A 54,360-nucleotide genomic window follows, 5' to 3' on the forward strand; every position below is an offset into this window, starting at 1 on the left:
ACCTGAGCTTCACAGTAAACTGTACTCCTGTCTTCAGGACTAATGGTCTCTGTGGATGTGTTGGCATGCAAGGCTGCCTCTCTACCACAAAGGAGCTATGGAAAGAACAGATTAATGGTGTTTTGATTTGTTAATGTAATCTTTAAGGAATCTGAAGTTACGTACAGAAAGAACTTGGGGAAAAAAAAGGTGATTTACTAGTTGTACTGCACGCTTTATCTATTAGTTCAGTTTTTGTCTCAACAGAGGTCTGTGTGTGGGTTTATTTTGCTTGCTTCAGTGGGGCTAGGGATGCTGAAAGACTTCATAAGATACCTGTTTTTCTAAACACGTATACTGTTTGGGGAGGACAAATGTCCATCTCCAAGTTCCCCGAAATCAAGCCATGTAAATACTGATGTAACCTGCATAATTCAAGTGAGGAGCTTTGCTTCGCTTGCACTCCTCACCTTGCTCAGTTCTTACTGTTACAGCACAGTAACACACACTCCAGAGTTCAATAGACTAGGTATTGAGCAAGGGCTAGCTAACAGCAAATTCCTGAGGCTAACCTGTTCTAATGCACCTCAAACTGTTCTTGTCTCAGATGTCTTTTGTGCAGCACTGTGATGCATAAACAAAAACAACAGTGTTTCCATTAGCAACTCTTAGGTATTTCAGCAAGCTGAGACATTTCCCTCCGCTTACTCACACGTAAGAAAACTGCACTAATACAGCCCTTCCTTGTCGACCTTCACTTGTCTGAAGAATAATACTTTGTTTTCTCTAACTGAAGACTGGTGGTTAAGGCACCGGAATGGGTCTTTGCATGGCTGAGTGCTAGTTCCCAAACAGGGTTACATACTGCATCTAAACTCTGCTCTGTATCTGTATGTTACAGAATGAGACAGTGAAGTTACATGTAGCATGTACTAGCTACAGTAACTTGTGTCATAGAGGTGGGACAGAGGTAGGGAGGGCTGCTCTCCCTGCGCTGGACACAAGGAAGAGGCAGCCAGAGCCAAAAGGAGGGAGAATCTAGTGTGTATTTATCTTGGGCATAGCTCGGCGCGGGTGGTTTCCTATGCCCATCTACTTGAGCTGGTTTGCAGGGTGGAAGCTGAAAACAAGAAATGCATTGACAGACTAGGAGTTTGATTCTGAAATTGATACATGTTGTAGCAAAGCCCCTGCTAACTTAAAGGATGGCAGACCACAAACCCTTTTCACGAGCCTAAACCTCTGGAAAAACAAAAAAGGAGGGACTCTTGAAAACAGTCATTTAATGTTTGTACCAAACTCAGGAAAACTTCAGAAAATGCAAGTCAGCGTGCGTGAAATACTAAGCAAAGAGAAGGAAAGACTCTAGATCCATTAATTCACACACTCACAAGAAGGCTTTTCTGGTCTGTTACCTCTGGATAAGCTGTTTGAAAAGACTGTGCGTTCGGTCCTGCAAAACTTGTTTGTTTTTTGTGATAGGGTCAGGGTCGTAAGTAAGTTTCTGCTCCAGTTCCTCAAGCTTTTTGAGCTGCTGACGAACTTGCTGCAGGCTTTCAGCAATGACGGTGAACCTACAATTACACAGTCCTGTTATTTTTAGCATGTTTACATTGTAATAATGCTGAGACAGCAGCAAGGTAACTGTCCCTAAGGTCTGCACAAATAGCGCTTCTTGCTCGTTGGAGATACAATAATCAACCTCTAGTTAAGCTGTGACAGAATGAAAGCATATAACCAGCACATGTGGTGATCTGATAGATGTGATGAGTGCCTGCAGAATGCAATCCTTGACTTACCAGTTCTGAAGCTGGTCAAGACAGGCGTTGGGTGGGCCACCAATGCATGCAGTCTGTTGCCTACGTTTCCACTCCACCAGCTCCTCGTTAATAAGAGCACTCTGCGTGTGCTCTGTGGTGTTCAACAGCTGTATTATTTTGGCCACCACTTCCTAAAGGAAATATTAAAGTAACCTGTTTATTAAAAACACTTTATATAGAAAAGGTAAGTACTGATTTAGCTAACGCTGTGCCTTGCAAAGCTTTCCAATGACTTCAAAGTAATCATTTCTATCAACAGAGGAGTTAATTCAATCCACTCACTTCTTTTTAGTGCAGTATTAGCTAGGTTAAGTGGAGAAACAATGTACATTCAGTACCACTGACTTCTAAGGAGGTGTTTTCCATCAACACACCTCCCAGGTGTACACTTGGGATCCCTGAGTGTTTGCTGGGAATCTGAGCACTGCAATGAGTAAACGTGCTTAACTAAAACATAGCTGCAATTCTTTGATTGCTTTCTTTCCCTCAAAAGCATGACTACTGATACTACATTTTCCTCTTGTTCTCTCAGCTGTACCCGATTGAATTGGATAAAAGTTGCTAGAAGAGAAATATTACTGCTCAGCAATATTCTAGATTTCCATGAAGGATGGAAAGAACAAAACATTACTTCCTGTGTAAGCAGAGTTATTTTTTTTAATTTGTTTTTAAACAGGAATGACATGTCATTCCAATGCAGGTGTTCAAAGCAGTGCTTTCGCCTTCTGAAAGAAAACTAAGGTGTTACCTTTCTCTTGATATCAAGTAAGAAAAACATCTTTTTGAGACTCATCTGCTCTTTCTTACATTCCTCCTGGGATGCACCATTGGGCTCATACTCTGTAAGGAAAAAAATGTCTAAATTGTGAATCTGAGGTTGGAGGACGGCAGCAGGACATGGTCTTGTGAGTACAGGAACGAAGGGGTGGGGAAAACCCAGGCTGACAGTTCCTATACAGGGTCCCCCAGCTACCACTGCATCTGTCCTTAAGTTAGAAGCACCCATCTGCCTTGTGGAAATGCTGCCTGCCACGAAGTACAAAGAGCAAAAACATGGCTTGTGCTCCCTTTTCCAACCACAACCTTCTTCTGAAGGCTAATCAACCATAACTTTGTGTTGGAAAATAAATATTTTGTTGGAACCAAAGGGGGGGAAGAGCCACATATATATAAAATGAATGCAGTGTGGTGAGAGTCTATATGGTTTGCTACTTATGGAAGTAAATGAATGTAAAAGGACAAAAGAACACTGCATTAGCAAAAAATGCCCTGCTATGAACAGACAAAGAAAACCTATTTTGGGGAATTTAGGTTTCAGCATAAAGCAGAACTAATGCAGGGGGACGTGATGAGAAAGCTTGACTACATATTAAATTTAGTTTCCTGATGTAAGACTAAACCCTGCTATTTTATGAACCACATGCAATAAGGTATGTCCTCAGGAAATTACCTCTATTCTGCAAGGTTTTATGTTTAAAGTCATATTCGTCTTGCACATCCTCTAATGTCTTGATGTCTTGCTCTACATCCTATAAAGCACGAATGAAGATGGAACAATTACTCCATTTCACATCACACAAGACTATCTCTTAACAGGATCTGCCTGCCAACAAGCATTTACACTGACGAATGTCTTTTCCTGCAGTTTCCTAGCAGGAAATCTTCCTAAGGTTACCACTATCTAGTTACCTTCTCTCTCTCATTTTAGGAAACTAAAATCTGTCCATAATAAAACAAGGAAAGCACTCAGTGCCTGGTCATACCAGTTGAGGGAATTTAGAAGAACCAAGACTATGCTTTGGGAAAGCATATGTGACTTTTTTCAAACTCTCAAGGATTGCACTGAGAAAAGCTTACTCTGTGACAGTCTGTATTAAGGCAAAAAGCATCAATATGCTAACAGAAAAAAACTCTTCTAGTTAACAATGAAATATCAGTCTGTGATCTTCTAAAGAGTTTTTCCTTGGTTGCTAATATTTCATATAGATAAAATGTTTTTATTGCTAAAATTTAAGCACAAGAAATTTGATATTGCTACAATAGCCAAATCCCAATCTGTATTGCAGTGCTATTTACAAATATTGACATGCTATGTATCAGTTACTCATAATAGAGTAGAAGACCAAACAGTTGCTTCATTTTTACTTGTTATTTAAAAAATACCTTATACACTGAAAACTCTTTGACACTGATGATTCAATAAGCACTACTTCAAATACAGCTGTAATTATGCAACACTTACTGTAACACTGTTTTTTACAGCCTTAACTTTTGCATCAAGCTCCTTCTGTTTGTCCAGCATCCCAGTCACGGTGTTCTGTACGCCTCCCACTTCCATCTGAGGAAGGCAAGCAGAACAAAAACAGAAGTCAAACCAGACTCAACTAACAGCAAATATTTTTTCATTAATGTCAGTTGGTGGCTTTTGTTGACAAACAGCCTAAGGAAGCATCACTTGTTCTGATAAATCACAGCATTCTTTTATATGAGAGTGCAAGTCACTTTGTGAAGAAAAAGCAAGGGTGATGGGATATCTTTCATGTGCAGATGTTGCACATTTAGTCATAGCAATAAAAAGCTGCTACTTTGCATGAAAGTTTTTTTGTGTTGTTTGCTGATCTTCATGTATTTTTTAAATACATTCCAGAAAAACAGCAACACTGAAGGCTGGATCACATCTTCTTTCAATACCAGACTCATCCACTCAGGCTCTGGGAGGAAAACATGAGGCACAAGAACAAGACAGGCTGGTGTTACAGGGTAATACAGTATGCAGTTTATTTCCTACAGGGCGTTAAAGGAAACTTCAGCTCTTGGTACAGTTCCTTTGAAAACTGGAAGGTTTCATTTAAGAAGCTTATAGCATGGCTTCTCTCAAGGAGAGCTGCAGTAATTTCAAAGATAGGATTTTGCTCTACATGTAAATACTGTATTAGAAACATACTGTTTTGCCAATGCAGGCAACTTATAAACTGGCAAAGGTTCCCAACATAAGTTTCAATGGGATCATGACAGCAATCTGAGTGTTTTCTAACACATGGGTCTCTCTTTTGTTTTTTTTACAGTGCTTCAAAGTTCACTTGCTTTGGGAAATAAGAAACTTAACAAGAAATAACAGAAAGTAGGGCATGGTGTTTCATGTAGTGCCAACAGTAAGCAGAAAATTTATTTCCTTTTAAAATTATTATTAGAAACATCTGGAATGCTGGAAAGGATGTTTTGGGTGCTTCACGTCACAAGCCAGTATAGAAATGATCAGCTGCACTGCAGATATGAGGAAAGTATCTGGGAATGGTTTTGCCACAGCTGCATATTTAGAAGAGCTGTTTTGGACAGAGCTGCCTGTTGAAAGCCTGTGCTCCAGTGCTCTCAGTTCTCCATACAACGCAACCAAAAATCTGCTGTAAAGGGAAGAATTTCTGTCTCAGGGCATAATGTGCTCAGTCAGTTATCACTTTATTACTTCATTAGTAGATTGGATCTAGCTGTGTACTTTGCGTGGCTTTCCTAAGCGCAGACTTTTTTTTTTATTGCAACACAGTTCTTGGAAAGGAAACCCAAACAGATGCACTGCCAAAGGACTGATGAGGAGAAAAATATGCTCTGTGGTTTAGCAGCTCCATTTAAAATATACAAATAAATGAGTGTCACTGGGAAGGGAGAACACAGCACTGGTTTAAGAGAAAGTCTAGAGACCTGCTAAAGCTCAGCTGCTCAATACAGAGTAAATCAGGAGCAAAATGCAGAAGGAAGAAAGCTGAAATCTTGTTGGAGAAGTAAGGCCATTTATTAAAATTAAGTATTATTAATAAACTCCATTTATTAAAATGCAGTAAGATCTGATGAGCACATTAGGCCACACTAAGAATTAAAAATAGTTTTTTATGTTACTCAAAGAATCGAAACTACTTTCTGGCCCTTTCCCCTCTGAATAGCTCGTGTTACTCAAACCAGCTGGTAACCCAAATAATAGGAAAGGGCAGACACAACTGCAGTAGACATTTCAAGACTAACTTACCTGATTAGACAATTGTGCACTGTTCAGTATTTTCCTCTCCTCTTTCAAGCAGTTGTGGATGATCATTGCCATGTGTATCGGGTCTTCTTGGAAGTTATCCTGGCATTAGACATAGGCTATCATTAAAGTTAATGCGTGTAATCTCTTGTATGCCATTAAACCAACTGGGAAGAATGACACATGCCTGGTTAAGCCTTAGTCATATCTTGCTTCAAAACTACAAGGGCTGCAACCATCTCTAAGAAGTAGTTTCTCTGCCTGCTATTTTACTTTGTTTTGTTAGTGTACAAAGAGTTGGTGGGACTTGCCACGTAACAGTCCTCCCTCTAGAACCACACTTCCACACATTGGAGGTACAGCTGCAATTTTGGAAGAGTGGTCCTAGCTTGACAGGCACAGCTCTTGTTCAGGAAGATAAAGGAAAGATGTCTGTACGTTCCCAAGCAGCAGCAAATAAGGGAATTAATGAAGTGCACAAATATATGGACTTCCAATTGCTCAATTCCTTTTGTTCGTCAGTGTAACATGATGGACAGATTGACAGACTCCTTGCTATTTATTGTGGTTCTGTAGCTATGCAAAGGATTTATTCTCCTGTGTTTCTTCTGCATCAGAGACTCATTAAGACACTGAAGAAACTGCTCAGGGAAGGGAAGGAGTAAGCAAAACTCCGTTTTTGCAGGTACTCCAAACACACGCAGCAAACACCTTACAAACCACAACTTCTGTTTCTTGAGTTCCCAGAGACTGTAACTGTACTGTAGTGAAACTAACTTTCTAACTGTAGTCAACTTAAAACAAAAATGGAGTAATGTTTGAATTCGGACTTTAAAGATCAAAATTCTCAAATACCTCTGAGAAAAATCCCTCATGGCAGATTATTCTGCCTAGAGACATCCACCTGCAGGTATTTAAACATACGCCTGGGCATACCTGAAGGTTACGTTTGCTTTTCCTTATATTGTGTTGCAGCAAAAAGTTGTTTTCTATCAAAAACCGGCTAAACTGATCATCAAGCTGTGACAGCAGGTCATGGAATAGCACCGTAGCAAAAGACACATTGTTGGCTGCATGTTCCCTAGAACAAATTCAAAGAACGCTCGTGTTAAATACTTTCAACCAGCATTCAAGAAATGCACTAGAAAGAACTATACTTATCAATTCTCAGCTCCAGTTGTAGTATATGTGAGCAGGAAGAATTGCTTTAAACACGTTAGTTTCATTCTCTCACCATCTCCCTCACTTTCCTCGATAGAGAAACGTAGCTATTCTCCTGTGCCACTTCTGCCACTTTTTGTGTGATATCACTGACGCACTCCATGCACATCAGGAAGCTAGAAGTGACCCTGATGCATATGGACATTGTAGAGTGCTAAAAGACACTCCACAGAAGTTTTGGAAACATGTTCCAAGTTTCTGAACGGTGAGAGCCTGGGGTGCCAAGGAAACTGACTGCCTTGAGACAGCTGCTTTTGTTTGATACTAACCAAGGAAAATATCAAATGGTACTCTCGTTACTCTAGATGTCGGGTTCCCTTCCAATAGACTCGATTTCCCACTAGGTGTCCCTAGCAGCTTGCTTGCTTGCTTGCTGGGTACTTCTCTGCCATCTGTCACTGTGTGTGTACCAGAATGTTTACCACCACATAACCCAAAGGTCAATTTCTATGCTTACCAGTCCTGGTTTTCCAGCCACTGTGCCAGGTACTGTCTGATTTCCATAGGAAAGCTGTCATCGTATAGCTGGTGAACTTGCTCCAAAAATTTGGAGTCAAGCTGCTGTAGCTGGTACCACTGGGTCATCCTGGGAAGCGGGGAATAAAAGCAGTGTAAAAGCTTAAATTATCATTAGAGCTGAACTGGTGAAAGGCAACTTGTTTTAAGCTTTCATTAAAAATGGTAAAATTGGAGGTCATGATAAAATTGAAAAGTGTTCTAGCAGAAAAACATGTTTTGTTTCAAGACAAAATGGGAAAAGCTAATGAAGCATCATTCAAAAAACTCTTCCCTATGTACACTTGCATCTCTTTCCTCTGAACATGCTCTTTTCACAGCACTTAAAGCATCAGCACTGTTACAGCTAGTAGGGGAGCAGTAAGGTCAGGGCTTGAAGTGGTGATGGAGCACTGGTGAAGGGCTGTGTGTGGCCCAGGAGCACAGGCAGATTGCTTGCAGCTGTGCTCCCCAGCTGACCACAAGGGGTGGGCTGAGAGTGGAGCCCCCCCTGTGCTCATATAAAGGCCAGGCACTGGTGGGAGAGCATCTCTTGGACCTGGGCTGCTGCCTGAGGAGTGCTGCGTGGCCAGAGAGACCCTTCAGAGCTGGGTGAGTCTGGTTCTTCTTTCTGTATGTGATTATTGGCTGTGAATGCTGGGCCTGCTACTGCTGAGGACCCGTGAGAAGCGGTTTTATCCGGTCTAAATCTTCCCTCTTTTAGTTAGGACCCCTTTCCCTCATCCCGTCACAACAGACCCTGCTAAAGAGCCTGTCCCCTTCCTTCTTACCGCCCCTTCAGAGCTGACAGGCTGCTCTCAGGTCTCCCCGGAGCCCTCTCCTCCCTACGCTGTCCCTTACTTCTAACGACGGGGCTTCAGGTGAGACACAAAGCCGCCCGCGCCCCGCACTCACCCGCTGGAACACGCTGTCTCGCGACTCCGCCTGCGCCCCTCTCCTGCGCCCATTAATACCCTCACGGACGCAGCCATGGGGACTCGCAGCCGGCACCAATGGGAGACCGGCCCCCGCCGTCTGGACCAATAGGCGCTCGCGGGGCCGCCCGGCGCCCCGCCCCCTGCCCTTTTCCGTCTGCGTGAAGGGGGGGTGAGGCGCGATCTCCTCCCCCGCAGCGCCGCGCGGTTTTGAGGCGTTGGGGAAAGGCCGCGCGGTCTGTGGCGCTAAGGAAAGAGGGGAGCAGCGTGAAAGCGCGTGTCAGAACGCGCTGTGTTCGAGAAGCAGCGTGTAAAGAAGCGGCACGCGTGAGACACGGTCACGTGAGGCTCTGCGAGCGTTGCCGGCCCTGCTCCCGCCCGGGCCCGCAAGGACGTGGCTGGGTACAGTGCGCATGCGCGGCGCTGGAGCCCGTGAGGAAGAGCTGCACCACGTGACTTCGGGGAAACGCTCCCGGTGCCCGGAAAAGGGCCGAGTGGCGGGAAGGCGAAAGTGAAAGCTGTGTGCGCTGACTGTGACCGAGCTGCGGGCGATCCGTTAGTCCAACCGGCAGCTCTTCGCCATCGTGCCTACTGAGCCGCGTCCCTCGGTGCCACGGCTCCATTTTAATTTGAGCACCTCCCTATGCAACCCTGCACACCTCCCTTTCTGACATGTCCTTCCTCGTGCAAAACCCGATCCTCCCCTGGTGCAGAGTGAGGCTGTTACCTCTCGCCCTGTTGCTGTTAGGATGAGAAGAGGCCCTTTCAGCAGCTGCAGACAGCGGTAAGGTGTCCCTGAGCCTCCTTCAGGCTTACCAATCCCAGCTGCTCAGTTGTACACTAACACCCAAAGATCCCATTGCTACATGGTGCCTTCCAGCTGCTCTGCCCCAAGCCTGTCATGTTGCATGGGGGTGTTTGTAACTGGAAGGCAGGATTTTTGCACCAGAGCTTGTTAAAACTCATACATCTCGTCTCAACCAATCTAACCCATTTAGATACCACCACAGTGCCTACCTGCCCTTAGGCAGATCAAGGCTTCTTCCCATTTTAATGTCACCTGTAAGCTTACTGAGGATGCACTCGATCCCCTAGTCCGTGTCATCAGCAAAGATGTTAAATGGGGCCAGCCCCAGTACTGACCCCTGAGGAACACCACTCGTGACCTGTGGTCACCTGCTGGTTTTAACTGTTCACCACCACTCTCTGGGCCAGGCCCTCCAGCCAGATTTTACTTGGTGAGGAGTACCCTTGTCCAAGCTATGGGCTGCTAGCTTCTGCAGGACAACACTGGGAGACAGCATCAAAGGCTTTGCTGAGGTCTAGGTAGACTAGACAGCCTTTCCCACATCCACCAAGCAAGTCAGTTGCTCCTAGGAGGAGATAGGTTACAAACCCATGCTGGTCTGGCCTGATCTGGTTATTTCATACAGGCCATGTGATTGCACTCAAGATGTTCTCTTCCATGACCTTCTCCAATTCTGAGGTGAGGCCAACAGGCCTGTAATTTCCAGGATCCTTCTTCTGACCCTTCTTGGAGATGGGAGTCACTATGGCAAGTGTTTACAGTGAAGAAATACCAGGGTTGCAAGCCGCAGCGCTGTGGGTGGGGAAGAGTCCTGGCTAGGCCATGGAGAGCAAGGCGGGCATGGAAATCCCCAAGGGTAGCCTTTGTCTCAGCTGTCAGCATTCAAGAAATGCACTGGAAGTTTGTTCAGGCGTATCTCTGGTTGTTAATTTATGAACTATAACCCAGATTTCCATCCAACAGGCAGAAACTTACAGGGGTGCTTACAAACAGCAGGCAGCTGTGTGTTTTAATTGCTCCTGGCATTTGGCCGGCTGAGAATTTTCATGCCAGGGAATATTTTTTGATAAAGAGGTTTCCTCTTGTTTCATCTTTATTGCAACTGACTGGCTTGTTAGGACATGTAAGGTCTTGTTTGTTCCCATCTGCTGTGTGAAGGCTCAGCAAAGAATATAAACTTAATGGGGGATGCTTGGGTCCTTTTGGTTTTTGTTTGCATCACCCATTCTCCTCAAACAGAGAGAACTCTTTTCTGATGGAAGAAATGTGTAAATAGAAGCTCTGCTGGTAAGCTTCTTGTCTGAAAGCCCTACTGAGTAGTGGTACAAATGTGAGTGCTTTATTTATAAAAGCAGTAGGAAAGTGGTAACTAATAGGCTTTTACATTTAATTTGAAACCTTATGGTAATAAGGTAGGACACAAGGCACAGCACAGTTATGTTGGGTTCTTTTCCTGTTATTTTTGATGTTGCTGCTGCAAAACCCATTGAAAGCACAAGCACTGTTAGTAAAAGTACTGGAGAACAGATGTGTCATCTCTTCTGGCAGCATCTGGGAGTGTCCCTTTTGATGTGCTTTTCTCTTTTTTTGCGTTTTACTTCCTTTCTCTGAACCCTCATCTTACACATGGACAATGTTCTCATTGCTGTGTTGTTGTGTGTGTGGTTTTTGTTTGTTTGTTTTGTGGAAGGAGGCTTAGCCAGTATATATTCATTTTAGAGAAAATAACTTTTGTCTTGTCAAAGTAGCAAACAGAGCTGTAGTACATCTTCCAATTAAATGAACAAAGAAAACTAATACCAAAACCTAAACCGCAATCCTATTCAGTGACGAGAAAAATAATTGAATTGTGCAGGAAGCAGAAAGGAAAGGGAGGAAGACTGATTCACATGCCATGTCTGCACCCTTTTTTTCCTTGACTGTATTTCTCATGACCTTGAGATGGACAGAATCCATTTTGTTTGTATTAAGATGGTGAAAACAGGTCCGAATGAAAAGGCGTGCGGTGCGAGGTGAGGTTTTGTTTGCTGCTGTTGAAGTCTTGTGTTGCTGTAGTTTAGATTTGTGCTCAACAAAAAGAAGTGGCCTTGAAGGGTCTTTTTTTTCAGTGTAGATGATGCTGTAATTCTCAGTCTGTATTTTGATTTTTATCTTGAGTTCCACAGAAATCCTGGTATCCAACTTGAGATCAGAGGCTGGTTTTATTCATACCGGTCATAAGTTACAGTTATCAGATGTATGTACACAATAGTTGTTGTTTAGGAAAAGAGTTTCTATGTGATGCTTGTGAGGAAATGTGATTCCAGTCTGCAGCTAGATTTGAATCACTCAGATTGATCAACTACAGAAATGTGGTTGGTCTTCAGTGATGCCTGAAAGGATGTCTCTCTGTTCTAACAGAAACATTGCTAACTAATGGCAGCAGTATGGGTGAGGGGGGAGAGTAAGGAAGAGAAATGAAACTGAAATCTGACTGATGCAAGGGGGTTGTTTTCATCCCAGATGTCTGTGTAATTGGGTTTACGCATCTGCACCTCGTGCTCTTCCTGAGTAAGCGTTGGTGTGTTTTAAGAACTTTGTATGCGTTAGCCGTTTATGTCGTGCACAAGAGTTAAGTCTGAATGAGGCTGGACATGTGAAAGACAATGGCCCTGGAGCTACCATTCTGTTATTCCATTAACAGAATGCCTGGGGATTATATTGGGTAAAACAAGCAAATGTGCCAATGTTTACGTATGCCAGAATAAGCAAAATAAAACGTTTTTCAGAGGCAGTATAAAACCAGCTATCCTGCTTATTAAATGAGTCTCTTGCCAGGCATGTAGCATCGTCAGGTATTACTAATTGCCCTAATTTGTCAGAAAATGCTATGCCAATTGAGTAATTATTTTTTGAATCTGTTCTTCCCAGTCTGCATTTACCAGAGAGCACCCCAACTTTTTCCAGCATTGCCTTCCTCTCTCTCAGAACTTCTGCTGTTGTGGCGGATGGTCTGTGCTTGAGGTGGTTCATCCTGGGGAGAAGATAAGCCCTGGATGCTACTGAACTTGGAGAGACAAGAACCTTCACCTTAAAATAAAAGCTAAACTGAGGGAACACAAAAAGATGAGCATACTAGTTAATGTAATAAAAATTGAGTTCCTCAAGCACCTTAGAGTCTTTAATTTTCCTTATATGCTGTTATCAGAGGCAAAAAAATATCTGTTCAGTAATTCTGCAGGTAGGAATTCATACCTACTGGACCCCTTTGGAATCAAATGACCTGCAGGTCGAAATGGGTTTGACCTTTTATCAGTGAGGGCAGCAGTCCCAGGTGACTATGTAACCTCTAGGAGGAGAATACCTGCTTTATTTGGAACTGAAAACAGATGGAGGCCTGAGAATAGCATCAGAATGGTTTCCAGGAAACAATGATTTATGGAGATGACAGAAAAAATATCTATTACTCTTCTAACCCATTCAGTGTCCACACGATTGCTTATTTTTCCAGTATGGGAACTTCAGTCGGTTGAGTAAGGAGAACTCAGCTAGAAAGGGGGAAAAAAAAAAGATCAGTCTCAAGGCAGTTACCGCTTGCTCATTCAAAGAGTTCCACATCAAACCTCAAGGCAGCTACAGTACTGTCTTGACGACCCTTCAGGCTCCTAAAATCTCTTTTCTAGTTCTTTACAACATCTAGTACTGCCCTTTGGAAAACAGCCCCCCCAAAATGATGCATCTTTATATGAATTTCTGTGGTTCTTGTACCTATGGGTTTGGACAGAAAGGCTCTTACTGGAGTTTTGCTTTTGTGGTGAGTAGGGCAATGGAAAGGAGTTCAGCAAAGCTGCAGAAAGAGTATCTTACTAAGACAGTTACTGAGTAGGATAAACTGTCCTGTTCTGCTGCAGGTTTAATTCTTGTTATCTGCATTGCACAGTGCTCTGTCACTGACACCTCACGGAGAAAATGTGATGCTTTAATGATAATAACTTTGTTTACTGTACTTCAGTACAGCAGCACCTGGGTAGATTATGTTGCATGAATTTGGGATGATAAAGAAGCTTTGTATTTCCTCCGTTCTCATTTAGCAGGGTAAATAGGATGAAAAATGGAAAATGACAACATAAAAACAATGAAATAATCAAACAAAAAATAGAAAAGAAAGCCCAAGCAAACAATAGAACAACAAAACCCTTTCAAAGCTAATAGCTTTTGTGTGGTGATGGCCCTGGAGGAAGGTGATGATCACAAGTTCACAAATGTGATTTAGAAAGTCAGAACTATTCTCATGTATTGAAACAAATAAGGACACATTTCGTATTGGGTTTGATTGCTTGTGGTTCACTAGCGGGGAAGCAAGACAACTTCATATCAAACAACACATCCAAGTGCACCACAGCATCTTGTCTGCGTTGGGGTAGGAAATGCAGTATTATCTGCACCACTGGTTCACAATGCAAGTGATGGATGAGCTCTAGCATTTCCATCATGGTACGAGTAGCCTTTCTGTAACTAGCATCTGTGTGGCATGCACTGTTTGCTAAGTGTTCTCTTATCTGTGGGAAAGTTCACTACGTACAGCGGTTTCGATGGCTGTGGGACTCAGATGTTCTCTCAGCACAGCATAAACACTTGGAGACATTGGAAGAAGATCTGATGGAGAATGTGGATCTGTAGAATCATTTAAGCTTAAAAAAAGAAAAGAAAAAATATTAAAAATAACCTAAATCCCTCCAACTTTGTGGAGGATTGTTGTGGGTTATAGTGAATGACTTACACTGAATGCTTAATTGAGTTAGTTAAGCTTATATTTGGGCTTGTTGGCGGCCCTGAGAGCTTATGCCCTTGACTGTGTGTTTAAAAATGTAGGGAATAGGTCTTAAGAAAGAGAGAGGTTAAGCCTGATGCTGTAATATCAGCTGCTGAAAAAGGGAACAGGAAAAGATGACCAAAGTACCGTAAAGCTTGCATTCAGTTTTGACAAATATTTTGCCACATGGAGGAGAGGAGCGCTCTAGTCAAGTTCTTTGTTTCCCTTTTTTCTTTTTAGCAGTATTTGGCCAAACAAAAGCTGAGATACATTGCTGTCCCAAACTATCTGAACTGGGGAAAGAGAGGTGAGGAAAAGTTTGAAACAGTATGTAAATGTAATGAAATCCAGAGTGTAGTGCATCTCTGAGGTTACTCACATTTTGGAGACTGGGATAAATACAGAAGGAACATAACCTTTCACTCCTCCGTCCGAGGGTTTGGAAACTAAAAGGTCAATATTAGAGAAATTAAGTACTGCCCATCAGTTTTGTTATTTGTTTGAAATTGGTTATACTGCAGACCTTAATACCTTAAATGAGAAACATAGGTGGTTAAATAAGCAGCGATAAAATGGGGGAACTCCTGAGGTTAGTGTCCAGATTCAGGTCTTATTCAGAGAAATGCCTGTTTCCTCCATCAGAAATAGCTACATCACCATCTTGAGGTGTACCACAATGGCTGATAGAAGAGATCTTGTTAAGGCTTTGAAAAGGACCGTGCTATAACTCCAAAAGCTTTGTACTTCTGAGCCTCTAGATTCGGTTCTGCCAGTGCTTGCACAGAGCCCTGTCTCTAACACAGCTTCAGATTAAGTAAGTACAGAAACAGAGCCCAACCTTCGTTTGGCTGACAGCTGTAGTGTTTGCCAAAGGCCTTGTCTTTGGGAATGTCTGGATACAGATACTTCAGAGGGTTTTCAGGAACGTTGTCTGCCATAATGACTTTGTAATCTCGCAGTATGTCAGCGAAGGGCAGCGCAGCCAAGCGGCCTTTGTTGTAGGGTTCCACTGAATGGAATGTTACTTCTCCTGTAAAAACACAAGGGCAGGAAGCTGCTACATCAGCATCTCTGATTGAAATGCTTTTTGCCTTTCTTTTAAGTTTACACTGGCATGGGTTTTACCTTTTGTACCAACCTTACTCTCTTTCAAGGCATCTTCCTACGCATGTGGGAACACAGATAACGCCTGCCGTAGGCAGGTACATCCCCTAATGAACCTATTCATGTTAACATAAGGAACTGAGAGGAAGGCTTGCAGAGTTTTGGTTTGCATTTCAGTAAATAATACTTGCATCTCACCCAAAGTGAAACTGACACATGATCTGCATGAACTTTACTTTTAAACAACAACAAAACAAGCAAACAAACAAACAACAAAAAAACACCCTCAACCAACTGTAGCTACAATTGTACCAAAGGATTTGAGCTCTATGTTATTATTTTTTAATCGCACTTACCATTTTCTAACTGATCCACCCAAGTAAAGGTAATTCCACCCAGATTGCTTTCACTAAACCTTAATAAAAATGTTCCTGGTGTCTTGTCTTTGAGCAAAATTCGTTCCTTCTCTTTGCTTACAAATCCCATTACGTACCTGAAGTGTAATAGGAAATCATAGTTTTACTTTTGCAAGAATTATGGACTTAGTCCTGCATTTCTAATAGATTCGGAGGTGTTCCCTTTTTGCAAAGATTTTGAAAACTCATAAGGGGGGAGAAAGAGGCAGAAGTGTTTGACTCTTTGCAAGTTCTCTTCTGTTTTGCTAGTAAAGAAAAGAGGATAAAGCAGAGAGAGATAAATATGAGGATGTTTTCACTTCTTGCTCACCCATCAATCCAAAGAGGAAGAATGTGTTTCTTAATTAAGTCCAGTATAGCTTCAAGCCAAACCCAAAAGGTAAAAGATTTTCCAGGTAAATGTTCCTGATGAGAAATACGTGCAACAGAAGAACACTGTGTGAATGTTGTTACACCACAGCCACGTGACATAACCGTCTCAATTCCTTAAGAATAATCTAGTGTCTATTTAAATAACAGATTTGAATTGCTGCTTGAGTAACATCTCTGCTTAAGCCTAATGTAAAAACTAAGATTTCTTAAGATATGCACTGGGGCTCCCTCTTTTTAAAGAAAAAAAGCATGTTCAAAGTTTTTTTCTCATTATTGAATTCAATTTTGAGAGTTCAAACTTACTTCCAAGGTTCTGGATGTGTATTAATATTACAGTGTGAACAGTGTTTATACTCTTCTTGTTCAGCACTGTTATTTCCTATCCAAGTTACTGAATGCGTTGACAGACTTGAAATAATTTAGGTTGCAACTGAGCACATAGGAAAAGCATACTGTATGTCTGTATGCTTTATGAAAAATGTGTTCTGAACTTCGGTAATGTAATCTGTATTGATTATCTGGTGTCACCCGATGACCTTAGATGCCTTTTACAACCGATATGGTTCTATGATTTACAGAAATATATAAGGCATACTTGTCTATAATGGCAGTTTCTGGTACCTGTATAAATGTAGCTGTAAATGATCCTTTAGCCCAAGCTTCAAACTTCAGAAAATACTATTTTTGTTGTGAAACTTTTAGACTTCATTTGCTTGTGCTGGGCTACAACACCCACATGTGGCAAGTGAGAATCTCATCACTGACATCAGTAAAACAGAGTTAGATGTGAGGATGTTAAAGACGAGTCTGTGCTTTTACTTTCAGAACTGTACCTTGCAGAACTTTGCCCAGGAGAGCTGGTAGTCACTGTAACTGACCTGTTGCCCTAAAAGCAAAATAGAAAACTGTGAGTCTGTTTTTCTGAAGTTCTGAAAGAGGTACTGTTCAACGTTCCTGCAGCTGAGAAATAGCATAGACCCTCCAGACTTGAAGAGGGACTGAGAGGGGCTTGCTAGGGGGTGTATGTATGCATGGAGAGAGTGTGCAGCTGGAGGGTGAGTTTTGTGTATCCTTCTGAAGCAGCTGCTGCTGATAGCCTGGGGAATCTTGGCCTAAAGTTGTCTAGGGCTTTGTTGATGCGACTCTGTGTTCAGTTTTAGTTTCACTCCAAGCTTGATTGCTCTTGGCCGTCGCCCTATCTTAAGCTTCCAAGTTTTCAGACATTTTTTTTCTTACAATTCTCACCGATTAGCAGTGGTGTCTTTCTACTCCATTAACTAACAAACCGAGAAGCCATTAGAAAAGGCACTCTTTACTAAAGGAAACTGGCCTTAGCTTTCCAGCTTTGAAAGCAGTAAGAAGTAAAGATTGTATCCAGTTTTTGACAGGCACTTTAGTTCTTGCCTGGCAGTAAGAGGCATCGTTACACCCTCAGCTTGTAGTTTCTTGTAGCTCACGTACATTTTATGCTAGTTTCTTCCCCAGAAACAGGTAATGCTCTCTTTTATTCTGCCAGCCTTCCCCTGAGGCCTCTCCCTTCTGGAATACAGTCAGACTGAAGTGTTCTTTTGCTTGTCTCACTAAACTTTCAGCCATGCAGGGCTTCATTTCTGTGTCGCTGTGAGTAAAAGATGGATCCCAGAACTAAGCAGGCCCCAGTGAACAGATACTTTAAAAAGCAAAAACAAAACACGGCTCATCGCTGCCACCGAAAAAGCCAAAATCCCATAAGCAAGCAAAAAGACTTCCTTATGATATCTGATGCTGGAGATAACAACTCTTGCTAAGGAAACAAAATAGTGTTGAACGTGACTCTGATGCCCTCTTTCTTCAGCTTAGCAGCCTAGATGTTCAGAGCTTGAATCGTTTTGCGGTGAGAATAAGCCGACGTGTGCTTTTCTTTAAAGAAAAACAATGTCACAATGGTATTTTTGAAGTCAAGGGTGGAAATGAAGGTCACGCTTAAAGTTGTTACCTTTGGCTGTCAAATGTAAGAGTCCTTCTCCCTCAAAAATAAGGTCTATACGTTTCTACAGGCTTACCCATAAGTTTCTCTGCCAGCATGTTGAGTTGCTCAGAATTGAGTCCGCGGCCGACATAAGATGAAAACTGCCAGCTCAGTACTTCTAAGAGCTGACTTAGAGTGGCAGCAGGGGGGTTATTAAAGAAAGATAAATTCTGCAACAGAATGAATGCTTTGTTTAGACAACTAGCGACTATGGAAAGCACTGCAGGCTTTAAAACAAAGCAGCAAGTGCTTCAGCAGAGTGCAGAAGTGTTTAAAAACAACAGAAATAAGCTTGGACAAAGATACTTTGGTTCCTTCCTGGTTAGTAGCAAAACTATAGGGTGATGCTCCTGGAGAGAATGGGAGTGTGTATACCTTGGATGACAAAATACGTTGCTATGCTTCTGATAGTAATGCACTTTAAGACAGTGGAAATATGCTTAATGCCTGTCCAATGAATGCAGCACTATATTCTGCAATTTGCAAACGCTGTAACAGCACTGAATCTAAAATTTGTGCTGTGCCAGCAGGAGACAGGGAAATAATGATTCTGCTTTTGCTCAGCATTAAAGCTACTGCACGGTGCTACCTGGCTCTTGCAGTCTTCTCTGTGCAAAGCACTAGTTCCTCTAAAATGAGGGAAAGTAGCATTTAATTACATTACAGACCCAACCGTCTATCTACTTCAGTGGTTTTGAATTGCACCTGTGGAATTATTTTGTACTGTGTATGATTTTAATCAACCACGTTTGAGGAAGACAAATTTGACCTGGGGAAGTTGTGAAGAAGGGCAGTCACCTTTCCTTAGTTAGTGAACTACTACTTCAGCCTAAAATATGAAGGCTAAGAGGCATATGGTTTTTCATCCGGGCAGGGAACAAAAGAAAGAACAAATAAAGTAGTGTAATAACTGTGTGTTTGAAGAAAATAAAGTCTGCTTAAGAGGGGGAAGCAGCCTTTTTGTAATGAATGTACTTGGCAGCCAAATAGTAGAAGCGTGACAGTGCAGAAAGCCACTATTTGTGTTCTGACCTACCTGAGGATCGTTGGTGGATAGGTTGTACCAAATAATAGAAGCCCATGCGTTGGGTAACTGGCTGACATTGGAGATCATCACCACAGGCAAAGAGCTTGTCTGGTGGAAAAAATGAACACAGTAAGTAATGACAGTGCTGTATTACTTGCCTTTTGGCCCTTTCTTGTTCTCCTGCCCCTTCCAAATACTGTTCCTGGGCCTGGGCCATTCCAGCATAGTAGAGTGGGACCAACTGTTGCTAACTGCTGCCCAGCCTGTGTTTCAAGAGAGAAATGCTTTTGGAAGGTGCACACGTTTCAGGTTAGCTGGGCCTGGGAAGTAAGCTTAGCTTTTAGCTGCTTGAAAGTTGTAAAGAAGATTGACTTGCATGTCTTTCCGCAGCCAGAAAAGTGGCTCCTGGTAGTGTTGGTCACTACATTGTTTCTGATGATCTGTTTTAGGTACGCGGGGATGTCCTCAGCATGTAGCTTGCAATTGTTGTCATAATATTCTCTAATGTCTTATGATATTTAATTGAGGGCTGTGCCTTCTAGTGAATGTGATAGGGATTTTTTTTTTTTTTGTCACTGGCTCACATGGAGCATACAGTCTTTGGATTAGCGAGATGTACTGTCTTTTCATAGTGTACCAAAGTCACCATGAGAGTCTGCATTTCAGCTTCTGCGTAGAAGGGCTAAAAACGTTGCTTGAAATCTGTGTGGCCTTCCATGTGGTTCTGGAAATCTGGCAACTTATGGTTACTGCTGAAGACAGCATCTAGAATAGATGGGCCTGCAGTCTGGCCCAACAACCTTGTTCCTTGTGAGCCACTGGAAAATGCTGCTTGTTCTCAACATACAAAATCTGTCCAGAATATACTCACTTCCAAATTGATAGTCAGCCCGTACAGGCAGACCTGAGTTTCAAAGCTGATGGAGTGCAGCTCTTCAGTCACCATATGAGGGCCCTAAAGGGAAAAAGTAGATTATAAAACTGTGAGTGTGTGCTTGGCGTTTAGTCTGGGCACATCTAATTCCTAAGCAGAGCAGAGAAAGAAGGAAACCCTTTGTTAGTCCAGATCTCTGGTGGATTTTTTTCTGATGATGCTTGTGCCATAACAAAACCTGCAACCCTGGGCATTCTTAAAGCAATGATTTCAGACTCTTAACTTTCAACTTGGGTAAAAATGTTGCTTTGGTGTTGCACGTGTATGCGCAAATGTAACAGATTCCTTTGTGTCTGCTACTGTCTCCCTCTCTTGCTAAAGTTTCTTTGCTGATTGGCAGCCCCAATCTAAACACGGATGTTAAACTTCAAAGAGGAAACAAGAAAGCAGCACAAAAGAAGCGGTTGTAGGAACCACACAAGTAGGCCCCTGTCTCAGAAAACAGTTTTGCTTTCTTTCAAGTATACTCAGAAACTTCTTGTTAAACAATCTGTTATAGCTGACTAGCTTGTATTACAACATTTTATTTGGATTACAAACTAGCATAGCTCTGTCAACAGCCAAATCTCTGCCCCTTAGGAAGCACATCTTTAAAAATAGATATTTCGACTTGTGGGGATGGAAATATAAAAATCTTTCTGCCATTTTTCCTGCTTTTTTTTTTCCCTCCCCATCACATATTTGTTTTGCCATACCTCTTAAAAAACCAAGGCAGAAAGGAGAGAAGAGAAGGGAAGTTTGTATTCCTGAATCCAAATACTTCCACAACTGAAATGTTGTAACACAGGTAAAATCAATCCAGCTGACAAGAGCTGAAAAAGTTTGGGAAACTTCCATTCTCTGCCCTATTATAATTTAGAAAAACCTGAAATTGTGGAAAAAGCGTAACAAACCGAGTTTGTGAATATGCTGCTGTTAGGCAAATGGTTCCAGACGGTGCTTTGAGCAGGAGCCCCGCTGGTGGGAATGAGCTAGCAGTGAACCAGTCACGGTTTGGGCGTCCTAATCCCCCGCAGCCCCTCACGATTGCGGTTGAGGCGCTGCGGGTGGCTGCTGCTCGGCCTGAGCTGTCATACTGCGCCGCCACCACACGAGGGCGCCCCAGACCGGGATTCAGGCGGCAAACGCGGAATTTGGGCGAGTACCTCTGAGTAAACGTGGCCAGCAGAACGCGTATTTAAACTTACTGTGCCTGTGCTCGAAAAGCTTGTTTTTGTGGGTTTTTTTTTTTTTTCAAAAGGTAAACTCTTTGACCAAAGAGAAGGCCTTGCAGGGGCGTGCATGCGTTCAGATTATTACTTCCTATCTTCTACAGGAGCTGTTTAAATACATAACCTCGAGCCGCATAACTGAGGCTTGAGTACCTCTGAAAGGTTCTCGCTGTGCTCATACAATCGCATGATTATTGAGTTCGACACTCACAAGGAGAGTACATATTTCATAAAGCTAATTTACTTGCATACGGTTGCTGTTGGATTTAAATAAAATCTGAAATACTTGGGAGAGTAATCAAAGCTACCATCTAAAATAAATCCACCAACCTCATTTCCTTTGCTTCCAGCACTTGATTTCATTTCTTTCGGCTGCTGTATAAAGCAAAACAGAAATTATGTGGCAGAGAAACTACAGATGAGTACATAAAGAATGCCAACTGTAGCTGTGATGCCCTTAGTGTAATAAGGATTTATTTTCAGTGTGTGGTGTGGCAAGGGCTCTGTGCCTTGCAAAGTCCATTTGGTGAATGGCCTTTTGATAGATGTTTTTTAAGCAGCTAACTTTATTACAATGAAGATAACATACTAAATTGTTAATCGGGATGCTTGCAAGGGGTGTGATAGTAGAAAAGGCTGTTTTTGTACACCCGCGGTGATGTCCTGCACGCTGAGCCAAAAAGTACCGTGGGTGAGGGAGCCTGGTTCGGCTGAGCCTGGGCTCACTGAGACATTAGGAAACCTATAGAAGCAGTTCTGCAGGCTCTCAAAACACGTTTGCCTCAGGCTTTGATCTAAAGGATTCAATTGTGTATTTCACACTGATACTGGCTTTTTTTTTTTTTTCCTTTTGTTTAAAAACAATGTTTGTGTGTAAAAGAGTGTGGTTGGTCTTTTCCTCTCCGGGCACTAGGTAGGGTTTGTTTTGTAATCTCTGTGAAAATACAGTCTCACTTTACAGCAGTACGGAGTGCAGCACAGGAGTTGTAGGAGTAAACGATCTTTAAGGGAGAAGAAAACGAGTGGAGATGTGACAGTAGTACAGTTCTCCTGGCATAGCTTTTGCAGCATATCTTATTCCCCTGGCAGAGGGGCATGGCAGGGAAGGAGCAGCCAAGCTTACCAAGTGTCGGAACTCCACGGCCAGGCTGCCGTTGGCAGATTCATCCATGTTCATGGCTTTCACGTGTGTTCCACACAGGACGAATCTGCGATTGCTGTGGAGAACATTACGTGTACACACTCCAGCAGAAACACATTGGATAGCTGAAGGACTCTCGTATTTTATTTTCTTACCTTACTGTTGAGACGTTCCTGAAATAGAAGAGGGGCAGGGGAGGAAACAGGTGATGAATGAGTGAATGTGTAAGCTGTGCTTGCACTGAGCAACCTATCTCGAGGCAGTACGTTTTTGCCTTATCTGTTGCAGTTCCTTTTTAGAAGGTTATAACCCGTAGTAGGAGCTGGGGATTTTGTTCATCATTGCTGTAAGAAGTAATGTGAGCATGAAGGAGTACTGAACCTGTTAGGAAGGAGGAGCTTATGTAATGGCCTTGATGTCAGGCAAAGGTAAAACACTGTAAGCCACCATAGTTACTAATTACAGCCCCAGCTTTCCAAGCACAAATGGTGTGTAATGCTTGGAGCAGCTGCATTGAAGGTGCTGGGACTATTGGCACAGGAAGAGGGGAGCAACTATCCCATAAATGCAACAGTTTGATTTAAAGTTTTCAGCAATGCCACTAGTTAAGGCTGAATTTTATTTAAGGCTTGAAACAAATGTTAAATGGCCAATGTCTCCAATTTCAAATGTCGATTCAGGATAGCTTTCTTTTAAAATTCGAAGAGATTTTCCACAACAAAGAGAGCTGTTACCCTCACTACCCTGATGTTTTAACTGTGTATTGGTTTCTTCCCCCCTTTAAGCAAAATCTAAAGCAGATAGGGTAGCTAATGAAAAACCTGTATAGTCCCTGTAGGAAGAGAATTATCTAATATCTTCACTTAAAGGTTTCTTACTTGTCAATAGTTGCTTTCACTCTGATCTGGTAGTTCAGCTCTGGCAATTTAATTAGCAGCCTTGAAAACAGAAAATGTAAAAATGAACACTAAATAAAAAACTAAACAAACAACAACAAAAACTGTAGCGAACAAATATGTCAGCAGAAAATATTAGAGGACATCAACTCCACATCACAATATTTGGAATGATTATAATCTGAAAACATTGACCACCCAGGATTACATCACGATTTGCAGGGTCCTATACACAAAAGGAGGGATGAGTTTATCCAGTGGTAAGTGTTTTATCCTGCCTGCAAGTTTATGTTTGAGGGAGTGGGTGGAGAGACAGTGAAAAGATAAGAGATGGATTTGTATATCTGCACTGCGCTCTCCTTTCTATACGTTTTCCAGTCCTGCTCTCCCACGTTCTGTGCCTTCTTTTTGCTGCTGGATGAAAATGAGATGCGAGATCCTCTGTGATCTTACCTCATTTTACAGTCAAGCAAGGAGCCAGTGGGAGAGAAATAACTTGTCACTGATATACCAATCACACATGTCCCAGGCTGCAGATGTTTCTCTTTCTAATGTGCTACAGTGGCTCTGAGTATTCTGATGTTGCTTGGTGTGATGTGGATCATTACTTGTTAGCTTGCAAAGTCATTAAACCAAGAATCCAATAAATATAGATTCCTGAAGGTGCTGACTTTTGGCCTCAGTCAGCCTGTCTTTCTTCCGCTGTTTGCTCTTCATCGCTACTTATTACAAGTGACAGGCTTGGTGGCCTTTAGACCCCTGCTCGAGAAAGCTGTCCCCAGAGTCAAAAGGGTCTCTGCCTGACTCTGACACAGAAGTTGTAATGTTTTACTTTATAGATCCTGAAATGGTCTCCTAGGGTAAAGTGCAGCATACAAAGGGAGGAACTGATATCGGACTTGCTTTCCTTACCTTAATTTTACAGTGAACTGTATTAACGTTTTGAGAACCATTGGCCTCTGGGGGTGTGTTGGCATACAGGGCTGCCTTTCCACCACAAATGAACTGGTGTGAAAAGAAACAAAACAAATCGAGTGAGAGGAATATGCATTAACAAACATATATTAAGCTGTATCTACTTATATATCTATTTTTTTGAGACTTATTTCTCTACAGATGCCAAAATGGAAGACGTGTTTCCACTCCCAGTTTTCTAAATGATCTCGGGGTCTATCTTACACTTGAATTGTTCCCATAAGATACAGATATTTGTAATACTTTTAAAACCAAACCAAAATCTAATTCTATAGGGCTGAAATATCAATTGAATGATCTAGCCTTTTATCAGAACCATAAATCAAGACATAGAAGTCCTCTGAACCCGATTCCAATGAAATTAGATCTCGTTGTTGTTATTTTATTGTTGTTTTTTTTTTTAATAAAATATGTTTTACTTTCAGACAGCTAATAGAACAGCCACCTGTGGTCTGTCTGCTGGTGTAGCAGGTACAAAAGAAAAGACAAATCATGACAATGTATTATGTATGAATAGATGGATTAATTTGGGAGGGAAGAATACTTTGATGGGGAAGAGAAAAGAGAAGGTTCTACCACTTCACTACAAAAAATTCTCAGCACTTCATATGTGATTGAAATAAGTGGGTTTTGGCGTTCACATAGAGTCAGAACTTGACCTCAAAACTTTAAGTGCTGTACACAAGAAACTCTCTGGTACCTTTAGCTTCTCTGAGTTTTGATGACAGCTGTGCATACTCCTTCCTTTGGAAACTCAGTCTCCTAAGATCCTTGCAATCTCAGCCTTTTTTTTTTTTGGTCATTTTCTTCTTAACAACTTGTTTTCATTGTTCCCAATAAACATGTGTCAGTTCAAGTAAAGCAACATGAATTCAGAATAGCTTACGCACTTGCGGAAGAGGTTATAGAGCAGGAAATTGACTTTTTCCAGCAGCTGAGGTCTTTGCACTGGGATGGGATCCCCATCATATGTCAATCTGGTCAACAGCTCATCCAGTTTTTCTAGTTGCCTTCTGACTTGAAAAAGACTCTCTGCCAACAGCGTAAAACTACAGAGACAATGGATTACCTTGCAGTCTCTCATGTAAACCATTTTTAGAAGATAATGTCTGCTGAAGTTCTTGCTTAGGGAAACTGGAGACTGTGCATTGTGGTGCTTTCAAGCTTTATACACAATAATACTCATTCATCTTTTGTTTACAGCTGCATATAAATACATCACACAAAATTTCCCACTTTACTTTCAAAGGTAAATACCTCCCCGGAGGCCCCATCAACAACAGTGCCACGTTGACTGTGGTAGTTTAGAAGAAATACTTCACTGTTCTGATGTTTTACATGCAGGATACTGCTGCTGGTTTCGTTTTTTGCCTACAGCTGAGCAGTTTTTCAAAGTGTACTCTTTGAAAGGATAACAGTTATATGAATTGAACGCACTACCAAGACTAAAAAAAATTCCTTTTCTTCAGATATTGCAAACAATAGATATGTTTGGTTTTTCTCCCTCCTTTTTTCTTCTTACTCTTCTATTTTGGAAAAGGTGAGGTAAAGTTAGAAGGGAGAGGAATGGACATTCTCTAGCTGCATTATCTTTTAAAATCTAACACTATTTGTTGTTGTTTTTGTGGGTTTTTTTCACAAGCACCTTTGAGCTTTGTTCTATTGCTGCCATGGAGCACACTTCTATCATTCAATTCTTGGGTGGTTTTAAGCCTGGAGGAGTGATGTGCCCAGCGAGTCAGAGCATAAAGTATCTACCCAGCTCCCGCTGAGACAAAACTCCCACTGTCCTCAGTGACAAAGTCGGTCAGCACAGTTCTTACTCAAGCAAAACTCCCTGGGGTATGTGTCTCATGTATCTGTGACAACCGTCAAACCAAAAAATGACCGACTGCAGTGGCTCGGGCTCAGTGCTCTGCTGTCATGTCATTCATTCTGCCAGCAAACCTTATCTACCAAAGCAAAGTGCATTTTTAGTTATTTACTTGCATAGCTGCTCATGAATTTTCTGCTGTTGCAAGGCAGCAAGGCAACCGATCTAAAGGAATTATCATTTTGTGTGCATGGGGCTTGCAGACTTCCTGTGGTTTTCAGTGGAAACATAAGCTCAGTGCAGGTTTACCAGTTCTGGAGCTGATCGAGCCCCCCGTGGAGGGGACCCCCGATGCAGGCAATCTGCTGCCGTCTCTTCCAGTCCAGCAGCTCCTCGGTCAGCATGTTGCTCATAAGCATATCAATTTCGTGGATGACACGGCCTATTTTACTTAGTACTTCCTGTAACATGAGAAAGCTGTCGTGGACTGGCCGCAGGGAACAGCCACAACATTCAGTGATTAGCAGAAAGTGCTGATTATGTTTTCTGAATTATTTTGAAAATGACCGTATTTAGTCCTACCACTTTTGTCTCTTTAGCCCAGAGGTGACTGGATTACTTACCCGCTGTATATAAAGCTAATCCTGAATATCAATGAGCTCTTCCTCGGTAAAACTTCTCTTTAGGGAGTGGGAGGGGAGGTTGTATTCATTGTGGGCATAACACCTCCAAGCAGTTGACATTTACAAGCACCATCAAGGTCATCAAATCCTTCTTCTGTTTTGCATCACATCCAATTCATGGGGTTGTTTGTTTTTTTTATTGTTTGTACGTCTAACTTGCTTTTAACTGTAGAAGGTGTCTGAGCACAAGGCTTTCTGTGCTGGTAAAGGAGTGGTCAAGAAGTGCTCGTATTCACAAGCATCTGTTGCTGAACAGAGCTCGGTAGCATCTGTGCTTTTATTTGGTTGGTTTTCCAGCTACTAGATCATGTTTACTTTGGATAACTTTTATTTACTGTGAGAGCTCTAGACTGCCAACTATGCTGTCCATCCGGCACAGAGCACAAGAGCTCCTCTGAAGTCCTCCCCTCTGAGGTGAGCAGAATCATAGCCCTAATTAAGCTTCTGCTTAACTGCTGATTTCTCAACTGCTCGCCACAGTCACCCACACCCATAGCAAGCCTTCGGTGTATTGGTAAACCATATGCTGTTTACCTGCTCTTCTGAGAGGTAAATTCACAAAGGCACATGTAGCATTTGAGTATTTGGTATGGGAATAAAGGGAGAAAGCAAATGACCCAGAGCTGATGAAGGATGTCACTAACCTTTCTCTTGTAGTCTAACGTATTGAGCATCGCCTGCAACGCCAACATTTCCTGTTTAATGAGGGCACTGTTTTTGTCACTCTGCTCTGCCGGGGGGTGAAAAAATTGCACAGTTAATTTGGTACAGATGTGGGCGTGGGGGTTTGTGCGCGTGTTGATGGGAGACGTGGGGGAGAACCACAACCTGGCTGCAGGAGGAACTAGGGAAAAAATAAACTGCAGGCATCAGCAGATTATGTAACAGCGCGTTTCCTTTGAATAGGCCCATTTGAATATGAACTTTAAGCTATGGTTTTATGATTCCGTTCTTGAAATGTGTGTATGCATTTGGAACAGGAAAAAGGTATGGCTTGTAAACAGAGATCTATCTCCTGTGTGCCTGGGCATTGATACGTCTGACTTGGATCAATGATTGATCTGAGTACTATTGACATACGCTCATGGTGCCAGCAGTTAGGCTAAAGCTCTTTGGGCTCCAAGTGAATTACGTGTCTGGTTGACGGCATCAGGGTTATGCATTTGAAACAGATAAAATGTTCATCACCATGGGGATTTCAGCAGCTAAGAGTACCGAATGCTGGTACTTCCCCCTTTCTGTGATATTTTTCCTTCCCTGGATCATGCATTAGTTTCAAGCTTCCCCAGGCTCACCACGTATTCACTCATGTGGCTCATCTCCCACCTTTTGCACTCGTGTCATTCATGCGACCTTCACAAAAGGAATTGGTGCCAACCGTGTCTGTTGAATTCTGGGTTCACATCTCATTACATCAGAATGTGCATCTCAAAAGGGAGAGGTGGGTACCCAACTCCACTCAGCCACAGCAGTTGCTCATATTCACACTTTAATGTACTTCAAGCTGGTGTGTAGTAGTTGTTGAAATGAAATTGTAAGCCCTGAAACTCATCTATGTAAACATGTTTTGTTTCGTAAGTAGGGCAGGTTTCAATCATCTGCTTGGTCAATATTTGTGTTTGATCTGTTGACCAACACCTCATTAAACCATGGCAACTTGATCTCTTTGAATTGTCTAGCCCTGTCCAGCCTTAAACACACAAGTAATGTGTTTAAGAATCTGGACATTCCAAGCCCCAGATAGCTCTGCATGTTCAAAGGGAGGTAGCAGGAAGGTATCTGAGCAGACACAAGTGAGCCGCAATTTCTTTTCTGAAAGAGATCATGCAAGCTTTGTTGCAGTGTGCAGATCTCAACCATCATAGGTCAAACATGCATTCAGAGTGCTTACCAGTTGGTTATCATCACTGCAGTCAAAAAGAATAGAAGGCCAAGTTAGAGGCTAAAACAGTACCCTGGGAAATAAGAAGCTCTTCCGTGTTGTGCAAGAAAGGGACAAGTCAAACATGAGGAAAAGGAAATAGGTTTTTTAAATGAAGAAGGCTACACTTCTCATTGTGTTGTGCCACTTATATAGAAAATAACTGCACTTGAACAGTGAGATCCTGTTTGCTCTTTTAACCCTATGACAGTTGTTATGTCTCAGACTGCAGTTTTAGATAATCCATTTAAAAATCTATTCTTATGCTTGCATGAATTATCTCAATAATACATATAAAAGAAACAGGCTGAATTTTAGTCGTGTAATCACCCTTCTCCTTTAAGAGAATCTAAGAATTATTACAAAAACACTTACCTAAACTTTGTATTGTTTTATACCTGAAGTCAAATTCCTCTTGCAAGTCTTCCAAGTATTTCACATCTTGATCAGTCATCTTTCCCAGGGGAGAAGAAAGCGAGAAATTACTTTGGTGTTCACAGTGGCATACAAAGGAACTTGCTTTGTAATGGATAAAAGCGTAACACAATATTCTCCTTTCCTATCATCTGAAAACCTAAAATATTATATCAATAACTTAACTGACTTCTTATAGCCTTAAAGAAATTCAAGTGGATAATTTTGCAAAAACAGAAAGGTTTGAGCAGCAGAGTTCAGGGATTTTATTATTTGGAGAAATACTTAGCAATTTTGGTAAAGGAATGAAACAATTTTACTGCTTTGGCTTTTTTCAAGGGTTAATTTTCATACCTACAGCAAAAAGGTTAGAAGGTATTTTCTAGTAACTGTACAACATACAAAGATAATTCAAAAGAAGACACATCAAGAGAAGGAAAATAAATCTGTTGGAAATAATCTGGTTTGCTTCAGAAGTCTGCTTCTGTGCTTTCTATAGGAAGCCTTGATTCTTCCGACAACTTGCGAACGATACTTTTTAGTTCCCTGAGATATGCAAGTTCAGCATCTGGGAGAATAAAAATGTTCATTTGCGAGATTAGGACACATGAAGTTAATAATTCTGTTTTCTATCTTTCTTTCTTCCTTATTTTTTTTCTTTTTAACTTTAAAATTGTGTGTGCAAGGTATGAAATTACATACACAAGGAGCTGCCTGATTTCTGTGTTCAATTTAATTACCTATTAAAAAACCTTTGTACTTGGAAATTATTCTCATTTTCCCTGGTCTTTCAGGGGTGGCTGCACTTTCCTTCATAGATGCTTGCTAGACACAGACTGGAGGAGCAGCATGGTTGGCTGCTGAGTTGCAGATCTGGCTGCTGTTGCTTTGCAGCTCCTATCTATGACATTGATAGAGATCTACTACCACAAGCTTTTAAAGCTAGCTTTATCCTTTTAAGGGTTTCATCTCTCTACCTTTCTTCTCCATGTAGGAAGACACTTATGAGAGAATGCTACTATGACCTCTTTCCAGTATACCTGAAGTGTTGTTCTTGAATGGCACATGGAGAAGTATTTCTACTCTAATTTCAATATGCAGACTGCTATGAAGCTAGGAGAGGGGCTGGGATCTCAAAAAGGCTACAGGTGGTCTGAATCCTTGTTCTGACTTGAAACGAATGGACAGTTATTCTGTAAATTTTGGCAGCCTATTCTATGAGACATAGCTACAGGGCTCAGTCCTAATCTGCTCTGCAGTGGTATGATAAGCTTCTTGAGAACTGTTACAAACAGCTCTCAGTGTTCTCCTCCCATGCCTCCAAAACATATAATTATGTCACGTAGCCTTTGGCTTTACAGAAATCTCAGTATGTGTGTGACTCAAAGGTCAGGAAGGCTGGCTACTTCTGACCCAACTAAAGGAGATGAAATTGCAGAAGTATGTTGATTGAACCTCACATCTATTTTGAAGGAGTAGGTATGTTCTTACAGAACTTAACAATCCACTTGTAACTTGCATAGCAGTGACTATGATAGCTTTAAACTAGCTAAGTCTCGCACTGAAGCCAGAGCTGCTGCAAAAACCCATCTGAGAATCCACGTGCATTTTGAGTAGTTACCCTGAGCTGAGATCCAGAGAACAGTGGGATGGCCAGAGCAGCACGAGGTGTTGGTGCTCCCTGGCTCAACCGTGGCTGAGATGTGTCTGTGAAAATCACGGCTCATGACTTTGCAGATAGGAAACAGGACAACAGAATACCTGGGCACTGTTCTTAATGGCTGACACTTTGTGTTCCACGTTTCTTTGTCTCTCTGAAACCACGGAGTTCTGCAAAGACTTTTCCAGTGGTCCCTGGAACACATTGAGCAGATATACTTGGATGAGTAATGCCAAGAGTTATTAACGATGTGGCAAGTTCTAGCACAGAGAGGGGAAATTGCAACCTGGTGTTCTACAGGCTGGGGATTGGTATGAGCAGCTCAATCTGTTTAGCTCCACAGATCTGAAAAGTGTGCTTCTTTAACTTGGAAATCCAAAAGGTGGCAGGGCTTGGGTGTACTGCAGATACTAAATGTCTAGTAAATTAAAGGACCTGAAACATAGATGGTGAGATTTCTTAAAAAAAAAAAAAAAAAAAGACTATTATCACACTCGTAAAAAAAAAAATACGTATTGCATCCACAGGTTATTAAAAGAACCAAGTTGCCTTTAAAAATATTCTATCTGGGTTTTAACCACGTAACAGTTTCCACAAAGTGGTTGTATATGTCATTTTAAAGTTTCTTTCTTCAAATAACCTAAAAACAATCAGTGTAACGTATAAGGTGGAATGCCTTTTGCATTGCATAATAATATGAATTAGCGCAATGCATAATTTAATATGTGCACATCTGTTTTTGCAAAGAATAATCTCTTCAAGGTCTTTCCCACAGATTAAAGTCTTTGAAGATTAGCTGTGACATCGAAGTCACTTATAGCAATATTTGCAGCAGCAGAGCCACTAATGGAGTACAAACATGAGTTTAAAGGGTAACGTTTGGCAATCCCCAGTGCACACAAATCTCTCCAGTGGTATTCGTAATGAGAGGGCAGGATTTGGTCCTAAAAACATGCAGGCAGATTAATGTGGAGTAAATTAGTGAAATGCAGTTCATTACCTGCACAGGCATGCTGGCTGCAGCCAATATTCTTCTTTCTTCTCTTAAGCAGTTTGAGATGATCACTGCTATATGCATGGGATTACCATGGTATTTCCCCTGCAAACACAAGTTAATAGAACATTTAAAAACTGAGAATTCAGGATTTCCCACTGGAAATCACAAACAGTGTGGTTTCACTGTCTCTAAGCTGCAGCTTTGTGTGGGTGAAAAAGACTCGCCTCATGCTCTTGACCTTTGCTAGTGTTGGGTGAGCTTTGCAGTGCAGCATCAGGTAGTGCCATAGTAAAAAATATATATATATATATATTCTTGGAAACAATCTACAGAGGTTGTGAAGATATAACTCTGATTTCCACTTCATTTGAAGATCGAATTGCTGCCCTGCTAACACAGCTGTTTTGGTAAGGCTTTCCTGTCCGCCTGTTCTTTGCATGTTTTTATCATGTTTTCCACTTTCAATAGGATGTTGCTGTTAGCATGGAGCATTTCCGCCAACCAAAGGCTGAAAGCACACCAGTGTGGTAATGATGCAGTCAGAGAGGCCTCCTCAGCAGAAAGCAGATGACTTAATTTTAGTCTGTCAATGATTTATCTCCTTCAACAAATAATGAAGGAAGCAGCAGCAGCTCTTTGTCTCGAGCCAAAGAACTAAAATGTTGACTGCTTTTTACACTGTCTTATGTAAGGTGCAGTACTGCTGATGTTTGACAGAGAAATAGGTGCCATGTGAAAAATAATGGTCTGTGCTGTATTTATCAAACAGGAAAGCCTGAGAACTCAAGCAGCATCTTTTATGGTGATGAATTTGTTCACTGTTTCTCGATATCCTTTGTGCCTTTTATTCAGGACGCTTTTACTCGTGTCTCATTCAGGCAGATGCCCTTCGTTCAGCCTTCATATACCCTTTTTTTCCCAGCCATTCATTAGAATTAATCCAGTTCATTTGCCTTCCAGTACAATTTCCTCTTTTAGACTTGTTCTTTTTTCCCCCTCTTTTAGTCACGTTTACTTTTGCTTTCTGTGAATCTGGACTGATAAGTTCATACATACTTAAATCGATGCTGTGTTTTTCTTTGCTATCTCATACCAATTGTTCCACTAGAAACCAAGTATGTGAACGCAGCTGACAGAAATATGAGCACATCTTTTGAGCGTATAGGCTTGCTGTCACAGCATTAGATATGTTTCTAGTAATTTTCACTAGACAAAACCAGATCATTTCCCAGGTGCTTTTGCATGGTATCAAAGTCATCTGAAAGATTTTTTTGAATGATGTATTTTGAATTCCATTGCAAGGTAAATGAATATTGCACAAAAATGCTAATTTTAATTGCAGAGATTTCAAGCTGCTTGGTATTAGATACCACACTTAGCTGTAGTCTCATTCCAGGTAGAGAAGAGGCAATAGACACAGGACTCTTGCTGAGTGATGTGCACAAAGTGTTCCCTTCTAGGGCAGCTTTCTGTCATGGCATTGTTAGCAATGAAAGTAAACTTTATGATGTTTCTATGGTTTTTGAAGTCAACTCAGGAGTGGGATGAATAAAGCACTTTTCCCACGTGGCCATCAGTGTACACCAGGAGTAGTCTGAGGGCTTTGGCTTTTTTGATTTGTGAAAAAGCAGTTCCGGATGGTGCTTGGCTCCAGATGTCCTCTATTTTGGATCATTAAGATAGGAAAAGATCTCTAAGATCATGTAGTCCAACCATCAACCCATCACCACCATGCCCTCTAAGCCATGTCTGTAAGTGCCATGGATGCTGAGGAATGGTAGTTATTGGCTGGACTGTGATTTTGAGAGCTTCTCTGAACAAAGAATTGGTGACCAAAGCTTCCCTGGATGTCTGATGAAACATTTAGCACTCCCTCCACGCCAGCTCCTTGCTGGGCAGTGAGAGGGGATTTAAAACAAGGGTACACTGCTGAGCTTGGCCTCAGATGACCATGCCACGTATCCACAACTACTCACTTCTTCCAGCTTCTGATGCTCTCTGCTGTAGGTTAGTAACTGTGTTCTCGCTATATACGTCCTTTGGCACTGCTGAACTGAATGGCCAGGAATGTATCGTAGTCACCCTCACAGAGCACATTCACAAGCTGTCTCTCGGTAGCTACAGGATATAACTTTTGGAATTCAGGAACATGGAAATGGCTGTAATCCTCCTGCCAAAGATTAATAATGAGGTTGGGGCTTCATAAGGAAATAAGTTAAAGGTGGACTCCAGTGCCAACAGCTGGAGATAATTAATTACTGATCTGGTTTTTTACCCTTCAGTGGACTGAAACTGCTCAGCAAAGCATGAGTTGATTGTTAAGGACAAGGACATGTTTAGTCAGGAGCATTTGGCTGGTTTCAGCTACAGTAGCTAGCATTGCTAAGCCTTGTTTGCTTGCACTTTGTCTTAGGAAAAAAGTCTTAGTAATAAGGCTGGGGATAAAAGCTGTGGTGGGAAATCTGTAACTGGTGTAAATCCACTGATGAGTGTATTTATTGGTTGTCTGCTGACTTCTAAGTGTTGCTGTTATTTTTTTGCTGTTAAAACAGTATCCCACCTTCCTCAAAGACGGCTAAAGCATGAGGAGCATAGTATACAATGATGTCTCTGCAGACCACTTGAAGTGAGAAGTGTTTATTTCCAGCTAACTGCTGTCCAACAGAATTTGAGTGGTGTGGAAGAAAGTGATAGCACCTAGAAAGCTCTCAGTGTAAAGACACAATCCGGCACGAGAGAGGTCTTGGGGTTCCTAAGGAGCTTCTGGATGCAGAAGCCTGGACACCCAGGTCAGGCTGTGCTATGGAGCTCCAAAGAGCATGACAAAACTCTGTTACTTTGAGCTGAGCTTGTGATTCTATTTGAAGCTTTGAGCATAAGGAGGGAAACTTGAAAAATCAAAACTGGCTGCAGAAGCCAGTACTGGAATTTCCACCCCAAAATCTCCCACGGAGCCCCAGAGGTTCCATTTGTCTTTGCTGTGGAACAAGAAAGATTCAAACAGAAGCTGTAACAAAATCGAGAAGAAATAGAAATCTCTTGGAGCTGAAGGACACACCTACACAGAAAGAGCCTCCGTGCATTGGGATGTTTTAAAATCCCCCACAAAAGAATGCCAGGTATCAGGGACTTTCCTAGCATTTCTAGATACCATTCATATGCAAAACATTTAAAAACTCTCTTTCTTTGTTTCAGTAAGAGAAAACCATCTGAATCAGGAGTTGAAATTGAATTTAACTATTTCTTTCCCTTTTGTATCTCTGACAGCACTAGCAATCAGTTGTGCCCGTAATGCTTCCCTTACTCTTGCCTGCCCCAGAGCTTGTTTGATGCTGCTTGATTCCTTTTGCTCTTCCAGCAGGCACAGAGCACTGTCAGAGAGCTGTACTTAAATGTGCTTAAAGGTATATATACTTGGAGGGAAACCACTGAAGAGAAACTGGTAGTTCACTTTTCATCTGAAATTTCCAATGGAAATGTTATTCGTATCTGTTTCTATAGCCATGATTCCACTGGTCTGAGAAATTTTCTTTTCCTTCCCTTCTATTTTGGTGAGGCCTTCTGTGCCGTGGTTTGGAACAAGTAGCAATCGGTCTTATTTGGCATGTTTTACCCTCAGTAAGTACCAGCATGATGATAAATTTAGACAAATGGGAAGTAAAACTTTCATTCTGAACAGCTGAACACTTTCTCTGAATGCTGATGATGTTTGCTAGGGGGAAATAGCTCCTACCACTGTCCAGAGTGCATTGCCACACCTCAGAGGCATCTGTTGTTGAAATAGATCATGAAGAGAAACAAAAAGGCATTTCTGCACAATGTATATGTCATAGCATTCAGCATTCAAGCATGTTAGGCAAATTTTAAAACAGCCTGAGTTGTTTTCAGATCCTCCTCAGTGGCTGGGGATACGCAGGCCTCTGATTCTCTAAGTTGTAAGATCACGGAGATACTTTAAAATACATGCTATGTAACTGCAAAATACACATGCTGGTACAAAGGGCTGTCAGTTTTGGTGTCGGAAATGTACTGCTTTTCCTGGGAAGAATTAAGAAATATATAGCAGAGGTTGACTCTCTTGCTTACTCCGCTCCCCTACTCCCACATTTAATAATTTTCCCCCAACAATGTAGTGTAATTTCCCCTGGGTATCTCCATCACAAGTAGGATCACTCCCAACTGCAGTGACATCAATTGCTTTCCTTTTCATGTGTCAAAGGTCTCTATGCCACGCACGTCTACACATGAGTACTTCCTTATATATGCACTGCAGAATATCCTGACTCTGTTTGCTGTGTTTCAGTAGTGTGATTAGAAGGGTTTGGCTGTTGCTTACTACCTCTAGTGTACAAGGATGGAGTTTAACCTTTAAAAATTTCTACCTGCTTTTCAAGGTGACCTAGAAATGGCTTGAGTAGGTTTTAGTGGTTTCTTATTATGAAAAAGTGCATTTTTTAGTGTGAAAAACCATCAGTGCTATTTTCTGTTGGCTCTGCTTGGAAAACCCAACTGTGTGACTTTTAAGAGCGTACAGTAAAATCTTTATTGGCAGCGTGGAACTGTTAACTATGACAACTACTGATGTGTTGATGGTGAATGAATATTTGATGGAAGGGAGCAGGGACGCAGACAGGAAACAGGATTACAATGTCAAGAAAGAATACATCACCTTCCTTGTTGCTTGCTTGTGACACCCTTATTCTGCCAAGCTGAATATTCAGCATCTTTCTAGATAAGCAGGTATCTCTGTGTAATGAAAACAACTAAACAAAACAGCCAACATTTTTGCCTGGATTTATTTTCTGCCCCTGTTTGCACAGGCAGGCAGAACACCTGTCAGCATACTGTGAGGACTGACTCTTCCTTGCTGAAAAGCATGGTGTTTTTTCTTTCTTTTTCTTTTTGGAAACCCTGCATCTCAGCAGCTTCTATTCTTCCTAAAATTCTTTTTCTACTAAAAAGATGGCTGTGTTCTATTTAGGTCTTTAAGAGGAAGTACCTGTGACTGCTCTTCTACGATTCTTATTTTTAGATTTCCCGTCCCACTTTCAAAATACCTAGGAGAACCTCAAAGGCAGACTCATTCTTTTAGACAACTCCTCTGAGGTGTGGGAAGCCCTAAAACAAAACCCTGCAGCACTGTGTTCCTGCTTTTCTCATATAGTATAGCGGGCATCTTCCAGAAGAGTGTAAACATTCTTGGGAGTGCCTGCAACCAAAGCAGAGCTGCGATAAGCTGTGAAGGCAGAGGCCTTTTATTCCATACACAGGTTTGCCCCTAAACACCGCAGAGTTCCTCTCAACACAAACAAGAAAGAGCCAAGGGATCTACAGGAGCAGTGGGCTTGTCAGCAGGCAGTGGGTGAGATACAGCTACAGAAAATACACTGCTGTAGATCTCATCGTCGCACGGTGCAACTGTGCTGCCTCAAGGAATGAATAATGCAGCAAAGCTTATTTAAGTGTATTTCAAAATAACGCAATGTTCCCTGCTAAAGAGGGCAAGTAGCAGAGCACGTGTGATTTTTATTTCTTTCCTCTGTCGTTTGGGCACGAGGTCCTGAGCCCCATTAGCTAACTCCCCAGGCAGATGCCTGTCTGCAGCTGGGCCCTTAGAAGGAGCAAGGAGCACAAAAGGTTTTGTTTGTTTTCTTGATTTTTGAACATCTGTGCGTAAGATAACTCTTCTTCGTTGAACGAAAACTAGCTGAAATGTTTGTAAATTGTTACAGCTGCATTCCTGAAATAATGACTAGAAACTTGAAAACATTTTACTTCTAGGAAGAAGTTTTTTGCAGCCGTGCATTGGAATCCTTTGTTAAAAACTCCCCATTAGCTGCCATCCAGCAGCTAGCCTGCAATCACTGATGGCAGAGGGTTGGCTGGTTAGCATTCAGTCTGCAGAGTGCGTTCACAGTTCCCCACCTGTATGCCAAATTATTTTGTAAACTGCTTTAATGATTGAGCCTGAGGACTCACTGATGGCAAGATGCTGATATGAAAAGCCAGTTTGGATGGTATTAGATAAAATTTGTTGCTTTGCTGAAGTATCAGGTGCACGAGCAAGAAACATACGTAAACAACATTTTACATGGTTGTTTTTTTTCTCTGTGGTGTATCACAAACTTTCTCTATGTTCCATTCTCACCCCATTCTTAGCTTTAACAGGAAACTGCAACTTAAACATCACTGGCTACATTTCCATTCTTTGCAACTGTTTCTCAGTACAGTGCTTATTAGAAATACTTGTTAAGTACCAATCGGAATATCCTATCTCAGATCTAATGCTTTTTTTTTTTTTTTTTGGGTCATTTTTCTTTGATGGTCCAAAATAATGTTCGGATCCCTCATCTGTTTCCTTTCTAGTATAGAGACTTGTATAAACTGTCACCTGAACTGAAATAAACACCTTTATATGTTCATTTTAGTTAGGTCTGAAGAAGCACAAAGATGTTTGGTTCTCATTACAGATGGAAACAAGCTGTGCAGTATGACTGAGAAGCTGAAGCAAAAGCAAGAACGCGCTACTGTGCCCTGTTGTAACATCATGGAAAGCAAGATGCTGTTTGTGCTACTTAGAAATAGGGTGAGTTCTAAGGAATGAAATGCCATAAGGTTAATATGCATTGGTTAAGATGACAGAAGGTAGATTAAGATGCTGTTGCAGATAATTCTGTAAAAATGCAGTGCTGTGTAGATGGAAGAAGTGCAACTAAACTATTATTTCCCAGCTCATTTTGGTACAACGGGTTGTTGTGAATTAGCAGGCTTGGTGAATCCCTGAGCTCTCTCTTTTCGAGGAGTCCCCAGGCTGCTGAAGTTGTGTAAGCAGGTGTGGTTACTCAGGCAGGTTCCCCTCTGCCTGCCTTTCCTTCATCTTAGGCTCTAGCAGGGCTAGTGAGTGTGTGCAGCTCACAGATACCTGAGAATCTGCCGTGGCTGTTAAATGTCATGAATGTATGTATTTTATAGCAAAATGTTCCCCAGACCACATCATACCCTCATTATCTCAGGCTTCAATGGTAGATGAGAGAAATATCCATTCTTCCTGTCCCTGAAATCAGTTATTTCACTTTTATAAAAGATTTATATAATCCAATTTTCCCCTGAATATCATAAACAGTACTGTGGCACAGATGCATGTTGCCGTTAATGAGAAGGCATTGCTTTCAAGAGTTATCTTGAGACTAAAGCATAAAGATGAGCTGTGATGAGTGGGATGATTCTGGGAATTCCTGTTTTTTCCTGGTGTTGTTGTCACATGCACATTGCAATGTGCAGCCCATCTGTGTCTCTGAATTATAGAATTATTAAGGTTGGAGAAGACTACTAAGATCATCTAGTCCAACCATCAACCCATCATCACAGTGCCCACTGAACCATGTCCCTCAGTGCCACATCTACACAGTTCTTGAAAACCTCTGGGATGGTGCATCTACCACCTCTCTGGGCAGCCTGTTCTACTCTTTCTGAGAAGAAGTTCCTAATACTCAACCTGAACCTCCCCAGGCACAGCTTAAGGCCATTATGTCTTATCCTATCACTGTTACCTGGGAGAAGATGCTGACCCCCACTTCACCATAACCTCCTTTTAGGCAGTTGTAGAGAACAATAAGGTCTGAGCCTCCTCTTCTCCAGACTGAACAACCCAGCTCCCTCAGCTGTTCCTCATAAGGCCTGTGTTCCAGACTCCACACCAACTTCGTACCCTTCTCTGAACATGTTCTAGGGCCTCCGTGTCTTTATTGTCTTGAGGGGCCCAAAACTGAACCAAGAACTCGAGGTGCTACCTTCCCAGAGCTGAGTACAGGGGTCGATCACTTCCCTACTCCCGCTGGCTACAGTATTTCTGATACAAGCCAGGCTGCCATTGGCCTTCTTGGCCAGCTGGGCACACTGCTGGCTCGTGTTCAGCTGGCAAAGTTTCTGATATCTCAGGCAGCCAAGCCACACCAAATTTCCAGCTTTGGTAGGGGAAGAAGCAAAGACACGAAGATATCTAAGAAGAAAAATCCCTAGATAACTCAGAGACTGTTCCTGCAAGGGCTAGTGGAGCATGAGCAGAGCCGTGGCTGTCTTAGATTGTAAGTCTAACGGCAGTCCTGCAGGATCTCTACTCTTACCAATCAAGGACTTTAGCTTGTGAGAGAGGAACATGGGCAGCTTCTGTCCTAAACAAGTAATATTGCCAGACATTGTTGTACACCAAATCTATTTGCATGTTTTGAAGAAGCTTGCTTCGGGTACAGGCACAGTTGTTTACACAAAATTCTTCAGAAAGCCAGGGTGTAATTGTTCACGGGCCAAGGTCTTGCAGACTGTTGCATTTGAAATTTGGTTCCTAGAAGTGATAGGCAGCTCTTCTGAGCTTAACATCTGCCCTTTACATTTTGCTGTCATAGCAACAGTACAAACCATGTCCTTGTGACTAATCTGCTTTGCTTTTCTCCATCTAGGCTTTAAGCAGGAGAGTCATAGGCAGAGCATCCTCCCTGCAAACGTATTCTCTCCTCATCCTTTTACAGAGCTGCTGCTCACAAGAGTGGGACTTCTGTAGGAGGAGGGACAGAGAATTTAACCTTAGCAAGCAGCTGTGCTCTGCTGTCATCCACTGAAAAGCATCGCAACAAAAGGCCAATCTGCTGTAAAAATGAATCCAATTTACTGGCTAGAGGAGTAATAGTAATATAAGAATACAAGGGATTTTAACCTAAAGCACTGATCCTTTTTAATATAATACATGCATTTATACCAGTTTAATGTCAAGATGTAACGTTTCAAAAAAGCAAGAAATGGATAGAGAAGAAAATTACTCAGAGTTAACAGCTTAGCTAAGTTGCTTTCAAGTACTTACAACTTTTTCAGATTGTACGTTTCCTGGTCAACATTTCTTTTTGCATCAAAGTAATTCTGGAAATTTCAGCAGTCTGAGCAGAAATGTCATGCTCCATTATTATTTCTGCAATGGTAGAAGAATAGGGATGGTCTTTGTGACCTAAAAACAAGGATGCTAGGCTGTCTTTCTGCTAACAGTTCTGGTCTTTTCATTTCACGACTCCTGAGATTGATCATAGATTCACATTGCAAGTATCAGGCAAGGTCTTGTTCCTTCCCCCTACTTCCTTCCTTAATCCCATGGAATAATGAAGGTGTTTGCATAAAGATATTTCAGGTGAAGCTCAGAACATTTTCTCTTCTTGATAATAAAAATTAATCTGAGGAGAAGCTTTCAAATGGAGAGTGCTTGGCTGTGCTATTGGTAACTAGTGGGCCTAACAGCACTGGGAGCCTTGAGCCCAATGAATCCTGTGCTGCCTGGGAAGCAGCTGCACAAGCCATTTGGAAAGTGGCTATTACTTCCCCTTCTAAGGCTGGCCTTCACAAATGACTTAATTGTATTACTAATTAAGCAGTAGCCCCATGTTTTGTCTTTGTCCACATCTGCAGGCTGCTCTATGAGTGTTCTGTATTGATAATTATTTTATTGTTGTCCTTGTAGTGTTTAGGGACCCATAGCTCAGCTTAGTATTCTGCATGCTGGTTTCCAGCATTATCTAGCTTGACAAGCCACATATAATTGGTTCAAAATAATAAACAAACATTGCATTCAGGCCATGTATTGAGGTTGAACATTGTGTGTCTACAAGTGTCTGTGTGCGGTATAGAGGGGGGAAGGAAGAGGAGTGAACTGTGAAATTTCAAATAAGTACTTGTTCTAGAGAGCAAAGAGAAAGCTGGGATCACAGTGTAACTAACCTTCAGAGAAAACCAAACTTAGACTGTTCCTAGAAACACCAGAAATGTAAAGATGTTCACCAATGGAACAGGTTCTTTTTTATTTAAGAAGCCAGTTGAAGTTGGTGAACAAGCTCTAATTTTACAGCATGCCCTTTCTCTCACTAGCATTCCAGGGCAAAAGGGCTTATGGCAATGCACTGTATGCTTTGGTCACCTTTTCTGGTATTGTCTCATGAAGCAGTCACAAAGTAGCTCAAACTGTGAGAGTTTTGTACCTGCAAGTGCTTCAGCACTGGGAAGCCAAATACTTACTTCAAACTTCTCAGATACTTTCAAAAAAATCAGGTGCACGTACAAAGAACGTGGACTCCGTACTTTGGCTGAGGAAGCAATTATCATTTATATTCTATAGAAATTATTTTGGAAATAATAATAAGGCTGTGAATTATAGAGGCTATGAGAAACCAGGAAAAGCTCTAATAGTGAAAGTGTGCTGTGCGGTGTCTGGTGGTTTGTGTGTGTATTTTGAAACTGAATGAGTGGCTTCTTATCTAAATAGACGTCATTTTTTGTCTTGATACAACAGGGAAAGGTCAACTTCATTAGTAATAGAGCTGTTGTATTTGTTGCTCGTCTGGAAATATTTCACTGCAAATCTCAAGACGCAAGTCCTTTTTAATAAGCAGTGCAATTCCAGCATCTCTGATGTCCCCTCAGGAGTTTTGTGTTGCTTTAGGCTGCCAACCTGCATACCTTTGTGGGGAAGAGAGTTCATTGCTTGGGAAAGCTTGCTAAGCCTGCAGGAATTGGTTGTCACTCTGGCGATGCTCATACCAGTTGCCAGGCAAACTCCTGTGTATGTACCCTGGGCTGCTGTCTCATCTCAGTGCCCTGAATTTCACAGAGGACACAGAGTGGCCAACTTGAGTTGGCAAACTCAAGTTTAGAATAAAATAAATGGCATGAGGAAAAGAAGGAACAGTGAGAGTCTTTACTTTGGTTGAGCCTGTAAGTACATACATAGCAATCCCTGTGCATGCGCGTGTTCTGATGGTGGAATCAGAAATGTACAACCTGTTAATCCAGGAATACAACTGCTTTTTTTCAGAGCTCTTTCTACATGTATGCTACTGTGAGGGATCACCTTAGGTGATGGAGCTCTGGCTCAGCCCTACAGTGGCAAAGTGTTTTAAGACACTGACAGAGATGACAGCAAGAACCTTTCAGCTGCCAATTCCAAAAGTAGTTAAGTTGTTTGAGCAGTGCTGAAATGAGGGTTAGTGCTGCTACACGAACAAACAAACAACAACAAAACAATAAAAAAAGAGCTTTCGTTTCAAGTTATGTGAAACTGCTTGCATAACACTGGAAGGAAAAGTGATAGTGGTGTTACTTTTTTAAGAGGCCACCATTAGAGATACGGAATAGAAAGATATGCAGCCACAGACACCAAAATAATTGACGCAGTAGAATGAAAATTTTCCAGATCAATAAATTCAAATAAAATAAAACATCTTGTAAATGATACAGTTTTCAATGAAGTACTTATGGAAAACATCATCAAAGAAGAGAAAAGTCCCCAAACTTTCGTTAAACTCAGATGTGTATCTGTTTTATGCAGAGAAGACAAATAGATGTCAGGAAGTAGGTGACTAATGAAGTGGAACTCTGAGAATTCTTGCCTTAAGTAAACAATTACTAGAGGAACATTCAGCCTATAAAAATAAATATCACTTTGCAGAAGCCTAAAGGAAAATCCTTTAAGCAATTCATAGCAAGTAATCACAGCTAAGTGCAAAATAGCAAATGTGATTCCTTTTAAAGGTGTTGCTGCTTTGTTAAGTCCAAAATACACATTATTTTCCTAAGAGTCAGAGCTAATCATAGTTAAACATTTGTGTGTGATTTGTGTATGCCTGGAAAGTTGGTAATCACACTTGTAACAATCATTAGTATCTAAATGCTCTGTACCAACCTATTCTAAGAGCTGAGCCAGGTGTAGGTATGTGCTGAGCCAAGAGGTCATAGCATCTCAGTGATAACATCAAAAATGTGTATTATTTTTCCACAAGGTGTCTGATAGCCTCTTATTGGAGACTTGTTCTTCCCATAGCTGCTTGGAGTCTATAGCAAAACTCAGAGGAACAAGCTCAGGAGCAGAGGTGGGGCAGTGCCCTTGGAAGCCAGGCAGAGCATGCAGTTGGTTATCTGAAGTAGCAACATACCTGGAGCAGCTTTCTGATTCTTTTCAGGTTGTGTATCAAGAGAAGGTTCTTCTCTTGTGATACCCGGTCTAGCTGTTCATCCACTTGGATCAGCAGGTTCTGTAAAAGGATGGTTGCCATTGCTTCATTGTTGGATGCAGCCTCCCTAGAGAACAGACGAATGAGAAACACGCATTGTTAAAATATCATAAGAAGTGCCAAGCTATCTGTACAGAAATGTATCATCCTCTGAGAAATTAAAGCAGTAAAAAACTCGCTTTAAATGTATCACGTAGAGCTATGTAAATAATTGATTTTATGGTCCTTGAATTGATATTCGCCTGAGTGCAAGGCTATAATGACAGAAAGAGGATGTTCGAAGTCCAGACTACGGACTCATTCAGAGGGGAGACAACCAGAGATTTCCAGTCTCAGTTTCATTGAATATTTAAATATCTTTATCCCATTCCATGAAGGAAATGAGGCTTATGCACAGTGCGAGCCAGAACCTCTCTCCCTCTGTCAGTCACACAGACATAATTTCTCAAGTTGCTGCCCACTTTCAGCCGATGTTGACAGTGGGCTCGAAGTCCAAAAAATACTGTATCTGTACAAATTTCCCAGAAAACTGGCAGGTCGGTAGAGGAGAGGAATCCAAATTAGTGCCTCCACTGAGGAAAATGGCAGTAATAACTTGCTCCAGGAGGCAACAGCCAGATGGCCAGTCAGCAGATATATATCTTCACACCAGGCACCAGATGAGCCTTTGCCCAGCCAAACTATTTGGGGATACGAGGAGACTCTGAAGCTATTGGTGAAGGGTATGTAGGGGACAGAGGATGCAAATACACGGAAACTGGCTTTACTAGTTCTGCTATTTATGGAACAGCTTGTTACATGAAGGGCAGTAACAGTTGTGAGCAGGATAGGGGAAGGTAGTTTTTGGACTGCGTGGCCTCCTTGTGCTTAGGGCACTCTCTCCTTGTTCTCCAAATAGCAGATACCTGCTTGAGATATGGCTGCTACATCTGGCAAAAGGGGGAATTTAGTGATTCCCTTGCTCTCACAGCCCCACTGGATGCTGTAAGCTTCGAGGAAAATTATTATATTAATTAGTGGATTTTTTTTTCCAATAGTTCTCCAATAGACTTGTGGATTTAGCTTCCCACATTGTGATGTCTCTTTCTGCTGATATTAATATAATATTTTTTTTTGTATTTAGCGCTGAATTTTCTTGAGATAACCATTGAATGAATTTGATCTAGATTTCTGTATAAATTTACCTCCTAGAAGACAATTCCTGCAAGTTGCTGGTTTTTCCCCCAGAACTTCAAATCCAGCTTTAAATGTGATTTGGACAAGAGGGATAATTATGTGCTACAAGAGATAAAGGAATAATATTTCCACTGAAAGCTGCCCTACGTTATGATTTTCTGTGAAAAAATGTAGTGCCATTAATTTCATAGAATCACAGAATTACCAAGGTTGGAAAAGACCTCTAAGTCATCCAGTCCAACTGTCCAGCTATCACCAATATTTCCCACTAAACCATGTCCCACACTACGTCATCTTTTTGTTGTTAGATCATTTTAATTCGATTTTGTTTAGGATTAAGTTCAAATTAAAACTCCCCTTCAGATGTTCCTTAAATCTAAAATTATAAGGATCCAAAATCTGTGCTTTAAGAAAAAGCTTCCAATCTAGAAAACTATATTGAATATATATTTACATTTACCTTTTAATATGGTGCTTTTGGTTAAAATCTTTATTTAAAAACATGCAAGAAACCCCACCCAATTGCATTCAGACCTTGTTTTCAATAATATTGTTTTATATTTCACATAATATGTGGTAGTTTATTAGGAAAAAACAGTATTTAATTTTATTCTGTCTTTTACATGACCACTGAATATAAAATATGTTCAGTGGAAATTGTTATTTAATAAGTTAAAAATAACGTTGAGGCTTTAACAGGACTTTACTGACACTGAATTTCTTAAATAGGTGAAGTGTAACGCAAACTCAACAAGCTAAATCCATAAATAGCAGAATACTATTCTTGGAATGCAGATGCCTGCCCAGTTCTCAAATGAGTACCTTAAAATCTGACAGATAAGGTAAAAACTGCTCATGATGGAAATTGTAAGAGAAGGAACAAATGTATTCCTTACCAGTCTTGGCTTTCAATCCATTGTGCCAGCAGATGTCGGATTTCCATGGGAAAGTTATCATCGTAGAACTGGTCAACCTGCTCCAAAAACTTTATTTCCAGTTGTTGTACTTGACTCCACTGGGACATACTGCAAAAGAAATAATAAGACATTTCTTCAGTTGAAAAGAGCAATGTATTAATAATCCAAAGTGTACCGGATTTATTTTCATTGTAGTTCTTTTTTATTATGTATTTTAATATTCCTGATTATTCTGTCTTTAAAAATGGACATTACTTGGCTGAAGTTGGTCAGTTAAAGGGAAGAGAGAGAAAAGCAAGCAAGACCACTAGATGTTTTAGCTCTTACACCCGAACAGACTCCTCTGCCAACTTTCTTCCTTAATGCATATGTTTTGATGATTATTATGAAGCAGGGAGATTTGTGCAGCACCTCTTCCTAGAGTAGTTCAGGACTGTATGCTTTAAATCCGGGTAGAACTGCTCTTATGAAATAGTAAAAGCAGAGAATTTGCTTTTAACAATGAATTGATACCATTTTATTTTGTGCTGTTCCTGGAGCCCCATGTCTTCCGTTAGGAGAGGACTACTTACCTCAGAATGTTAATTATTGATGTAGGATATCTTTTCCAGTTTTACTTGGCATAGAATTCTGAGATTTGATGTTAAAAAACAAACAAACAAAGAAACTTGGGAAGTGTATAGCCACATAAAAACATCAAATTAATAAAAGCAGAAACTGGTTTGCTGCTTCAGCCTCACAGTGTACTAGAGAAGGCTGAAAGTTGCTCTGAATGGTCCCACTGGATTGTGTCACTGCTCCTACCTATGCTTTGGTGTCTTTCCAGCACTATCAGATCTTCTATACTGCACTGAAGGATGAACTGAGATGAACTGACATACTTCTGTATTGCACTGAGAGATAAACAGTGTCTCAAGGCAGACTATGCAGGGTTGTGATTCTAGCTGTGTCATCAGCAGAAAAAGTCAGCAGTAGGGTTGGGAGCAGGCCATGATGAATAAGTAGATAAGGGGGCACCCTGGGCCCTCCCATCGTGGTCCTACCGTGAGCTCTGGCACAGCCAGGTCCTGTACCAGGGGTTGTCTGCTCCCCGTTGCCTTGGTTCATGCTGACAAACCACACAGAGTGCAATGCCGTGCACTGAAGATTGCACTGCAGTAGGTCAGCATGGATGTTTTGGACAATTTTGATAGAACTTCTTCTTGGAAATTAAGAAGGTGAGATTTCATCAAAATTGTCATTTTTATAAAAAGTTGATGTTTTTTAAAAATCTTTTCCATTTCCAATTCTGAATCATAGTTTCATAATGTCAACATTTCAGAGGAAAGAATATATATTTTTGGAGCATTTTCCTATCTCTGTTGCTTCACTGGTAATTACAGGTGGTAATTACACTGGTAATTAATAAAAAAAGAATCACAGGTCTTATTTCTTGCAATACCCACCAAAACCAAATCATAACGTAGTACTACCTCATGTTGAGAAAATAAGATTTGAAAGCCTGCTCACTTTCAGTGAGAGATTTTATTGCAGTTCCTGGCAAACTGTGGTGGTTGTGATACCCTACAAGTTTTAAGAACTCAGTGTTGTTGTACAAATAATAATAATAATAAAAACCAAGATGATGCTGCAACCTTGTTGGCCTTCTAGGCATTGCTCAGGGATGCTGGCACGCCCCAGAGCTTGCAAAGGGCGTCTCTGCTCAGTACCCAGGATTCTGGAAACACGTTCACTACAGCACAAATACATCCTGCTCTAGGTTTACCTCTTCCTGGGCGTTGTGCTGAAAGTTTAAAAGCTCAGGGTAGTTTATATTGGATCTCCCCTGAAAGCTTGTAACAGGAATGTAGCGTATTTTAAAATCAGCATCAAGTTACAGCGAATGAAATGCTGACAGTGCGACTGTTGCAAGGTGCTCATTCGAATACTTTTGGTTCCGTTACAGTTACCACCGGTTCCACCACCACGCGTTCCCTACAGTCCCTGTGGCACAGAAACTTCACCTTCCTCCCCCGACAGAGAGGCTCAGAGGTGCAAGAGCAGTGGGGAGCCCCAGGACCACGATGCCACCAAGTCCAGGTAAGACTGCCCCCCAAGGCAACCCTGAAGGCTCCAGCTGGATGGACAGATGGACAGACAGACAGACAGACAGAAGGAGCCCCCCGACTTGCCTGTGCTAGCAGTGCCTGAGCTGCCGGTGGTGTCCCCAGGCGTGGCTGCCGCCCGCCCCACGCTTTATGCTGCCCCAGCTCTGGGACCGGCAGCTTTTCCTGTGCGTCAGCTGTGCCCTCACCGCCCCAGGGGTGGGATGGGGCCGTGTCACAGTTTAAAAACGTCATGAGCAGCACAACCCTCAGTGGTTGCCTCACGGCTTTGTTTTAGGCGGTGTTCAGGGCAGATAGTGGAGAAAGGTGAAATGTTGGCTCTTGGTTAGGAAATGGCCAAAAGGAGGTTGTTTATCAAAAAGTACCCCAAAACATCAATCAGTTCTTCAATTTGTAATGTGGTACCCTGGCCTGTGAAAAGGGCTCTTTGGGAGCCTGGCTTCTCCCCCTCTCTAGGGAGGTATGGGGCCAGTGGCTCTCCTGCATGCTGACCTTGCCTTTTGTGACCTGAACTAGTTGAAGGGCTTGGGGCTGTCCCCAGAGCAGCTCGGCAGTGCAGCATTACCACACTGCTCTCTGTGACTTCCTGCAGCAGATACGGGTGCTTTGTTTCAGGCAGTGTCTGAGATGCAGGAGCTCCTCTCTGAGATAAAAGACTTGGTCTCTGCCCCAGAGAGTTAGCAGTCTGACATCTTCTGTATCGTAAGAAAGGTTATGACAGTGGGCATACTCCAAGTACTTTTTCTTCCCAAGATAATTTCATTTATGGAAAGAGTATCATTGTAGCATCGGGTGCAACACTGCTAAAACCAAATTAAATGGAAAGTACTACATTATGACCATTTCAGATCCTTTTGACTTTCTGGAGCAGAGCTTGAATGATGGGATCAAAACTTTGACAGCAGACAAAGCAGCTGCAGCCTGCACTAAATGGGATCCTTTTGAGCAATTAGGGTTTTGCGGGTTATATTGTGCATTACCAGAAACCCCAGTCATGAGCAGGGCTTCTCTGTCCTAGGCTGTAGTAACAGCGAAGGGAGGGCGTGCTCCCATGCTGCCTGTGAGCTGACAGAGTGGTTCTGTACGCTGGGCTGGGAGCAACAGGAAGCCTTGTTGAAGTGAGAGAGCCAGGTGCAGGAGTGTGGTTAAAAGGAAGGTGCTTGTCACTAGTGATGTGTAATTACATTTTCCAGATGGCACACAGAGAGAATTGAAAGTGATGTGAGAATCTCTGATACGTAGGTAACTTCTAGATCGGCTGGTAGACATAATTTTCACTGCCTGTGCACTTGAAATGAGATTTGGCATTTATTCACTAGCCTTTAGCATTTTTTTTCAGGTGCATTTGTAATCTGAGAGCTAGGATCATAACAGATCTCTGCAAAATGCCTACTTATTGAACTGAGTGGTCTAGTGCATGCTTCAGTAGCCTCTGTATTTATCTCTGTTGTTCTTTTACATTGCATTACTGCATATTTGTTCATCGTGTTTTACAAGCAAGGTCAGAATGTAACATCCTGGAAGGTTTTCTTCAGCTTTCTGTTCTTGTAAAATAACCAGTGTACAAAGTCGTGTTAGCTTTCCAAAGCAGAAGTGGAAGCTATGAATGCAGAGCCAGCTGCTGCTGCCACTGACGACCAGATGCCCATGTTGTCCCCAACTGCAATTTGGCTCCTGTAAGTGGCTGTTCTTGGTTCTGATTTGACTTGGCTGTCACTGGCTCAATGAGGTGATACTGAAGCAGAAAGAACATTTTCACTACCCTTTGTCAAGAGCCGGGGATGAGTTTGAAAGTCACACTCCCTCTTTGCCTGCAGAGGTCAGGCCCCAAACTTAGACAAATTTCGGCAAGAGGCCACTCAGGGCTGCTGTGTGTCCTTCAGCCTCCAGCACTCACACAGGGAGGAGATACAGCCACACTTCACCCATGTTCCCGTTTTATTTTTGCTGATGGATATCCCACTGGTTTGTTCAGAACACATGCATTCATGCACGTTTAGTAGTCCTCTTTATGTGGGATTGCACACTGCCCTTTTGGGGACATGTGATCTCAGGAATCTGCTGGAGTTTTCTCACATTTGGTTCTTTTCCATTCGGCAAATCATTTCCAAAGCAGCTGATCTTCAGGTGGTTTGCTGTGTACCAGTAGGCTCAGGTAGCAGCGACACTGGGACACCGAAATAGCAATTTGAAGACCACCCAATAAATAACATTTATTAACAGTTCATTTTCATGCTGTCAGTAGGGGGAACTATTGCACTGCACTTTAGCTTCTAAATAAATATTGATAACTACCTATCTCTTCTTTCAGATTAAGTACTCATTCTCCAAGCATCCTTTCACATCTGATATCCATGATGATAAGAGGACAGGTAGATCATGCCATCCCAGAAAAATAACTAATAACAGGGATGCTTTCTGCTTCCTCTCTCTCCCCTAACTTTTAAAACAAGGTCTGTGAGGGAGTGGTTGTTGTTACAGTGCTGTTCTTTTGGTATCCAGGTTTCGTTCATGAGGAAGAAACTCAGGGTATTCCCCAGGATTACTGAAGGCAGTTCCTTGCCCAAGGGTCAGAGCTTAGTGCCCGGGCACTGATGTCTGTGAAGAGGACTTGGTGACAAAGGCTGAAGCAAGGGGCTGGGAGGATGTTAAAGCATATGTGGAATAGGTTACTGCAGGTAACAGGGAAGAGAAATTGAAGGTGCTGAAGCAGTCAGACCTGAGCATAAGGTGGCTTTAGGGCTTTTAAAGGGAGTTGAAATGCTTCAGGAGAGATGTGGGAGGAGTGGTAACCTAGGCAGAACTTGCTGGGCAGTGACTGTGTTGGAGCTCTATTTTCTGGGAAGATAGGTCAGTGGAGTACGTTCACGTGTTCTGGGGGATGTGACAATGCTTGGAGAAGTAAGAAGACCTGCTACAGAGTGGGACTGAAATGAGAAGAAAGAGATTGCCTGGATCAGCCCAAGTGGGCTCTGGTGGAAAGCTGCATGCATAGACAGGATGCTGGAGGTGCTGGCCTGAGGCAAGCAGCAAGTGCTGCTAACCCCTGGGAAGTCAAAGAGCAGGCAGGAGCTCCACGAACACCTGGCATGACAAGAGAAGCTGAGGAATAGGGCAGTTCTGGCTCCCCTTGGCAAGATAGTTCAGCAGGGCACGAGGCAAGGCAAAACAGGCTGAAATGGTGCTGGTGAAGTGGAAGGCAATGAAGGAAAGGGCCTGGGGCAGCTCCTGGGTGGAAGGGAATTTCTGAAACTGCACAACAAGGGCACAGGGTGCAGCCCTGGGGTGGAGGTGCAGAGGAGCATAGAGTTTAAAACCCTTGTTGAGTTTGGTAGGTCAAATTTAATCTGTGCTGCGAAACATTTTGTTCCACTTCACCAGTGCTTCAGCTCCGATAAAAGCAGGTGAATAAGAAGCAAATGGCTAAATTGTGTGGGCTGCTTAAAGGGAAGAAAAAGCCTCAAATAATGGAGAAGAAATTCTGGATACAGTAATCTTTTAATCAAAAGTTCACAAAGTTGTTTCTAGGAATATTGAGCCAATTTATTACTTTGATCAGTGTGACCAACCTGTAATCAAGATTATCATCTCTTGTGTTTGGCCTCTGGTCATCATACTCCTCGACTAACCTTTAATTAGAGTATGTCTCATCTATCTTTTACATAAGGGAGACATTTAGGCTTGTGCATGCTGTACATCTCTATGTCATGTGTCTGAGCTGTTCATAGCTTTTATTCTTGTATTCAAAACAAGGACTTCTGGACTCAGTGAGACTTGTAAACACTGTAATCATGAGAAATTGTCTTGCTGGCAGTGTAGTTCCTCCGAGTCAGCACAGCATAAATCAGCAGTCGTGCGTGCAGGTCACATCCACTACTGTCCTCTATTTGGAGAAAAAGACAGCAACAGTGATGTTGTCCTGAAGTTGCACGATCTAACAAGCTGTTTATGAGTGCTAGAAAGATCTCTTGGCTATGCATTTGTGTGTAGCTAAAAGACTGATTGTTATGCTTAGAAAAAATGGTTTTGTTTGTTTATTTAGTTGTTCTCAAGTGCTGAAAAACGGTTTTCCTCCTTCCAGTAATGAGTAAGCCGTACATGCAAGTGTATAAATCTGTTTGAAGTAAGTATACATACCTCACTCAAATCCTAGATGATACCAGCTAGAAAAAAAAATAATTAACACATCATGTAGATCTCTGTAGCACATCTCTTGTATACAGTTTAAGGCACATGCCACTTGGGGTCCTGCAGTAACCACACAAACCTTCACGTTGACACAAAATTATCTGAAAGGCCTCGATTTCACCTGGATATGAGTCTGCTGATGTTTAGAGAAAGAGCTCCTGTGGAGAAAGGCTGGAAACATGGAAAGAAGTGATGGCAGACATATAGTTTAGAAGAGCAAGGAGAATGGAATGAGCTCTTGGGGCTTTGTATTGCCTTACAGTGTAAATGAAACTTGCTTTTGATAATGAAAAAATGCATATGTGGAATATCATTACGAATCTACTTTGCTTAATATCCCCCTTATACTAAGAATTTTTTCAGCAATTTTCATCCTTTGATATGTATGAGCTCTTTAACTCTTCCACTTCCTAAATGATCTCATGCAAACTCAACTTTTGCTTTTCCTGAATTACTTTGGAGTCAGGTTTCTTTTTGTGTTTTGAGTTATGTAGGTTTTGTGGAATTCAGCAGTACAGTTTTAGTAGACTTTTCAGTTTAGGGCAGACTGTGGACTCCAGGGAAGCTTTTTTTCTTATTTTATGCAAGCCTCCTCGTCCATTGGTAATGATCCCATTTGTTTGCATGGAAATTGAGAACTTTGTGATTACTGTTTTCCAAAGCAGAATGTGAGAAAGAAATACAAAGTGAATGTGATTTGGGCAATACTGTTTCTGTATGTATATTCCTGTGGAGCATAACCTGGAAGGCAAAAAGAGGAACATTTTGGTGATGCAACTTGATTCGTATGAAAGTCAGCGTTGACTGGATGACAGAAAAGAGAATTTCTCATAGTAATCTCACTTGGAACTCACCCTGTCAGCAGTTACTTAAATTCTTACTCTCTTCCATACCTGGGATTGGGATGACTACGCATAATGGTAATTTCTGAGGATATTTATGAATATTATTGTTTTGCAGTCTCTCAGGACCTTAGAGGAGTCCTTGAGCTTTATTAAACTTGCTGGCATATGCTGATTGCAGAAAGCAATTTGATGCTGAACAATGTCTTCCAAATAAAAAGATCGATGGTTTCAGAATTAGTAATGGATCATACTCTGAGAAGATAACTTGGTTAATTAATTTAATAAAGTCTGTTCACAAAGGGAGCAATTAAACCAAAGTTTGATTATCTCTACTTGATAATGTTTGAAATATTCCATATTAAAATTAAAAGTTTTAAGTCTGATGGCAGTAAAAGAACGTCTTGATTTATGCTGCTCCCTAAAACTGCTGATCTATTTATGCTGTTTATGTAAGAAAACGCACTCCTTCGGAATTTATATCATTTTTTTTCCTTGGCTAGGCTATAAGGAAAAAAAAACACACCAACAAAACAAATTGAAAGCAGTTGTACAGTTGACCTTAATTGTACTGTTGGATATCACAAGAAGGATGGCAATCATGTGCCTGTTATGGACTCATTGTCTTCCTTCTAGGCTGTCTGAAAGCAGTGTTTGCTCTGATCCTTGTATTCCTTTCAAGAATTCTGTAAGAAATAGCTGGGGCTCGATTTTTCTTTTATAAATCTGTTTTGTTCCTGGATCTCAGCCCCTTAGCACACTGTTTGTACAGGCCCTTGCCATGGGAAGGTTAGTTGCAAACTGTCGTGACCTGTGGTGGTGGGGAGGGAGTAGAGAGATGGATGAGCGTAGTGATCCTGTATGTATTTTGAAGATGATTTCTAAATTTTCCAGATGGCTTTTTCAATTTGTTTCAAAATTTTCAGTATGAATCAATTTTCAGTGTGTTTGGTACATACCAGAAATGAAAACGAGCTCGTTTTCACTAGGGGACAACCAAAGTGCCTGCTGCTGTAAGAGGACATTGAGAACTGAAACTGTGTGTGGAAATTCAACATTGAAAGTTGTTCTAATGGTGTGAGCAAAGTTTGCATTGTTCTCTTGTATTCACAATGAGAAATAGACGATTTCTAGAGCTTAATCGTGGAACCATGGTTTGGGTTGGAAGGGACCTAAAGGTCATCCAGTCATCGAACATCAAGTTCCAATCCCCTTGCTATAGGCCGGGACACTTCCTGCTACAGCAGCTTGCTCAATATCATGAAGAGAGATGCTAGTGAAGAAGAAGGCAGCCTGTAGCTGTAAAAGGACATGGGTACAATCAAAGCTCAGTTCTTTGTACAGTCTGAGGTCATTCGGACTTGCATCTCACGTCTTGCCTGTAGGTGCTATGGTGATGATGCTCCTGTAGGGTGGGGATGGGTGTTCTCTGTTTCTCCTAGAGAAATAAATGA

The 54,360-nt window shown here is 41.7% G+C and overlaps 2 protein-coding genes across 4 annotated transcripts in view; both read right to left on the reverse strand.

Annotated features, from left to right (window-relative positions):
• The window catches only part of STAT1 (signal transducer and activator of transcription 1), a 17,951-nt gene extending 9,406 nt beyond the window's left edge, over window positions 1–8,545 (reverse strand). Inside the window, exons 1-10 of one of the 3 annotated variants that reach the window (XM_065751124.1) lie at window positions 8,446–8,544; window positions 7,493–7,621; window positions 6,751–6,895; window positions 5,818–5,916; window positions 4,042–4,137; window positions 3,250–3,328; window positions 2,548–2,639; window positions 1,779–1,930; window positions 1,395–1,553; window positions 3–95 (exon numbers count right to left, since the gene is read on the reverse strand). In XM_065751124.1, the coding sequence (XP_065607196.1) occupies window positions 3–95; window positions 1,395–1,553; window positions 1,779–1,930; window positions 2,548–2,639; window positions 3,250–3,328; window positions 4,042–4,137; window positions 5,818–5,916; window positions 6,751–6,895; window positions 7,493–7,621; window positions 8,446–8,522 (1,121 nt within the window). In that variant the 5' untranslated portion in view covers window positions 8,523–8,544. Of the gene's footprint in view, window positions 1–2; window positions 96–1,394; window positions 1,554–1,778; window positions 1,931–2,547; window positions 2,640–3,249; window positions 3,329–4,041; window positions 4,138–5,817; window positions 5,917–6,750; window positions 6,896–7,492; window positions 7,622–8,445 lie in introns of those variants that run through there. The other 2 variants (XM_065751123.1, XM_065751125.1) reach the window with 2 other exon arrangements.
• Window positions 8,546–11,887: 3,342 nt separating this feature from the next.
• STAT4 (signal transducer and activator of transcription 4) lies at window positions 11,888–45,878 on the reverse strand. Its single transcript, XM_065751136.1, has 23 exons — window positions 45,751–45,878; window positions 43,601–43,745; window positions 31,641–31,739; window positions 30,742–30,834; window positions 28,942–29,020; window positions 27,290–27,375; window positions 26,272–26,423; window positions 25,040–25,198; window positions 24,087–24,179; window positions 23,157–23,216; window positions 22,434–22,451; window positions 22,261–22,354; window positions 21,468–21,512; window positions 19,864–19,947; window positions 19,002–19,100; window positions 18,000–18,135; window positions 16,791–16,843; window positions 15,896–15,990; window positions 15,526–15,662; window positions 14,904–15,095; window positions 14,445–14,511; window positions 13,835–13,943; window positions 11,888–12,800 (listed from the first exon to the last, which is right to left on the reverse strand). The coding sequence occupies exons 1-23, from the start codon at window positions 45,876–45,878 to the stop codon at window positions 12,774–12,776; spliced, it is 2,250 nt and encodes a 749-aa protein (XP_065607208.1). The 3' UTR covers window positions 11,888–12,773.
• Window positions 45,879–54,360: the final 8,482 nt, after the last annotated feature.

Source organism: Cyrtonyx montezumae, unplaced genomic scaffold (assembly GCF_038088225.1).
Source record: "Cyrtonyx montezumae isolate F1298 unplaced genomic scaffold, pur_monq_1.0 scaffold_7, whole genome shotgun sequence".
Classification (NCBI taxonomy): domain Eukaryota; kingdom Metazoa; phylum Chordata; class Aves; order Galliformes; family Odontophoridae; genus Cyrtonyx; species Cyrtonyx montezumae.

Coding starts and splice junctions, on each gene's coding strand:
- STAT4 (XM_065751136.1), bottom strand. CDS start 45,878: ATGTCCCAGTGGAGTCAAGTACAACAACTGGAAATAAAGTTTTTGGAG. Junction 30,835..31,640: donor CAGCCAGCATGCCTGTGCAG/GTAATGAACTGC, acceptor AATGTGTTCCAG/GGACCACTGGAAAAGTCTTT. Junction 14,512..14,903: donor CAGCTGTCAGCCAAACGAAG/GTTGGGCTCTGT, acceptor TTGACCTTTTAG/TTTCCAAACCCTCGGACGGA.